Consider the following 68600-nt stretch of genomic DNA (forward strand, 5'->3'; position numbering starts at 1 on the left):
ATAAACCACCAGGGGGGGGGACGAGAAGCTCCCTTGCAATGAGGGAAGTATCTCGGATTCTGGAATGGGCAGAGACTCACAATTGTTCGTTCTCAGCAATCCAAATTCTGGGTGTGGACAACTGGGAAGCGGATTTTCCGAGCAGACAGACGTTTTATCCAGGGGAATGGTCTCTCCACCCCAAGATGTTTGCAGAGTTCCTCAGCATATGGGGGATGCCGGAAATGGATCTCATGGCGTCCAGACTCAATTGCAAACTACCCAGATAGGGGTCGCGATCCAGGGATCCCCAGGCGGAACTGATAGACGCCTTGGCGGTACCCTGGGACTTCAACCTAATTTACATATTTCCACTGTTGCCTCTTCTACCTCGAGTAGTGGCCCACATCATGCAGGAGCAAGCTTCAGCTATTCTGATTGCTCCGTTGTGGCCGTGGCAGACATGGTTTGCGGATCTGGTGGCGATGTCGTCATATCCGCCGTGGAAGTTACCTTGTCGCAAGGACCTGCTAGTTCCAGGTACTTTTCAACATTAAAATTTCGATTCTCTGAGGCTGACTGCGTGAACGCCTAGTCTTAGCCAAGAGAGGATACTCGTGTTCAAGCCAGGACGCCAGTCACTAGGCTCATCTACCACAAGGTGTGGAGGACCTACTTGTTCTGGTGTGAGGAACGAGGATGCCCATGGCATAAGGCCAGGGTATCCAGGATTTTGGCCTTTCTTCAGGACTGTCTAGATAAGGGCCTTGCCATCAGTTCCATAAGGGGGCAGATCTTTGCTTTATCGGTACTGTTACATAAAAAGCTTGCGGAGCTTCCAGACATTCAGTTCTTTGTTCAGGCTCTGGTTAGGATCAGACCTGTCTTCAGGAATCCGGCTCCTCCTTGGAGCTTAAACTTAGTTCTTAAGGTAGGTTTTGCAGATGGCTCCGTTAGAATTTCAATGTCAAGGGCATGCATAGGTTCACTCATGGAAGTTCCTGTTATTGGCTATTGCATCGGCATGCAGAGTCTGAGTTGGCGGCCATGCAATGTGAGCCTCCCTACTTAGTTTTTCATGCTGATAAGACTGTTCTTCGCATTGGATTGCGATTCCTTCCCAAGGTAGTGTAGAGTCATCAAATCAATCAGGAAATAGTAATTCCTTCCTTGTGTCCTAACCCTTCTTCTTCGAAGGAGAGGTTACTTCATAATTTGGATGTGGTTCGAGCTTTGAAGTTTTATCTTCAAGCCACGAAAAAGTTCAGATAGACATCATCCTTATTTGTTGTGTATTCTGGAAGACGCAGGGGGACAGAGGGCTTCTGCAACTTATTTATCTTTTTGGTTGAGGAGTATGATCGTCTGGCATATGAGACAGCGGGACACAAGCCTCCTCAGAGGATTACGGCTCACTCGACTAGGGCTGTGGCCTCTTCTTAGGCCTTTAAGAATGAGTCTTCTATGGAGCAGATTTGTAAGGCGGCCACCTGGTCATCTTTACATACTTTTGCAAAATGTTATAAATTTGACATTTTTGCTTCGGCTGAGGCAGCTTTTGGGAGAGAGGTTCTGCAGGCTGTGGTGCCCTCAGTATAGGGTCTGCCTCCTTTACCCTCCCGTTTTGTTCATTGTGTCCTCTAGAGCTTGGGTATTTGTTCCCACAAGTGATGAATGAAGCAATGGACTCTCCTCCCCTTTAGATGGGAAAACATAAATTATGCTTACCTGATAATTTCATTTCCATTGTGGGGAGGAGAATCCACTGCACCGCCCGTTCTCGGGAGTGGGCGGACCTAAATTTATTTTCGATCTTCTGGCACCATTTATACCCTGATATTTCTCCTACTGTTCCTTATTCCCTTGGCAGAATGACTGGGGGAGGTATTTAAAGGGACAGTCTACACCAGAATATTTATTCTTTTAAAAGATAGATAATCCCTTTATTACCCATTCCCTAGTTTTCCACAACCAACACAGTTTTATTAATATACTTTTTTACCTCTGTGATTATCTTGTATCTAAGCCTCTGCAAACTGGCCCCTTATTTCAGTTCTTTTGACAGACTTGCATTGTAGCCAATCGGTGCTGGCTCATAGCAACTCCACGTGCATGAGCACAGTTATCTATATGAAACACATGAACTAACACTCTCTAGTGGTTAAAAACTGTCAAATGCCCTGAGCTAAGAGGTGGCCTTCAAGGGCTTAGAAATTAGCATATGAACCTCCTAGATTTAGCTTTCAACTAAGAATACCAAGAGAACAAAGCAAAATTGGTGATAGAAGTAAATTGGAAAATTTGTTATAAGGCTCTATTTGGGAACCATCTTCGAATTGGAATAAATCCAAACCTTATAAGAAACTAAACCAAATCCTGCCCCTACACTTACATAAAGGTGCGGCCCTCAAGCCAGTTCTTCTGGTAGGGGTCAGACTAAAGCTATTTCAGTGGATTCAGAACATATTTTTTCAGGGGTATCGAATAAAATTCAGAATAAGACCTCCTTTGGGAAGATTTTTTCTTACCCATGTATCAAAAAAACAAAAAAAGCTCAAGTATTTCTGAAATGTTTCAGATCTAGAACTTTCAGGAGTAATTATCCCAGTTCCATAGCTGGAAGAAGGATTGGGTTTTTTATTCAAATCTATTCATTGTACCAAAGGAAAAAATATTATTTCAGACCAATTTTGGATCTGAAAACTTTAAATTGTGGTGACTAAGGACTATTCTGCCTTTTGTAAGCAAGGTCACTTTATGTCCACAATAGACTTCCATAGAGGGGGCTGAATTAACGTTTCACTATCATAACACAGCATATAGTCTCAGAATATTGCACACATTTGGAAGCTATTTTGGCAGAAATCTGCAATCAACAATTATAGAGTAAGCGGTTAAAAAACAAGCGTTACACTCTCTGCAGCCAGACCCCTGGCGTGTTTCGCTCACGCTTCCTCAGAGGGGTTACACGCTGGCTGTATTGTGAATCTACAGGTGAAACTCGAAAAATTAGAATATCGTGCAAAAGTTCAATTATTTCACTAATGCAATTTAAAAGGTAAAACTAAGATGAGAGACTCATTACATGCAAAGCAAGATAGTTCAAGCCGTGATTTGTCATAATTGTGATGATTATGGCTTACAGCTCATGAAAACCCCAAATCCACAATCTCAGAAAATTAGAATATTTTGAAAAGGTGCAATTTTTTAGGCTCAAAGTGTCACACTCTAATCAGCTAATTAAGACATAACACCTGCAAATGGTTCCTGAGCCTTTAAATGGTCTCTGCCTGGTTCAGTAGGAATCGCAATCATGGGAAAGACTGCTGACCTGACAGTTGTGCAGAAAACAATCATTGACACCATCCATAAGGAGGGAAAGCCTCAAAAGGTAATTGCAAAAGAAGTTGGATGTTCCCAAAGTGCTGTATCAAAGCACATTAATGGAAAGTTATGTGGAAGGGAAAAGTGTGGAAGAAAAAGGTGCACAAGCAGCAGGGATGACCGCAGCCTGGAGAGGATTGTCAGGAAAAGGCCATTCAAAAGTGTTGGACTTTCACAAGGAGTGGACTCTGAGGCTGGAGTCAGTGCATCAAGAGCCACCACACAGACGGATCCTGGACATGGGCTTCAAATGTCATATTCCTCTTGTCAAGCCACTCCTAAACAACAAACAACGTCAGAAGTGTCTTACCTGGGCTAAAGAAAAACAGACCGGGTCTGTTGCTCAGTGGTCCAAAGTCCTCTTTTCTGATGAGAGCAAATTTTGCATCTCATTTGGAAACCAAAGACCCAGAGTATGGAGGAAGAATGGAGAGGCACACACTGCAATATGTTTGAAGTCCAGTGTGAAGTTTCCACAGTCTGTGTTGATTTGGGGAGCCATGTCATCTGCTGGTGTTGGTCCACTGTGCTTCATTAAGTCCAGGGTCAATGCAGTCATCTACCAGGAGATTTTGGAGCACTTCATACTTCCTTCTGCAGACAAGCTCTATGGGGATGCTGATTTCATTTTCCAGCAGGACTTGGCACCTGCCCACACTGCCAAAAGAACCTAAACCTGGTTTAATGACCGTGGGATTACTGTGCTTGATTGGCTAGCAAACTTGCCTGACCTGAACTCCATAGAGAATCTATGGGGCATTGCCAAGAGAGAGATGAGACATGAGTCCGAACAATGCAGAAGAGCTGAAGGCCGCTATTGAAGCATCCTAGTCTTCCATAACACCTCAGCAGTGCCACAGGCTGATAGCTTCCATGCAACGCCACATTGAGGCAGTAATTGCTACAAAAGGGGCCCAAACCAAGTACTGAGTGCATACAGTATGCATGCTTATACTTTTCAGAGGTCCGATATTGTTCTATGTACAATCCTTGTTTTATTGATTGCATGAAATATTCAAATTTTCGGAGATTGTGGATTTGGGGTTTTCATAAGCTGTAAGTCATAATCACAATTTTGACAAATCACAGCTTGAACTATCTTGCTTTGCATGTAATGAGTCTATCTCATATATTAGTTTCACCTTTTAAGTTGCATTAGTGAAATAAATGAGCTTTTGCACGATATTCTAATTTTTTGAGTATTACTTATTTTTACTGGTTCATATGTCCCACCTTTTGTGTGGGATTGGATAATATGAGAAATCAATTTCATAGTGATTGGTAGAATTGTGCGTCTATCATGTTTAACTATCCAATGGGGACACATTTCTCCATTAGATGCTGCATATTGTACTCTGTTACATTCTTATGATCTTATGTATGCAGGTAACGATGGTATAAGTTACTTGACTTACATATTGATTTATGTTACTGAAGACTGAGTTCTAAATTCTCTTTTGTATTAGACTATAACCTATTATGTATACAATGTAATTTGCCAGGGCTACACTGTTAATAAGACCGTATACAGGATTTTTGGTCTGTTTATTCAAAAGTTATATTATACAGAAAGTGTTTGGTGAATCATTATAGATTGTCACATGATTTATGGAATAAAAAGAATGACACTTTAGTCTACTTGGATGACGAGAGCGAGAATATAATATTGTGTTGGCGCAAAACAATATTTATAAAATTCATATAATTTTTTTTAGTAGAGTGGTATACTATATCTATTATAGAATTCCTAGGGTTCTACAGTTTCTTCAGGATAGTTTGGATAAAGGTTTGTCTGCCAATACTTTGAAAGGACAAATCTCTGCTCTTTCTGTTTTATTTCACAGAAAGATTGCTAATCTTCCTTATGTTCACTGTTTCGTACAGGCTTTGACTCGTATCAAACCTATTATTAAATCTCTCTCCTCATTGGAGTCTAAATTTGGTATTAAAGACTTTGCAGGCTCCTCCTTTTGAGCCTATCCATTCTTTGGACATTAACCCTTTAATGACACATGTCGCACACAAACTGGTTTTTAAAGACCAGCGATGTACCCTGTACGTCGTTGAGGGTTTCAAGCGGCTGGAAGCGATCCTGATCGCTTCCAGCCACTTTCAAGGTATTGCCGTGATGCCTCGATATTGAGGCATCACTGCAATATCTTTTTTGGCACATTTCACTGTGAAATGGTGGCATGAAATATACAAAAATGGGCCTAGATCAATACTTTGTTGTCTACTAAAAAAAAATATATACATGTCAAGGGATATTCAGGGATTCCTGAAAGATATCAGTGTTCCAATGTAACTAGCGCTAATTTTGAAAAAATGGTTTGGAAATAGCAAAGTGCTACTTGTACTTATTGCCCTATAACTTGCAAAAGAAGCAAAGAACATGTAAACATTGGGTATTTCTAAACTCAGGACAAAATTTAGAAACTATTTAGCATGGGTGTTTTTTGGTGGTTGTAGATGTGTAACAGATTTTGGGGGTCAAAGTTAGAAAAAGTGTGGGGGGGGTTTACCATTTTTTCATCATATGTTATAAAAAAATGTTATGGTAAGTTATAAGATATGATGAAAATAATGGTATATTTAGAAAGTCCATTTAATGGCGAGAAAAACGGTATATAATATGTGTGGGTACAGTAAATGGAAAGGAAAATTACAGCTAAACACAAACACCGCAGAAATGTAAAAATAGCCCTGGTCCTTAAGAGAGAGAAATTGAAAAATTGCCTTGTCCTTAAGGGGTTAAACTACTTTCTTGGAAAGTGTTATTTCTCTTGTGTTTCTCTTCTGCTAGAAGAGTTTCTGAATTGTTTGCTCTCTTGTGAATCTCTATTATTAATTATTTTTTTGTGAATACATTTTTATTTAGATTTTAAAAGTAACAAGTGACAATTGGGACCATGCAGGGTCCCTTACACATAGAGACACACAACAAAAATGTGGACACACACGTCCAATTGCATTTACTATTAGGATGTTGATAGGTAAGAAGTCCTTCCAAAGTGAGAGAAGGAAACATTAAATAAACCATTCTAGTATATGAAAGCAAATGTATGAGCGATACATTACATCAGAGTCTCAAAAGTCAAGGGGTGGGGGGGAAGAATGCAGTTCTCCTTATTTAATTTTCATCAAGATAAAGCTGTTGACTTCTTTCAAATGTTTGCCTAAAGTTGTGAATTATAACAACATTAATAGGTAAATTATTGTTCCTTCCTTGAGTCTTCATTATAAGAATACTCTTGAAGGTCTTTACATTCTTTGCATGAGGTAAGAGCTTTCAAATATTACATTGAGGCTACTAAGGTTTTCATAAAGACCTCTAGTCTATTTGTTATTTTTTTCTGGTTCCAGAAAAAGTCAGAAAGCCTCTGCCATTTCTTTGGCATCTTGGTTAAAGCTTTTGATTCACAAAGCTTATTTGAAGGCGGGGCAGTCTCCGCCTCAGAGAATTACAGCTCATTCTACAAGATCAGTTGCTACATCTTGGGCTTTCAAGAATGAAGCTTCGGTTGATCAAATCTGCAAAGCAGCAACTTGGTCTTCTTTGCATACATTTACTAAATTTTACCATTTTTATGTTTTTGCTTCTTCAGAAGCAGCTTTTGGTAGAAAGGTTCTTCAGGCAGTTGTTTCAGTTTGATTCTAGTGCCTATGATTTAAGTTTTTTAAATTTATAAGAAAACTTTTTCTTTCATGTAATTAGCAAGAGTCCATGAGCTAGTGACGTATGGGATATACATTCCTACCAGGAGGGGCAAAGTTTCCCAAACCTCAAATGCCTATAAATACACCCCTCACCACACCCACAAATCAGTTTTACAAACTTTGCCTCCTATGGAGGTGGTTGGCTCCAGCATGGCCTCACAGGTTTTGGTATGCGGATCTTGTCCGGATGGCTCCTTGCCATCCGTGGACTCTTCCGTTAAGACCAGACCTTCTATCACAAGGTCCTTTTTTTCCATCAGGATCTCAAATCCTTAAATTGAAAGTATGGAGATTGAACGCTTGATTCTCAGTCATAGAGGTTTTCTCTGACTCCGTAATTAATACTATGTTGCAGGCTCGTAAATCTGTATCTAGGATGATATATTATCGAGTCTGGAAGACTTGCATTTTTTGGTGTTTTTCTCATCATTTTTCTTGGCATTCTTTTAGAATTCCTAGAATTTTACAGTTTCTTCAGGATGGTTTGGATAAGTTTTGTCTGCAAGTTCCTTAAAAGGACAAATCTTTGCTCTTTCTGTTCTTTTTCACAGAAAGATTGCTAGTTTTCCTGATTTTTATTGTTTTGTACAAGCTTTGGTTCGTATAAAACTTGTTCCTAAGTCAATTTCTCCTCCTTGGAGTTTGAATTTGGTTCTGGGGGCTCTTCAAGCTCCTCCGTTTTAACCTATGCATTCTCTGGACATTAAATTACTTTCTTGGATAGTTTTGTTCTTTTGGCCATCTCTTCTGCTAGAAGAGTTTCTGAATTATCTGCTCTTTCTTGTGAGTCTCCTTTTCTGATTTTTCATCAGGATAAGGCGGTGTTGCGAACTTCTTTTAAATTTTTACCTAAGGTTGTGAGTTCTAACAACATTAGTAGAGAAATTGTAGTTCCTTCATTTTGTCCTAATCCTAAGAATTCTAAGGAGAGATCACTGCATTCTTTGGATGTAGTTAGAGCTTTGAAATATTATGTTGAAGCTACTAAGATTTTCCGAAAGACTTCTAGTCTTTTTGTTATCTTTTCCAGTTCTAGGAAAGGTCAGAAGGCCTCTGCCATTTCTTTGGCATCTTGGTTGAAATCTTTAATTCATCATGCTTATGTCGAGTCGGGTAAACTCTGCCTCAAAGGATTACAGCTCATTCTACTAGGTCAGTTTCTACTTCCTGGGCGTTTAGGAATGAAGCTTCGGTTGATCAGATTTGCAAAGCAGCAACTTGATCTTCTTTGCATATTTTTACTAAATTCTACCATTTTGATGTGTTTTCTTCTTCTGAAGCAGTTTTTGGTAGAAAAATACTTCAGGCAGCTGTTTCAGTTTGATTCTTCTGCTTATAATTTCAGTTTTTTTCATTATAAGATTTAAACTTTGTTTTGGGTGTGGATTATTTTCAGCGGAATTGGCTGTCTTTATTTTATCCCTCCCTCTCTAGTGACTCTTGCGTGGAAGATCCACATCTTGGGTAGTCATTATCCCATACGTCACTAGCTCATGGACTCTTGCTAATTACATGAAAGAAAACATAGTTTATGTAAGAACTTACCTGATAAATTCATTTCTTTCATATTAGCAAGAGTCCATGAGGCCCACCCTTTTTGTGGTGGTTATGATTTTTTTGTATAAAGCACAATTATTCCAATTCCTTATTTTTTATGCTTTCGCATTTTTTTCTTATCACCCCACTTCTTGGCTATTCGTTAAACTGATTTGTGGGTGTGGTGAGGGGTGTATTTATAGGCATTTGAGGTTTGGGAAACTTTTCCCCTCCTGGTAGAAATGTATATCCCATACGTCACTAGCTCATGGACTCTTGCTAATATGAAAGAAATTAATTTATCAGGTAAGTTCTTACATAAATTATGTTTTTTTTTTTGGATTTAATTTCTCAGTAGAAATAGCTGTTTTTATTTTGTCCCTCCCTCAATAGTTACTCGTGGGTATTATATCCCATAGGTATTATATCCCATAGGTAACTAGCTTATGGACTCTTGCCACCTATATGAAAGAAAACATAATTTATGTAAGAACTTATTTCTTTCATGATGGCGAGAGTCCACGAGACCCATTCATTTTTTGGGGGTTATGATTTTTTTTTTGTATAAAGCACATTTATTTATTCCTCTTATTATTCTGTTCCTCTTTTTTATGCTTTTACTCCTTTATACACCTCACTAACTTGGCTATACGTTAAACTTAGGTATGAGTGAGGTGGGAGGTGTATTTATAGGCATTTGAAGTTTGGGAAACTTTGCCTCCTCCTGGTAGGAATGTATATCCCATCAGTAACTAGCTATCCAGGCTTCGCTTTATTTTGGCTTAGCTTTCCTTAAATTTGTAATTATTTGTTGTTGTTGTTCTTTTAGGTTTTTTTAGAAGGGGTGCGCTTTTTTTTCACCATTCTGCTTTTTTTTATTTTTTTTATTTTTAGAAAATTGTTAAAGCATTCAAGTATTATATTGATGCTACTAAGGATTTCAGACAAACTTCTAGTTTTACTTTTCTGGTTAGAAAGATTGCTAATGCTGTTTTGGGTTCTTGGTTGAAACCTTTTATTCATAAGGCTTTCTTGGGGGCAGGTCAGCCTCCACCTAAACTAATTACTGCCCATTCTACAAGGTCATTTGGCACTTCTTGCTCTTTCAATAATGAGGCTTCATTTGACCAAATTTTGCAAGGCACCTACTTGGTCTTCTCAGCATACTTTTACTAAATTCTATCATTTTGATGTTTTTGCTTTTTCTGAGGCAACCCTTGGTAGGAAGGTTTTCTCAGCTTGATTTATTTTTGCCTGTTGATTTAATTTTTAAGTGCATTTAAATAATGCCCTTTTGGGGTCGTGGATTTCGTTTTTCAGTGTAAAACAATGTTTAAATTCCACCGTTTGTATCTTATTACTTGTGAACTCCACAGCTTGGGGCTTAGTTCCCAGGAGTAATGGTAGTGAGAGTCCCAGAGACCCTACCCTGTGTTTTTTCTGGTGGTTTTTCATGCGCACATCCTTCCCCCCCCCCCCCCCTTCTTCTGCTCCTTTTATTTTGCTCTTTCTTATCCTACCTACTTTTGCTCAGCTATACATTACATTGGGGTACCTGTGAGGTAGGAGTCTGTCTCCTCCTAGTGGTAGGGAAGAGTAGTTCCCAGGAGTAATGGATTGTAAACTCTCACCCCATGAAAGAAATACATTTATCAGGTAAGCATAAATTATGTTTTCGTACCTTTCAGCAATCTAAGGCTCAGAAAGATTCCCCCCTCTGCTCAGAGTTATGGCTAGTCGAAATCACTCATGGAAGTTTAACTCTTCTTGGTCTAAGATGTCTACCCTGGCTCACAATCCTGCATGAAAGTGCAAATCTTTTCCCAGGGGTATCAAACACTTTTTTCGTTTAAAAGCCAAAGCTTTCTCATGGATCATGTGAGAGATCTGAAATTAATAGGAGTGATTCCAACTTTAGGATTACATCAGTGGTTTTATTCAAAGAACCAAAGAAAGAGGTTACTTTTCAGTCTGTTTAGATCTCAAAATATTGAACAATTTCCTGAAAACATAAATTATTCTTACCTGATCATTTTCTTTTCTTCAGATGGAAAGAGTCCACAGCTGCATTCATTACTTTTGGGAATTCAGAATCTGGCCACCAGGAGGAAACAGACACCCCAGCCAAAGGCTTACATACTTCTCCCACTTCCCTTGTCCCCCAGTCATTCTGCCGATGAACAAGGAACAGTAGAAGAAATATCAGGGTGAAAAGGTGCCAGAAGAACAAAAATTACGGCCACCCTGCATAAAAACATGGGCGGGGAGCTGTGGACTCTTTTCATCTGAAGAAAAGAAAATTATCAGGTAAGCATAATTTGTTTTTCTTCATAAATGGAAAGAGTCCACAGCTGCATTCATTACTTTTGGAAAAACAATACCCAAGCTATAGAGGACACTGAATGCAAAAATGGGAAGGTACAAGAGGCGGCCCATTCTGAGGGCACCAGGCCTGAAAACCCCTACCCAACAAAATCCTGCTTCGTCCGAAGCCGAGAACAACTTAAAAATGGAAAAGCCCAAGGACACTGACTCGCAGATAGTCCACAGCCTTGCTAGAGACCGCAGGAACTAGACTCGACTCCGTCAACAGCCTCAAAGAGACACCATCGCCCAGCAGTCGTTCTCCAAACACACCCCTTACTAAACAAAGGGAACAAACTACTGTATTCTTCCACAAAGAATAAAAGGCACAGAGAAAACATTATTGGACTTGTAAAGTGTGGCTAATCCCCCTTAAGGGACTCGAGGCACTGCTCATTTTATCAACCTCGAAAGGAGAAAAGGCTGAGTAGACCTCGCTGGGGATCAAACTTGCAACCCTCAGTTTGCTACAGTGCAAAGTAGCCACAGTGCATTAGTATGCTGAGCTAGCTTCCAGCTAGCATAAGTAACCCCAGAAAAAAAAACATAAAAAGGGCACAAACACAAAAAATCTGAGAAACCGGGTCAGGTTAACAGAGACCCAACCAGTCTCAAAGAAACAAGGGGAGGCAACGTCCAGACCCAGGAAACAGAAACCATGGGGTAAGGCCAGGAATCTGAAACATAGAGGATCTTCCCCTAACACAGTGCAACCGCACTCTAAAAAGCAACTGAAGGGGGCGGAGTTAACCGTCAGGCTGAGAGGAAGTGTTCTCTAGGAGCTCCTCAATTTCTCTCAAAAATCCCCTAATTAATTTGGTAAATTATCAGTGTCGGGTAATTATATTTGACTACTTAGAGTACAAGAATACAAGGGACTTCAAAGTGAAGAAGACTGGACTTCCTTATATACTAACAGAGGTGTTCTGAGAGTGAACGCTGTGACTCCCGGCATAGACAACAGCTGCAGCGCGCACTACGCTAAACACTCCGAAGGCTCCTAGCAGCTCAACTATTTGACTCCGGAGGGTCGGGGCTCCGTTCCGGAGTCTTAAGCAAACATCTGCCACAGCCGGGCACCGGGAACTAGCACCTCCAAGCCATTTTGTTTACACATGGGCGGCTGATAGCGGAGATCTCATTCCGCAATACTCAGGACTGGAAGCCGACCGAGCTTGCACCTCTCCCTTCATATGGCCACATACAGACGGTGGCAATACTAGAAGGTGTCTTATTCAGCTAGAGACGAAGTACTCAGACCGGAGGAAAGTTTACCTGATTTAAGCGTGAAACACCGCCATCTTGCTTTGCAGCCGTTTTAAATACAAGCGGCCATGGACTTAGCTTCAACTTCTCCACCACCGGCAGAGGGTAAGAGCCTTTCCTTTATTAACGGTCCCCTACCACATAATGGGCATATGCTAAGGCCTGATTATAGCCATCCCTGTGACCGTTAAGCCCAGCACCCTGGTTGTGAGAGTCATATACGGACCCTAAGGCCTGGCTCACAAAGCGGGCTATACATATTTTGCATTTTGAGGCGCAAATTACCCTCAAGAGAGGGCCTATACCTTTTTATTGAAGGGCTGACTAGATAAAGACACTGGGCCTGCGAGATAAACAGCTCTAAACAGCCAGACAAGTGCAGAATCTATCTCAGCTTTGAGAAACCTGTTACAGAGCTGCATTTTACAATGATCCCCAGGGATATGATTTCCTTCTAGAGACCCTAATTGCTATATGCATTATAGTTCAAATTTTACCAACTCACAACTAAGTAATCTCACACTCCCTATCTACAGACTTTGAACTTTAACCAGCTTCACAGCAATACTCAAATTACCCAATAATAGTTGGAAGACATACAGCTGTATAGTATTTGTCATTAAGCTCGCTGAACCAGATAAATGACAGGCTTGACTGGAAGGTACTGTTTAGTGCTGTGACTCTGTTTATTTATGTGTATGTAACTAAATAAGCCTAACTGAATACATATAGATATTAGTCTGTCTGCAGTGGAACTATTCAAGCCATTTCTCTTTTACTTGCAACATCAGGGAGAGCAGAGACCATTGCTAGCTACAAACCTTTGCACGCAACACCAAACTGAGCATTCCCTCCTAATATTCTCTCTTGAGAGCTTATATAGAATACCATAGACTTCTCTTCTATCCTCCTGGCTCCAAGAGAACAGACCCAGGGACAAGGAGTCTAGCCGAAAGCCTACACCCTGGATACAGCTGAGCCCTTTCACACAGACCACTATCTCCTAATTCCAGGCAGAAACCTCAGCACCCCAAATACCTAACCAGTGGTGCATTGTAACCTTTACCTCTCACGTTAACAACTATACTGCCTCTCTAGCCAAAGAGAACAGAGACTTGGTCCCTCTCCTCCCTTTCCCGCCGGCCCACTTGCCTGTGGGTCATATCCCAGACACCTTTTTCCAGCTACGCCCAAAGGGGGCACTTCCCCAGGTGAGGGGCTTAGTAAACAGGGAGCTTCCAGCAATTGCACCAGGAGAGAAAGACAAAGAGAATCCCTAAGAGAGAATAGAGGGCTGAACCTTTCTTGACCCTAGGCCACATTTTTTCCCTTACCCTCTCTTTTTTGTGAGACCCCCCGATATACCGCAACATGTAACTCAACCACACAGGGTGTGCACCCCCGCCAGTCGATGAAACTCTGATTACAAACCAAGAGCAAGCAGGTTCACACTAACACAAGCTAGGGCCACCTGTGACTGAAGCTGTTGACCTTCTCTCAAAATGTCTCAGCCCCACAAAAGAAAGCAAAAACCTCACAACACACCAAAGAGAACAGTGGTAGACCACTTTCAACACACAGGCAAACCAACCCAAGGAAGATATGAGGAGGAGGAGGGCTCTGATACCGGGAGCCTCTCAGATAACCAACCAGACAAACCTCTCACTTCCCAGATGCCTCGGGTGCCAGCAATAGAGGGTGCCTCTAACAACCTAATGGACTCTATCGAATCATTACTGAAGTCTCATCATGACTCTCTATCAAAGAAATTTGAGAGGTCCCATGCTGACTTAAAGAGAGATATTGGTTTCATCAGTGAGTGCACAGATACACTGGAACGCAGACAAGAAGACCTCACTGTAGATCACTCAAACCTCCTCGCCTACTCGCAAAACCTGGCATGTCAGATCTCAGACCTAGAACTTAAGCTAGCTGACCTAGAGGACCGCTCATGCCGCAACAACATAAGGATCAAAGGGATCCCAGAGTCAGTGAGCCCACAAGATCTATTTAAAGAAATTCTAGGATCAGAACAGTCAAGTGAGACCCTCATTGATAGAGCACACAGAGCACTCCGACCTAGATCCGCAGATGAAGGGAAACCCAGAGAGGTCATAGCCAAGTTACACTATTACACATTTAGAGAGAAGATCCTCAGAGCTCTAGCCCGAGAGAAGTCCCTACCAGGCAAATTTGCGGAGCTCCAGATTTTCCCGGACCTCTCTCCTCACACATTACAGCTGCGCAGGCATTACCAACCATTTACTAAACTATTAAGAGAAAAGGGCCTAAAGTACAGATGGGGTTTCCCAGTGAGGCTATTCATTACAAAAGACAGTCAACAATTCATAGCCTCCTCACCGCAACAAGCACGAGAGCTACTGCAGAAATGGGGCCTACTTCCAGAGGACCCAGAAGATAGATCCACGGATACAAACAAAGGAAGCGGCCTCAGAGCCTCAGCACCAGTATGGAGACCTCTCCCACAGCGACCCTCCTCAACTTCAAAAAGATCCCTTGAAACAAGAGGGGTGTCCGTATCTGAGGATACCTAGAAACCTGCTTGCAGTTCTTTGAATTTGGAACTCAGTACAGTTGACCAACCACTGATCAGCTAGAGACATTTGCGGGATGATCCCGCACACTTACCTGAAGGTGATGTAAGAACAATGAAGAAGATGGGTGAGTCGTATTGAACTGTTAAACCTGACTCCTAAGTGACTCTATGTCTTTATATTTAGTAGAGCAAAAGTTGACTGTAATTGATGCATTCTCGCTAACATGTTAACTCCTCTTCTTTCTAGGATTTAGAGCAAAGTTTAATGTCTTACTAACTATTACATGTTATGACTGGGTCTGTGTCAGCTTAGTTATGTGTTAGAAGAGGGGTGTAGTTGAGGGATTTTATATATTTACAAATGGATGTCCTTCCATGCATCTTTTCACCAGGGGACATACCCAAAGAGAGACTAGAGAGAGACCTCCTCCGACCCTTACTCGACTACTCACCAAACCCTTGGACCATGCTGGCACTGCCCCGACTACTGACTTTTTTCCATCCTAGCCCCGACGCTTTAACCTAACCTACTAAGGTCACGTTAGCCCCGACTCACAGCAGACTCATCTACTGATATCCGACTGCATCTTCCCGACTCGACGGGCCATCTCCCTCTGACCTAGGAATAACACTGGACACCACTCCCTCCCCTAATGTCCGCTGGCGAACACAATATATATAATATATGACTCCCCAGCGCATCCCACCTTCTCTAAAATAGAGAACTTTAGCCCGTTGACAGTTTTTAGTCTCTCTCTGACTTAAAGGGCCATAATACCCAAATGTTTAAACACTGGAAAGTGATGCAGCATAGCTGTAAAAAGCTGATTAGAAAATATCACCTGAACATCTCTATGTAAAAAAGAAAGATATTTTACCTCAAAAGTTCCTCAGTAGCCACCTCCCATTGTAAAGGATTTCTAAGCAGCATTTTAGTGTGTTTGTCCTGGGACATCTGAAGGGACTTGCATTGTGCACTCTCATATTATTTCACCAATCAGGTAAAGGAAGCTTACTATGAAATCTCATGAGAGTTAAGTCAAATCTCATGAGATCACAGTAAGAGTTCATGACCTCAGCACTGCTGATGCTGATTGGCTGCTGTTTATTTCTTCATTTTTTTAAATTTTTTTACCTGCAGCTGGGAGCAGCTGAGTATAACTTTTTACACAGAACTTACTCTGCTGAGCTGAGGAAATTGTGAGGTAAAATATCTTCCTTTTTTACATAGAGATGCTCAGGTGATATTTTCCTGACAGCTTTTTACAGTTATACTGCATCAATTTCAAGTGATTTAGCATATGAGTATTATGTCCCTTTAAAGTTCAGCTTTGATCCACGTTTACTGTACTGTTTGTTATTTGTTATGTCATTGCAATGTTTAAACAGCAACACTGTTAATGTTTCTTTTATGACTGGCGGGGGGCATGACCTGGCTCTGCCCGACTACGCCCCACAAATTTAGTTGTGCCTCCCTGGATGTTATACCAGCGGAGACACTCATTGTGAAAGTGACTACCTGGCACTTTTATCTTAGCCTAGCCCCTTAGGGCCCTAAATCTCTTAAACCACAGCGAGCACCATAGACTTCGAAAATAGCCCTGCCTGACCGATAAGGGAAATCCCCTGCCATCCGGTTGCACGTCTTATCCAATCCTTGCCCCCTTTCTGACCCGCAAAAACCGCCCGCATGGCACCTATCCGTATAGCCACATTGAATGCCCAAGGTCTTAATTCCCCCACAAAGAGGAAACTCTTACATAACTATATGTATACACACAAGGTCCACATACTCTTCTTACAAGAGACACATTGGACAGGCGATTCCCAAGTAATCAAAAATTCCCTACATGTGAAATTGCATCCAACAGAGACGGGAAATCAAGAGGGGTGGCAATCTTGATAAGTAAAGACTTGACATTCTCCCCAGACCACATTGAGAGAGATCCAGAAGGTAGATTCCTCATATTAGTGTGTAAACTAAATGAAATCCCATATACCTTGGTTTCTATCTACACCCCCAATATGAAACAAATACCGTTTGTCCGCGCTCTTCTATCAAAGGTAGAGAAACTAAAGCGTGGACACCTACTTATTGGTGGAGATTTCAACATGGTATGGGACCCCCAAAAAGATAAACAACCTACTCTTACCACACACGCAGACAGAAACATCTCTTCCACCTCTAACGCATTCCGCAAACTCATTTACCAATTCGACCTCTACGACGCATGGCGCTGTTTAGCGCCCACCCAAAAAGACTTCACACATTACTCCAAAGCCCACAACTCCTATTCAAGAATTGACTATCTCCTGTGCGACTCATGGTCCCTAGATAAATGTGAGAACCCTACCATCCAACCATGCACATGGTCGGACCATGACATGGTTTACATTGACTTTACCGCACTGCAGACCTTAACCACCAGGCCTCCTTGGAGACTCCCTATACAGCTACTAGCAAAGGAGGAGCTCCCAGCACTAGTTCAGACGATAACTGACTTCCTAACACATGACAATGACACCACGGACCTGACTATGATCTGGGCAGCCCTCAAAGCCTATTTAAGGGGATACTTTATCAAAAAATCAGCTCACCACCGTAAACTTTATGGCCACCCACTTGCTAAACTATACGGAGATCTTCGGAAAATGGAGACCACTAATAAAGCGGGCCCCGACACCCACATAGCCCACCAGATAGGTTTAATCAGGGAGGAAATAGACAAAAAGGAAAGACTTAGAGCACAAGACAGCCTACATAGGCTCAAACAGCTATATTATTACAAGGGCAATAGGGTAGATAGACTGTTGGCAAACAAATTACGAAAACACACGCAACAGAGTAGGATAGCCTTCATCAACACACAGAAAGGCCCTGTCTACTCACCCAAGGAGATAGGTGTAGCTTTTGAAAAGTACTACTCATCCTTGTACAATATAGCAACCTCAGAAACGACAGGTAGCGCCAGTAAGGAAAACATTTGTGAGTTCCTAAGAAGCCTAGACTTGCCCACACTAACAGAGGACGCTAAATCCTCGTTGATGAACCAATTCACGTTAGAGGAAGTCAAGACTGCCATAACCAGCCTATCTCCTCACAAGGCCCCAGGGCCAGACGGGTTCATAGTCACCTTCTACCAGGCCTTGAGCCCTGTACTCTCGTCACTCCTGCTCCGATTTTTTACAAGTGTGGCGCAGACAGGTAGCTTTCTACCGGAATTCCTTGAAGCCAGTATTACAATTCCCAAAGAAGGCAAAGATCCCACCCTATGCCCGAGCTACCGGCCTATTTCCCTTATTAACGTGGATACCAAAATTTATGCCAAAATCCTTGCCAATAGACTGAGTGTCCACCTACAGACCCTTGTTCACCTAGACCAGGTGGTATTTGTTCTTAATAGGCAAGGCTCAGACAACACTCGCCGCCTATTGAATATCTTCACAGAGGCAGCTGACCTGGGCCTCCCCGTACTCACCCTGTCATTAGATGCCGAGAAGGCCTTTGACAGGGTGAGGTGGGAATACCTGTTCCACACACTCACAGCCTTTGGTATACCTGACAGCTACGTCAAAGCTGTCAAGGCTCTGTACTCCTCCCCCACCGCCGTGGTGAGAGGTCTGGGATTCTGTTCCCCCACCATAAGGATAACAAATGGGACGAGACAGGGGTGTCCTCTGTCCCCGCTCTTATTTGTCCTAGCTATCGAGCCCTTGGGGGCAGCTATCAGGAGAAGCCATGAGATTCAAGGTCTCCAAATTCATGACACTGTTCAGAAGCTAGCCTTATTTGCAGATGACCGTACAGTATTCCTGACAGACCCCCTAGACTCCCTTCCCCCATTGTTCAAGCTACTAAAATGATTTGGTGAACTCTCGTACTATAAAATCAATGTCGGTAAAACGGAGGTCTATTCTATAAATTTCCCTACGGAGGACAAAATTTAAATCCAATTTTTCTACTCTTTCAAATGGTCCTCTAGAGGTGTGAGGCACCTGGGAGTGTTCCTCTCCCACTCTAAGACCATAACCATCAGAGAAAACTATGAACACCTTGTAAAAGATATTTCAACAGATCTTAACTCCAAGAGATTCAACGAGATTTCTTGGCTGGGTAGAGTGGCAGCCGTTAAAATGATGGTGCTACCCAAACTCACTTACCTTTTCCGTTGTATTACGATTCCCGTCCCCACGTCTCTGTTACGAAGGCTACAGACCCTTTTTAACTCCTACACCTGGCATTATAAGAAACCCCGGGTGGCGGCCCACATTCTCCAGGCTCCCATCGAAAGAGGGGGCGTGGGCCTACCAAACGTGAGAAAGTACCACGAAGCTGCAATGATCACCCATGCTTCCGCGTGGGGCAGCGGTCTTCCTGTAACCAGATGGAAAGAACTGGAACAAGCTTCGCTCCCGGCTTTCGTAGACCTAGAAGATCTCCTTTGGCTACACCCACACTGGCAATCTAAAATCACTATCTCCAATGGCATAGTGAAAGGGTGCCAAGATAGATGGCTGAAACTCAGACATAGCAGACTTATTGCCCCCCACCTCTCGCCGGTACACACCATAAGAGGGCTCCTCTATGGACTACCTGAGGCCCACACTACTTCGTGGCCTACCACAGGCATCGATACCCTACAAGATTTTTACGAGAATAAAAATCTAAAACCTCACTCCTCCATGCTAACTTTGCCTTCACTGGCCCCACGGTTCCAATTTGACCTAATGCGACTCCGATCTCTAATGAAATCCTGGGGCTTCTTGGAAGATCAACTTCGCGATCTCTCCCCGTGGGAGTCACGTTGGAAGGCAAACCTCCAACTTTCTAAACCTCTTTCTGCACATTACAAATGTTTGATCGAAGATGAAATCCCATCGAAATCAATACATATGGAAGCCTGGGAAAGGGAATTACAGCAAGTACATCCCCTAGAAATATGGGACATGGCAATCAGCCATACTAAAAAAAGCTACTCACTGTGTTACTCTGTATGAGTTACACTTCAAAATTATCACGAGATGGCATCTGGTCCCCACCAAGCTCTAAAAACTATACCCTGACCATTCCCCCATGTGTTGGAGGGAATGCGGAGAAAAAGGCACCCCACTGCACATTTGGTGGGCTTGTCCGAGACTTGTGGGCTTATGGGATAGGGTGGTGGCACTGAGCAGGGATCTAGTCCTGGTAAGCACTCTTCCTCCTGCACTTGCAATACTTCACTTGGGAGTAGACTCGGTCCCCAGATACAAACGCAATTTGCTCATAAACATCCTCATCTCCACCAAATTGCAAATAGCCAGGAATTGGAAGAAACTCCAACCCCCTAGATGGCAGGGAGTAATTGACTGTGTTAATCACATTCAAAACATGGAGAATTTCGTATATAGGGAACGCAGACAATTGACGGACTTCTGCTCAATATGGGAACCATGGGACTCTTACTGGACTTGTAAACCTAAACAAACTAATTGACCCCTGACTGAATAGAATCACCGTAACCGACTGATCTTTCCCTCCCCCAATCCCTAGATGTATACAGAATTCCAATGAACCTCCAAAGACCCTCCTAGAATCCCCTCAGAGGGAAACTGGACGTGGGAAAGGGGAGAGCCCACAGATGGAAAAAACGCATGGGCTCTCCTATATCTCACGTATCTCCCAACGAGTCACAGGAACCTATGCTCCCTGTGACCCTCTGAAGTCTATGGTGCTTGAGTATTGAGACACCCTGGCGGGCTAGCCCGCTGAACTGAAGGCCACTTCAATCATATTGCTACGATAATTAAGTTAAAGTTTTGGTAAAGTTAAATAAGCTCTTGAATAATGGCCTCTGTAAAAACGAGGTGATACAGATAATGGAGGTGAAGATACATCTCCAGAACCAAAGACTATGTATTCATGTGATGATGTTATAATGATATGTTTTTGAATGTTATGCATAAGTTGTTTGTGACTTTGACTACCTCAATAAAAATTACTATATAAAAAAAAAAAAAGCAACTGAAGACAAAGGTCCCCCAAGTCGCAAAAAGGTAGCTCAGGATACCAAAATAGTCAGGAACGAAACCTTGTGCAGCAAGCTCAGATAGGTCTGATGAACAACACCTGAAGCAAAAACACTGCAGTCATCTAAAAATGACTCTGAAATTTAAATACTTGCAGGGCAAGCAGAGAGCAGCTGAAGATAGGATCCTTTAGATTGCCAAGTATCCACTAACCAGCGGATAACGTTGCAGGCTTTCTAAGAGCCGCCAGTCCTTCCCACAAATCCTGAACATAGAGAAAGGAGAAACCTCAAGAGGCTTACCGTACCTCGAATGCTGAAAGGACAAATTTAGCAGAGCAACAGATCTCAGATCCTGCTCCAACACCGGACCAGCCCAAGCAACAGACATGTCTGATAGACGAGGGGACAGAAAGACCCCAACCACAAGCCCCCAGGGAATGGAAAGAAAAAGGGGGGACTTACCCACCCCAACAGAGCTCAGGTGCCAACCCAATACACTCCTCCAAAATAAGGCACTCTAAATTAGAACCCCCTGGAACAGAGAAAAGTGTAATAGATCCATAGGAAGACCTGTCACAGCTCCCTTAGTCTCTACGTAGAGAGATCAAATTCCAACAGGTGGAACAGAGCCCACAGAGCAGCAGATGCTGCCCCTTACAGAAATAAGCCACCTGATCCTACACACAGGGCAGGACAAAGACCCTCCAGAGAGGGGAAACCCCAGCTCATAAGGAAGACAAACTATCCCTTCAAAAAAAAAAAAAGGGCACAGATAAGAACAGCGTACATGCCCACAAGACATGAAGTCATAGAATGATTAAAACATGGACTGAATGAAAAATCATCCAGACACCACTGTTGACCCAACAGAGAAAAAACTCTCCATAGAGGAGCACAGTCCATCTGAAGGACAAATCAGGCCTTAAGTTTATAACCAGTACCCGAAGGTGGATGTGAACTCTGGCCTTCCTGCTTGCAAGCCCAATGAGCCAGCCGCTATGTCGCAACATAGGGTCCCTGATAAAAAAAAATGGGTCGTCCCAAACAAGTCCACAGGATCATAAGTCTCCAGACATCCAAGAAGGATCCAAGACAAGAACCGTGGACCCAGGACCCAGAATCGTCCTAGAACGAATGACACCCTCAGCAAACACAAGATACCCCGTCTGAAGCAATCAGACCTCACAGGGCATAGAACTGGAAAACCCGGAGAATGGGTACAGGACTCACTCGCACACTCACACTCAGGACTAATTCCCAGCCCAAAGGGAAGAGAACACCCTTAGCTGGAGGTCAACACCCCCCTCCAGCAAGGTACTAGGCTGTGTCAAAGTCCCGCAATTTCTATAGAGCCCAATGGCCCCAAGGGCAACACTAAGGGAAATGAGAACATGAACAGAGTCACCCGAAAGAGTAGAAGAAAAGCTAGTCTCCATAATCCTTTCAGATTAACGTTCCAGAGGACCAGACCCAAGGGAGAAGAATGCAAAGCATCCCGAACCCAGGCAGAAACACATCCCCTAAGCAAAAAGCTTGGAAAAAGAGACCACCTTCTTACGCCCCTGATGTGGAGATGACTAACTCCCGAAGGAAGACAGAGCGTCACGGCCTTCACTTCCTAAATAAGCGGCCAAAGCCACCAGAAAAACTGAAGTCCAGAAATTCTCGACCCAAAGGAAGAGAACCTCTAAAAGGAACAAGTCCTAAAAGAACACTTCCCAAGACACCATGAAAGGCAAAACCGTAAGAACGGCAGTATGAAGGACCTAAATCCTCCAAGCCTCCAACCCACAACGGGAAGGAACACTCTAGTTCCTGAAACAATTGGAAACGACTAAGCATGTCGCCGCAGATCTCCAGGGAGTCCCGGCCCACTAGATTAAAAGGCGAATGAGGAGTGAACCAATCCCCCATGCCCCTAAGCAACTACGTACCCTCAAGTCCTCTCAGGATGCTAGTTGAAGCTTGTAAAATAAAACTAAAAAACCACACATCATATTGTGATCACTCGGCGCCCTCACCTGACCAACCGGACATAAAAAGGTGCCACGTGTTTGAACTAGGCCTCAAAGACAGAAGGATTTGTACCCAGTCCGGACCAGCCTGAAACCAAGGGCCCCAGCACTGTCAAGGCCACATAGTCTCCCCGGATGATGGAGGGATAAAAAAGTCAGACAGACTTTGTAAACAGTGCGACCACAAAATCATGAGTATCAATTCCAAAGAAGAAAGTTCCCGAAGGAAACACCACAACATGAGTTTTAGACCAAATAAAAATCATCCTCACCAGATGAAAATAAGATAGGCAACCTGTAGGTTATCACCCAGGATGAACGGACAGACCCGCAGGACTAGCCCAACAGGGGTCCTAGACTTCCAAGCTCAGAACTGGAAAAGGATACACAAAAAACAAAGACTATGAGAAGATTACTTAATCCCCTTATGTCTATGTATGCAAGCCAGTCGAAGAGTAAGACTGAGAATCCCCAGACTTATGAAGAGTGGGATCCTCCAACAACGCTAAAAATGTGCCTTAGTAGAACACGAAGGTGCGCCAGTCTATAACGAAAGGCGCAACATACCTCTGCTGGGAGAAAAGGAAACACCAGCCCCGAAGGTTGACCCCCTGAGGCCTCAGGGGCAGTCGCTCCCCCAGAAGGCTGAACTGGACCAGGCGATCCCACGCCTGACAAGCCAAGGTTAACTAAACACAGACAATATCATAAGCACACTCCCGGGAGGTGCAGATGCGCCAACAATATGGCCATGCGGCACCATGTCGTAACCTCCAGTGGGAACAGGCCACACTCCCTAGAAAGGATAAGTAGCGTTTGGGTTACCTGCATGCGTAGTAAGAGTTGGTGGTCGGGAACTCATCTCATGAGAAATAGAATCCCCAGAGGCGGATGGCTCAGTGGGCACCTGATTCCCCGATCCCAAGGAACAGAGCACTCTAAAACAGCATTCGGAACATAACTGAAGGACATGTATCACCCGGGCCAATTCATAGTCTTCGCAAGAAGTAAATTCTGAATCAGACATCCGTCACCAAGAATCCTCCATAACTGGGACACTGCCACCTCCAGAGAACCAGACACCAGTGGACCAAGACTTCTCCATCGTCACGTGGTCAGGAAAACGGAAATTGAGTCACAAGGTAAACCGTGTCGTCCATCCAAAAGCACGCCCGACCGAAAAGGCTGCATCACTAGACATAGGCCGTTATGTTCCAAAATAGCCATGAGCCGAAGCAACATTTCACAGTAGCAGACAGAATCACATAACAAACATGATTATAAACCCCCCTGTTCAATAATCCCCCTCAGGAGATATTAACCCTTGATTCCTAGATACAAAAAGGAGCCTCCCTGAGACCCTATGTTAAAGTTATCCCCAAAAAGGTTGTAGCCCCTCTCGGATAAACAGTTGAAATTACAATACATCCATGATGAAAGTAAAATTAAACAATCTTACCGGAATCTACGCCGTGGAACAGGAACACGGCCCTTCAAGTGTGACAGATAGTAGCGTCACTTCTGCCATGGACTTGAGGAAAAAAAAGCAGGCAGCAAAACTAGTCAACGCTGATTGCTTGTGGAGCTGTTAATGAGTTGGGATGGTTTTTCAGAAAGGCTCTCCCTGCATCTCCGGACTCTAACTTTCACCCATGCTCTCACTGAGAGGCTGACAGGACTATTTAAAACTTCAGTCCCATGCCGAAGAGTACTACCCTCCATAAGAGACTATCAAACTTCCGACACTTCTCTGCCAACCTCCTGGGACGAAAGGCAAAAAATGACTGGGGGATGAGGGAAGTGGGAGGAGTATTTAAGCCTTTGGCTAGGGTGTCTTTGCCTCCTCCTGGTGGCCAGGTTCTGAATTCCCAAAAGTAATGAATGCAGCTGTGGACTCTTTCCATTTATGAAGAAAAGTTCCTACTTTTTCAAGATGGAAGATAATTTGCACTTTTTTAATTCAAGAGAGTCAGTTTGTCTACATTAGACTTAAAAGATTTTTTTATTTTTTTTTAAGTTCCAACATTTTTATTGTAACAAAAATAGTAATCTTACACACACAAAAAAAAAGGAAATCTACAGAGTCAGTAATGGAGGCACGCAGGCCTCTACAATCTTTCAGATAAAACGTGAAAACAATAGGGCCTAGATTTAGAGTTTGGCAGTAGCCGTCAAAACCAGCGTTAGAGGCTCCTAACGCTGGTATTTGGAGTCAGTCATTAAAGGGTCTAACGCTCACTTTTCAGCCGCGACTTTTCCATCCCCTTACGTCAATTGCGTATCCTATCTTTTCAATGGGATCTTTCTAACTCCGGTATTTAGAGTCGTGGCTGAAGTGAGCGTTAGAAATCTAACGACAAAACTCCAGTCGCAGAAAAAAGTCAGTAGTTAAGAGCTTTCTGGGCTAATGCCGGTTTATAAAGCTCTTAACTACTGTGCTCTAAAGTACACTAACACCCATAAACTACCTATGTACCCCTAAACCGAGGTCCCCCCACATCGCCGCCACTCGATTACATTTTTTAACCCCTAATCTGCCGACCGCCGCCTACGTTATCCTTATGTACCCCTAATCTGCTGCCCCTAACACCGCCGACCCCTATATTATATTTATTAACCCCTAACCTGCCCCCCACAACGTCGCCGCCAGCTACCTACAATAATTAACCCCTAATCTGCTGACCGCAAAGCGCCGCCACCTACATTATAGCTATGTACCCCTAATCTGCTGCCCCTAACACCGCCGACCCCTATATTATATTTATTAACCCCTAATCTGCCCCCCACAACGTCGCCTCCACCTGCCTACACTTATTAACCCCTAATCTGCCGAGCGGACCGCACCGCAATTATAATAAAGTTATTAACCCCTAATCCGCCTCACTCCCGCCTCAATAACCCTATAATAAATAGTATTCACCCCTAATCTGCCCTCCCTAACATCGCCGACACCTAACTTCAAGTATTAACCCCTAATCTGCCGATCGGAGCTCACCGCTACTCTAATAAATATTTTAACCCCTAAAGCTAATATTAACCCTAACACCCCCTAAGTTAAATATAATTTTATTCTAACGAAATAAATTAACTCTTATTAAATAAATTATTCCTATTTAAATCTAAATACTTACCTGTAAAATAAACCCTAATATAGCTACAATATAAATTATAATTATATTATAGCTATTTTAGGATTTATATTTATTGTACAGGCAACTTTGTATTTATTTTAACCAGGTACAATAGCTATTAAATAGTTAAGAACTATTTAATAGTTACCTAGTTAAAATAATAACAAATTTACCTGTAAAATAAATCCTAACCTAAGTTACAATTAAACCTAACACTACACTATCAATAAATTAATTAAATACAATATCTACAATTATCTACAATTAAACCTAACACTACACTATCAATAAATTAATTAAATACAATACCTACAAATAACTACAATTAAATAAACTAACTAAAGTACAAAAAATAAAAAAGAACTAAGTTACAAAAAATAAAAAAATATTTACAAACATTAGAAAAATATTACAACAATTTTAAACTAATTACACCTACTCTAAGCCCCCTAATAAAATAACAAAGCCCCCCAAAATAAAAAATGCCCTACCCTATTCTAAATTTAAAAAGTTCAAAGCTCTTTTACCTTACCAGCCCTGAACAGGGCCCTTTGCGGGGCATGCCCCAAAGAATTCAGCTCTTTTGCCTGTAAAAAAAACACATACAATACCCCCCCCAACATTACAACCCACCACCCACATACCCCTAATCTAACCCAAACCCCCCTTAAATAAACCTAACACTAAGCCCCTGAAGATCTTCCTACCTTATCTTCACCATACCAGGTTCACCGATCGGTCCTCGGAAGTCTTGATCCAAGCCCAAGCGGGGGGCTGAAGAGTGACGTCCATCCTCGGGCTGAAGTCTGGATCCAAGCGGCGGCTGAAGAAATCCATCATCGGGCTGAAGTCGGAAGTCCATCATCGGGATGAAGTCTTCTATCAAGCCGCATCTTCAATCTTCTTTCTTCTGGAGCGGAGCGGAGCCATCTTCTTCCAAGCCGACGCGGAACATCCTCTTCAAGCGACGCTGATCGGAACAGCCAATAGAATGCGAGCTCAATCTGATTGGCTGATTGGATCAGCCAATCGGATTGAACTTGATTCTGATTGGCTGATTCCATCAGCCAATCAGAATATTCCTACCTTAATTCCGATTGGCTGATAGAATCCTATCAGCCAATCGGAATTCGAGGGACGCCATCTTGGATGACGTCATTTAAAGGAACCGTCATTCGGCGAGTAGGCGTCGCTTGAATTCCTACAAATAACTACAATGAAATAAACTAACTAAAGTACAAAAAATAAAAAAGAACTAAGTTACAAAAAATAAAAAAATATTTACAAACATAAGAAAAATATTACAACAATTTTAAACTAATTACACCTACTCTAAGCCCCCTAATAAAATAACAAAGACCCCCAAAATAAAAAATGCCCTACCCTATTCTAAATTACTAAAGTTCAAAGCTCTTTTACTTTACCAGCCTTGAACAGGGCCCTTTGCGGGGCATGCCCCAAGAAGTTCAGCTCTTTTGCCTGTAAAAAAAAACATACAATACCCCCCCCCAACATTACAACCCACCACCCACATACCCCTAATCTAACCCAAACCCCCCTTAAATAAACCTAACACTAAGCCCCTGAAGATCATCCTACCTTGTCTTCACCTCACCAGGTATCACAGATCCGTCCTGGCTCCAAAATCTTCATCCAACCCAAGCGGGGGCTGGCGATCCATCATCCGGTGGCTGAAGAGGTCCAGAAGAGGCTCCAAAGTCTTCATCCTATCCGGGAAGAAGAGGCGATCCGGACCGGCAACCATCTTGATCCAAGCGGCATCTTCTATCTTCATCCGATGACGACCGGCTCCATCCTGAAGACCTCCACCGCGGACCCATCTTCTTCCGGCGACGTCCAACTGAAGAATGACGGTTCCTTTAAGGGACGTCATCCAAGATGGCGTCCCTCGAATTCCGATTGGCTGATAGGATTCTATCAGCCAATCGGAATTAAGGTAGGAATATTCTGATTGACTGATGGAATCAGCCAATCAGAATCAAGTTCAATCCGATTGGCTGATCCAATCAGCCAATCAGATTGAGCTCGCATTCTATTGGCTGTTCCGATCAGCCAATAGAATGCGAGCTCAATCTGATTGGCTGATTAATTTATTGATAGTGTAGTGTTAGGTTTAATTGTAACTTAGGTTAGGATTTATTTTACAGGTAATTTTGTAATTATTTTAACTATTTTAGCTATTAAATAGTTCTTAACTATTTAATAGCTATTGTACCTGGTTAAAATAAATACAAAGTTGCCTGTAAAATAAATATTAATCCTAAAATAGCTATAATATAATTATAATTTATATTGTAGCTATATTAGGGTTTATTTTACAGGTAAGTATTTAGATTTAAATAGGAATAATTTATTTAATAAGAGTTAATTTATTTAGTTAGAATAAAATTATATTTAACTTAGGGGGGTGTTAGGGTTAAAATTAGCTTTAGGGGTTAAAAAATTTATTAGAGTAGCAGTGAGCTCCGATCGGCAGATTAGGGGTTAATACTATTTATAGGGTTATTGAGGCGGGAGTGAGGCAGATTAGAGGTTAATAACTTTATTATAATAGCGGTGCGGCCCGCTCGGCAGATTAGGGGTTAATAAGTGTAGGCAGGTGGAGGCGATGTTGTGGAGGGCAGATTAGGGGTTAAGAAATATAATATAGGGGTCAGCGGTGTTAGGGGCAGCAGATTAGGGGTACATAGCTATAATGTAGCTGGCGGCAGCGTGCGGACGGCAGATTAGGGGTTAATAAGTGTAGGCAGGTGGAGGCGATGTTGTGGGGGGCAGATTAGGGGTTAATTAATATAATATAGGGGTCGGCGGTGTTAGGGGCAGCAGATTAGGGGTACATAGGGATAATGTAAGTAGCGGCGGTTTACGGAGCGGCAGATTAGGGGTTAATAATAATATGCAGGTGTCAGCGATAGCGGGGGCGGCAGAATAGGGGTTAATAAGTGTAAGGTTAGGGGTGTTTAGACTCGGGGTACATGTTAGAGTGTTAGGTGCAGACGTAGGAAGTGTTTCCCCATAGAAAACAATGGGGCTGCGTTAGGAGCTGAACACGGCTTTTTTGCAGGTGTTAGGTTTTTTTTTCAGCTCAAACAGCCCCATTGTTTTCTATGGGGGAATCGTGCAAGAGCACGTTTTTGAAGCTGGCCGCGTCCGTAAGCACCGCTGGTATCGAGAGTTGAAGTTGCATTAAATATGCTCTACGCTCCTTTTTTGGAGCCTAACGCAGCCATTCTGTGAACTCTCAATACCAGCGGTATTTAAAAGGTGCGGCCAGAAAAAAGCCAGCGTTAGCTACGCACCCCTTTGGTCGCAGAACTCTAAATCTAGGCGTAGGTGAATATCTCACATTTGTCTTATATGATTACAGTAACAACTGATAATCTTAAGTAGTGAATAAGGATGGGGGAGGGAGGAAAGGGAGGTGGGGTGAAGTGGGAGGGTAAGAGAGGAGGGGGAGGATGGGGGTGGTAGGATACTTGTCTATTGGTAGTCCAGTTTTAGGAGTTGGCTACAACATTGGGTACCCAGTCAGTGTTGAAATATGCTCTCCAGTCTGCCCAAATGAGCTTGAATAAATCTGACCTTTCTAGCACTTGAAATATACCATTATGCAAATATATGCCATTGAGTTTAATATCATGGTCCAGGTAGATGAGGACGTGACTTTCCACACCTTGGCAGTTGCTTGATAATAGGTATATGGATAAGTAAGCCTGGTGTTTAGGGAGAGAATGAGTACCAAGGTGGAAAAGGGCATTAGAGGGAGTCTTGGGGAAAGTTATACCCAGACCACCAAGTGAAGCACAAAAACAGGAGTTCCATAGAGGTGCGATTTTAGGGCATTCACACCAAATATGTAGGGTATCACCTATCTGTCCACAGTCGCGCCAACACAGGGGTGAGGCAGTTCCATACATTTTGGCCAGTCTTGTAGAGATATAATACCAGTGCGTCAGTAGCTTGTAGTAGGTCTCTAATGTGACACAATGTAGGGCCTTTTTCATGAGGGTTAAATAGATTGCCAAATTTGGGGAGAAAAAGTGGCATCAAGGAGTAGCTCCCATTTGGTTAAGTGAGGCAGCTTGATGTCCCCCTCTGTGTTACCTATAAGGGTGTAGTATAGGGATAAAGGTCTACATAATCTATTACCTTTTTGCCATACATTTTCCCACTGTGTGCAAGGGCGAAACAATTCAGGTTTGAAGCCCCATCTTGTCAGGAAGCTCTTCAGCCTGAGATACTCATATTTCAGGTACGGGAGTATAGGTATAGTAGAGTCAGCATGTATTTCATCTAACGTACGGAACCTCGGTTGTGGGGAAGAATACCAGAGGTCTGAAACCACCTCCACTCCTAGCTGTATCCACTTTTAGGGGTGGGGGTCAGGGAGACCTAAGAGTAAACCCGTGAGGGAGGTGACTGGAGAGGGCTGTGGGGCTATGTGAGGATAATGTCTAATCTTGTCCCACATCCGAAAGCATTCACAAATTATAGGGTTAGTGATGTTTAGGGTTCGTCGGGAGTGGGGAGGGATCCATAATAAGTCATGCAGGTGTATATGGTGTGGTAGGGAGGCCTGTTCAATAGATTTCCATTTGCTGAGAGAGTTTGTTGCTTCCCATTGGGAGATATGTGTCAACATTGCCCCCTCATAGTAATGGAAAATAGAAGTGGAGGCTATTTCCCCGCAATGTAGCGGGCTTTGTAGAATTTTATGTGCTACTCTGGGGGGTTTATGCTGTCAGATGCATTTGTTAAACTCACTTTGAAACTGGTGAAGCAAGTATCTGGGGAGTCTAATAGGGAGACATCTAAAAAGATAAGTTATTTTAGGCAAAAAAGGACATTTTGAGGGATGTGAGTCCCATTTGATTTTCAGGGTGTGCAGTTCTGATAATAAAGGGTAATAGTTATCTTTGATGATCTGAGGTATGTTATGCCATAATTTGACCACTAGATGCGTGACAAAATTATTAACACAGTTGACCTTGTGTTGGTTTTTAAGGCACTGGATCACTGATTGGGGTATGCCCCATGTAAAAATTTCAGTTTTGTCTATGTTCAATTTATAAAAGGACAGATGTCCAAAAGAATCAAGGAAATTCTTGAGCTTAGGAAAGGAAGACAAAGGGTCTGACTCTGATGAGAAAATTGTGACATCAGCGAAAAGGGCTATTTTATGCTTTGTACCATGTAGAGTGTAACATATCTCAGCCTAATGTCACTATCCCTTTAAGACTTCCTTCTCTGACTGCTGCATTTGGGCAGTATTTACATTCAGCTTGCTTGCCTGCCTGATTAATCATTCATGCACCTGATTACCTCAGCCTCTTTTTAAGCCTTCTCAGGTCTAATGTGCTTTGCATTAACTTTGAAGTTGTGATCCTGAACAACTGAGATCTGTGACTGTTTCCTGCATGAATTTACCAACTATTCCAAGATACAGCATTTTCTATTACCTATGCTAAATATCATCAAACCGCAAGTATCAAAAATAATCCCACTCTGTTTCCTGGACACAGCTACTTAACAAACTATGGCCTAGATTTAGAGTTTGGCGTTAGAGGCTCCTAACGCTGGTTTTAGGCTACCTCCGGTATTTGGAGTCACTCAAAAAAGGGTCTAACGCTCACTTTTCAGCCACGACTTTTCCATACCGCAGATCCCCTTACGTAAATTGCGTATCCTATCTTTTCAATGGGATTTTTCTAACTCCGGTATTTAGAGTCGTGTCTGAAGTGAGCGTTAGAATTCTAACGACAAAACTCCAGCCGCAGAAAAAAGTCAGTAGTTAAGAGCTTTCTGGGCTAACGCCGGTTTATAAAGCTCTTAACTACTGTACTCTAAAGTACACTAATGCCCATAAACTACCTATGTACCCCTAAACCGAGGTCCCCCCACATCGCCGCAACTCGATTAAATTTTTTTAACCCCTAATCTGCCGACCGCCAACTACGTTATCCTTATGTACCCCTAATCTGCTGCCCCTAACACCGCCGACCCCTATATTATATTTATTAACCCCTAATCTGCCCCCCACAACGTCGCCGCCAGCTACCTACAATAATTAACCCCTAATCTGCCGACCGCAAAGAGCCGCCACCTACATTATAGCTATGTACCCCTAATCTGCTGCCCCTAACACCGCCGACCCCTATATTATATTTATTAACCCCTAATCTGCCCCCCTCAACGTCGCCTCCACCTGCCTACACTTATTAACCCCTAATCTGCCGAGCGGACCGCAACGCTATTATTATAAAGTTATTAACCCCTAATCCGCCTCACTAACCCTATAATAAATAGTATTAACCCCTAATCTGCCCTCCCTAACATCGCCGACACCTAACTTCAAACATTAACCCCTAATCTGCCGACTGGAGCTCACCGCTATTCTAATAAATGTATTAACCCCTAAAGCTAAGTCTAACCCTAACACTAACACCCCCTAACTTAAATATAATTTTAATCTAACAAAATTAATTATCTCTTATTAAATAAATTATTCCTATTTAAAGCTAAATACTTACCTGAAAAATAAATCCTAATATAGCTACAATATAAATTATATTTATATTATAGCTATTTTAGGATTAATATTTATTTTACAGGCAACTTTGTAATTATTTTAACCATGTACAATAGCTATTAAATCGTTAAGAACTATTTAATAGTTACCTAGTTAAAATAATTACAAAATTACCTGTAAAATAAATCCTAACCTAAGTTACAATTAAACCTAACACTATACTATCATTAAATTAATTAAATAAAATACCTACAATTACCTACAATTACACCTAACACTACACTATCAATAAATAAATTAAATACAATTCCTACAAATAACTACAATGAAATAAACTAACTAAAGTACAAAAAATAAAAAAGAACTAAGTTACAAAAAATAAAAAAATATTTACAAACATAAGAAAAATATTACAACAATTTTAAACTAATTACACCTACTCTAAGCCCCCTAATAAAATAACAAAGACCCCCAAAATAAAAAATGCCCTACCCTATTCTAAATTACTAAAGTTCAAAGCTCTTTTACTTTACCAGCCTTGAACAGGGCCCTTTGCGGGGCATGCCCCAAGAAGTTCAGCTCTTTTGCCTGTAAAAAAAAACATACAATACCCCCCCCCAACATTACAACCCACCACCCACATACCCCTAATCTAACCCAAACCCCCCTTAAATAAACCTAACACTAAGCCCCTGAAGATCATCCTACCTTGTCTTCACCTCACCAGGTATCACAGATCCGTCCTGGCTCCAAAATCTTCATCCAACCCAAGCGGGGGCTGGCGATCCATCATCCGGTGGCTGAAGAGGTCCAGAAGAGGCTCCAAAGTCTTCATCCTATCCGGGAAGAAGAGGCGATCCGGACCGGCAACCATCTTGATCCAAGCGGCATCTTCTATCTTCATCCGATGACGACCGGCTCCATCCTGAAGACCTCCACCGCGGACCCATCTTCTTCCGGCGACGTCCAACTGAAGAATGACGGTTCCTTTAAGGGACGTCATCCAAGATGGCGTCCCTCGAATTCCGATTGGCTGATAGGATTCTATCAGCCAATCGGAATTAAGGTAGGAATATTCTGATTGACTGATGGAATCAGCCAATCAGAATCAAGTTCAATCCGATTGGCTGATCCAATCAGCCAATCAGATTGAGCTCGCATTCTATTGGCTGATCGGAACAGCCAATAGGATTGAACTTGATTCTGATTGGCTGATTAATTTATTGATAGTGTAGTGTTAGGTTTAATTGTAACTTAGGTTAGGATTTATTTTACAGGTAATTTTGTAATTATTTTAACTATTTTAGCTATTAAATAGTTCTTAACTATTTAATAGCTATTGTACCTGGTTAAAATAAATACAAAGTTGCCTGTAAAATAAATATTAATCCTAAAATAGCTATAATATAATTATAATTTATATTGTAGCTATATTAGGGTTTATTTTACAGGTAAGTATTTAGATTTAAATAGGAATAATTTATTTAATAAGAGTTAATTTATTTAGTTAGAATAAAATTATATTTAACTTAGGGGGGTGTTAGGGTTAAAATTAGCTTTAGGGGTTAAAAAATTTATTAGAGTAGCAGTGAGCTCCGATCGGCAGATTAGGGGTTAATACTTGAAGTTAGGTGTCGGCGATGTTAGGGAGGGCAGATTAGGGGTTAATACTATTTATTATAGGGTTATTGAGGCGGGAGTGAGGCAGATTAGGGGTTAATAAGTGTAGGCAGGTGGAGGCGACGTTGTGGAGGGCAGATTAGGGGTTAAGAAATATAATATAGGGGTCAGCGGTGTTAGGGGCAGCAGATTAGGGGTACATAGCTATAATGTAGCTGGCGGCAGCGTGCGGACGGCAGATTAGGGGTTAATAAGTGTAGGCAGGTGGAGGCGATGTTGTGGGGGGCAGATTTTATAATTAATATAATATAGGGGTCGGCGGTGTTAGGGGCAGCAGATTAGGGGTACATAGGGATAATGTAAGTAGCGGCGGTTTACGGAGCGGCAGATTAGGGGTTAATAATAATATGCAGGTGTCAGCGATAGCGGGGGGCGGCAGAATAGGGGTTAATAAGTGTAAGGTTAGGGGTGTTTAGACTCGGGGTACATGTTAGAGTGTTAGGTGCAGACGTAGGAAGTGTTTCCCCATAGAAAACAATGGGGCTGCGTTAGGAGCTGAACGCGGCTTTTTTGCAGGTGTTAGGTTTTTTTTTCAGCTCAAACAGCCCCATTGTTTTCTATGGGGGAATCGTGCACGAGCACGTTTTTGAAGCTGGCCGCGTCCGTAAGCACCGCTGGTATCGAGAGTTGAAGTTGCATTAAATATGCTCTACGCTCCTTTTTTGGAGCCTAACGCAGCCATTCTGTGAACTCTCAATACCAGCGGTATTTAAAAGGTGCGGCCAGAAAAAAGCCAGCGTTAGCTACGTACCCCTTTGGTCGCAGAACTCTAAATCTAGGCGTAGGTGAATATCTCACATTTGTCTTATATGATTACAGTAACAACTGATAATCTTAAGTAGTGAATAAGGATGGGGGAGGGGGGAAAGGGAGGTGGGCTGAAGTGGGAGGGTAAGAGAGGAGGGGGAGGATGGGGGTGGTAGGATACTTGTCTATTGGTAGTCCAGTTTTAGGAGTTGGCTACAACATTGGGTACCCAGTCAGTGTTGAAATATGCTCTCCAGTCTGCCCAAATGAGCTTGAATAAATCTGACCTTTCTAGCACTTGAAATATACCATTATGCAAATATATGCCATTGAGTTTAATATCATGGTCCAGGTAGATGAGGACGTGACTTTCCACACCTTGGCAGTTGCTTGATAATAGGTATATGGATAAGTAAGCCTGGTGATTAGGGAGAGAATGAGTACCAAGGTGGAAAAGGGCATTAGAGGGATAAAGGTCTACATAATCTATTACCTTTTTGCCATACATTTTCCCACTGTGTGCAAGGGCGAAACAATTCAGGTTTGAAGCCCCATCTTGTCAGGAAGCTTTTCAGCCTGAGATACTCATATTTCAGGTACGGGAGTATAGGTATAGTAGAGTCAGCATGTATTTCATCTAACGTACGGAACCTCGGTTGTGGGGAAGAATACCAGAGGTCTGAAACCACCTCCACTCCTAGCTGTATCCACTTTTAGGGGTGGGGGTCAGGGAGACCTAAGAGTAAACCCGTGAGGGAGGTGACTGGAGAGGGCTGTGGGGCTATGTGAGGATAATGTCTAATCTTGTCCCACATCCGAAAGCATTCACAAATTATAGGGTTAGTGATGTTTAGGGTTCGTCGGGAGTGGGGAGGGATCCATAATAAGTCATGCAGGTGTATATGGTGTGGTAGGGAGGCCTGTTCAATAGATTTCCATTTGCTGAGAGAGTTTGTTGCTTCCCATTGGGAGATATGTGTCAACATTGCCCCCTCATAGTAATGGAAAATAGAAGTGGAGGCTATTTCCCCACAATGTAGCGGGCTTTGTAGAATTTTATGTGCTACTCTGGGGGGTTTATGCTGCCAGATGTATTTGTTAAACTCACTTTGAAACTGGTGAAGCAAGTATCTGGGGAGTCTAATAGGGAGACATCTAAAAAGATAAGTTATTTTAGGCAAAAAGGACATTTTGAGGGATGTGAGTCTACCTATCGAGGAAATATATGTATAGTCCCATTTGTTTTTCAGGGTGTGCAGTTCTGATAATAAAGGGTAATAGTTATCTTTGATGATCTGAGGTATGTTATGCCATAACTTGACCACTAGATGCGTGACAAAATTATTAACACAGTTGACCTTGTGTTGGTTTTTAAGGCACTGGATCACTGATTGGGGTATGCCCCATGTAAAAATTTCAGTTTTGTCTATGTTCAATTTATAAAAGGACAGATGTCCAAAAGAATCAAGGAAATTCTTGAGCTTAGGAAAGGAAGACAAAGGGTCTGATGAGAAAATTGTGATATCAGCGAAAAGGGCTATTTTATGCTTTGTACCATGTAGAGTGTAACATATCTCAGCCTAATGTCACTATCCCTTTAAGACTTCCTTCTCTGACTGCTGCATTTGGGCAGTATTTACATTCAGCTTGCTTGCCTGCCTGATTAATCATTCATGCACCTGATTACCTCAGCCTCTTTTTAAGCCTTCTCAGGTCTAATGTGCTTTGCATTAACTTTGAAGTTGTGATCCTGAACAACTGAGATCTGTGACTGTTTCCTGCATGAATTTACCAACTATTCCAAGATACAGCATTTTCTATTACCTATGCTAAATATCATCAAACCGCAAGTATCAAAAATAATCCCACTCTGTTTCCTGGACACAGCTACTTAACAAACTATGGCCTAGATTTAGAGTTTGGGGTTAGAGGCTCCTAACGCTGGTTTTAGGCTACCTCCGGTATTTGGAGTCACTCAAAAAAGGGTCTAACGCTCACTTTTCAGCCGCGACTTTTCCATACCGCAAATCCCCTTACGTAAATTGCGTATCCTATCTTTTCAATGGGATTTTTCTAACTCCGGTATTTAGAGTCGTGTCTGAAGTGAGCGTTAGAATTCTAACGACAAAACTCCAGCCGCAGAAAAAAGTCAGTAGTTAAGAGCTTTCTGGGCTAACACCGGTTTATAAAGCTCTTAACTACTGTACTCTAAAGTACACTAATGCCCATAAACTACCTATGTACCCGTAAACCGAGGTCCCCCCACATCGCCGCAACTCGATTAATTTTTTTTAACCCCTAATCTTCCGACCGCCAACTACGTTATCCTTATGTACCCCTAATCTGCTGCCCCTAACACCGCCGACCCCTATATTATATTTATTAACCCCTAATCTGCCCCCCACAACGTCGCCGCCAGCTACCTACAATAATTAACCCCTAATCTGCCGACCGCAAAGAGCCGCCACCTACATTATAGCTATGTACCCCTAATCTGCTGCCCCTAACACCGCCGACCCCTATATTATATTTATTAACCCCTAATCTGCCCCCCTCAACGTCGCCTCCACCTGCCTACACTTATTAAAACCTAATCTGCCGAGCGGACCGCACCGCTATTATAATAAAGTTATTAACCCCTAATCCGCCTCACTAACCCTATAATAAATAGTATTAACCCCTAATCTGCCCTCCCTAACATCGCCGACACCTAACTTCAAACATTAACCCCTAATCTGCCGACTGGAGCTCACCGCTATTCTAATAAATGTATTAACCCCTAAAGCTAAGTCTAACCCTAACACTAACACGCCCCTAACTTAAATATAATTTTAATCTAACAAAATTAATTATCTCTTATTAAATAAATTATTCCTATTTAAAGCTAAATACTTACCTGTAAAATAAATCCTAATATAGCTACAATATAAATTATATTTATATTATAGCTATTTTAGGATTAATATTTATTTTACAGGCAACTTTGTAATTATTTTAACCATGTACAATAGCTATTAAATCGTTAAGAACTATTTAATAGTTACTTAGTTAAAATAATTACAAAATTACCTGTAAAATAAATCCTAACCTAAGTTACAATTAAACCTAACACTATACTATCATTAAATTAATTAAATAAAATACCTACAATTACCTACAATTACACCTAACACTACACTATCAATAAATAAATTAAATACAATTCCTACAAATAACTACAATGAAATAAACTAACTAAAGTACAAAAAATAAAAAAGAACTAAGTTACAAAAAATAAAAAAATATTTACAAACATAAGAAAAATATTACAACAATTTTAAACTAATTACACCTACTCTAAGCCCCCTAATAAAATAACAAAGACCCCCAAAATAAAAAATGCCCTACCCTATTCTAAATTACTAAAGTTCAAAGCTCTTTTACTTTACCAGCCTTGAACAGGGCCCTTTGCGGGGCATGCCCCAAGAAGTTCAGCTCTTTTGCCTGTAAAAAAAACATACAAAACCCCCCCTCCAACATTACAACCCACCACCCACATACCCCTAATCTAACCCAAACCCCCCTTAAATAAACCTAACACTAAGCCCCTGAAGATCATCCTACCTTGTCTTCACCTCACCAGGTATCACCGATCCGTCCTGGCTCCAAAATCTTCATCCAACCCAAGCGGTGGCTGGCGATCCATCATCCGGTGGCTGAAGAGGTCCAGAAGAGGCTCCAAAGTCTTCATCCTATCCGGGAAGAAGAGGCGATCCGGACCGGCAACCATCTTGATCCAAGCGGCATCTTCTAACTTCATCCGATGACGACCGGCTCCATCCTGAAGACCTCCACCGCGGACCCATCTTCTTCCGGCGACGTCCAACTGAAGAATGACGGTTCCTTTAAGGGACGTCATCCAAGATGGCGTCCCTCGAATTCCGATTGGCTGATAGGATTCTATCAGCCAATCGGAATTAAGGTAGGAATATTCTGATTGGCTGATGGAATCAGCCAATCAGAATCAAGTTCAATCCGATTGGCTGATCCAATCAGATTGAGCTCGCATTCTATTGGCTGTTCCGATCAGCCAATAGAATGCGAGCTCAATCTGATTGGCTGATTGGATCAGCCAATCGGATTGAACTTGATTCTGATTGGCTGATTCCATCAGCCAATCAGAATATTCCTACCTTAATTCCGATTGGCTAATAGAATCCTATCAGCCAATCGGAATTCGAGGGACGCCATCTTGGATGACGTCCCTTAAAGGAACCGTCATTCTTCAGTTGGACGTCGCCGGAAGAAGATGGGTCCGCGGAGGAGGTCTTCAGGATGGAGCCGGTCGTCATCGGATGAAGATAGAAGATGCCGCTTGGATCAAGATGGTGGCCGGTCCGGATCGCCTCTTCTTCCCGGATAGGATGAAGACTTTGGAGCCTCTTCTGGACCTCTTCAGCCACCGGATGATGGATCGCCAGCCCCCGCTTGGGTTGGATGAAGATTTTGGAGCCAGGACGGATCGGTGATACCTGGTGAGGTGAAGACAAGGTAGGATGATCTTCGGGGCTTAGTGTTAGGTTTATTTAAGGGGGGTTTGGGTTAGATTAGGGGTATGTGGGTGGTGGGTTGTAATGTTGGGGGGGGTATTGTATGTTTTTTTTTACAGGCAAAAGAGCTGAACTTCTTGGGGCATCCCCCGCAAAGGGCCCTGTTCAGGGCTGGTAAGGTAAAAGAGCTTTGAACTTTAGTAATTTAGAATAGGGTAGGGCATTTTTTATTTTGGGGGTCTTTGTTATTTTATTAGGGGGCTTAGAGTAGGTGTAATTAGTTTAAAATTGTTGTAATATTTTTCTTATGTTTGTAAATATTTTTTTATTTTTTGTAACTTAGTTCTTTTTTATTTTTTTACTTTAGTTAGTTTATTTCTTTGTAGTTATTTGTAGGAATTGTATTTAATTTATTTATTGATAGTGTAGTGTTAGGTGTAATTGTAGGTAATTGCAGGTATTTTATTTAATTAATTTAATGATAGTATAGTGTTAGGTTTAATTGTAACTTAGGTTAGAATTTATTTTACAGGTAATTTTGTAATTATTTTAACTAGGTAACTTTTAAATAGTTCTTAACTATTTAATAGCTATTGTACATGGTTAAAATAATTACAAAGTTGCCTGTAAAATAAATATTAATCCTAAAATAGCTATAATATAAATATAATTTATATTGTAGCTATATTAGGATTTATTTTTCAGGTAAGTATTTAGCTTTAAATAGGAATAATTTATTTAATAAGAGATAATTAATTTCGTTAGATGTAAATTATATTTAACTTGGGGGGGTGTTAGTGTTAGGGTTAGACTTAGCTTTAGGGGTTAATACATTTATTAGAATAGCGGTGAGCTCCAGTCAGCAGATTAGGGGTTAATAATTGAAGTTAGGTGTCGGCGATGTTAGGCAGGGCAGATTAGGGGTTAATACTATTTATTATAGGGTTAGTGAGGCGGATTAGGGGTTAATAACTTTATTATAGTAGCGCTCAGGTCCGGTCGGCAGATTAGGGTTTAATAAGTGTAGGCAGGTGGAGGCGACATTGTGGGGGGCAGATTAGGGGTTAATAAATATAATATAGGGGTCAGCGATGTTAGGGCAGCAGATTAGGGGTACATAGGGATAATGTAAGTAGCTGCGGTTTACGGAGCGGCAGATTAGGGGTTAATAATAATATGCAGGGGTCAGCGATAGCGGGGGCGGCAGATTAGGGGTTAATAAGTGTAAGGTTAGGGGTGTTTAGACTCGGGGTACATGTTAGAGTGTTAGGTGCAGACGTAGGAAGTGTTTCCGCATAGCAAACAATGGGGCTGCGTTAGGAGCTGAACGCGGCTTTTTTGCAGGGTTTTTTTTCAGCTCAAACAGCCCCATTGTTTTCTATGGGGGAATCGTGCACGAGCACGTTTTTGAGGCTGGCCGCTTGCGTAAGCAACTCTGGTATCGAGAGTTGAAGCTGCGTTAAATATGCTCTACGCTCCTTTTTTGGAGCCTAACGCAGCCTTTATGTGGACTCTCAATACCAGAGTTATTTTTATGGTGCGGCCAGAAAAAAGCCGGCGTTAGATTTTCGGGTCATTACCGACAAAACTCTAAATCTAGCCGTATGAACTTTATTATGAATCAAGTATGCTTTTGCTTAGCATCACTCTCTAATTACAATAACATCATCTTACTCAGAACTTTATAACTATTTCTCTGCTTCTAGTTGTCATTGCTGAAATAACCTGCAACAAACCTAGTTTGCATATATATGCTCAAACAGTAATTAATGCCTGAGACTTGTCTATCACTTGTGCTACTCTGCTTATACTGATATTCAGCTCTACATAATATTATGAACTGTGAACCTGCAACAAACCTTGGTTTGCACATATATGCACAAAACAGTAATTAATGCCTAAGACTTGCAACTTGTTTATCACTTGTTCTGCTGTGCTTAACTCTGACATATAACCTTATATAATATTATATACTGTGAACCTGCAACAAACCTTAGTTTGCATCTAAGTGTCAAACTTCTACCTGTTTACTCTGAAGCCTGTATATTCCACATTGCTATATATTTCTCTCATTGAATCCTGCAGCTACTCCTGTTAACTAATTATAACTTACAGTGAAGCCAGAATATATTGTATACAAATATTGCACTCTCCATTAATTCTTCAATAACTTCTATCAATTATGAATCACAGAATATCATCTATCCACGTCCAGGATACTCCCCCCTGGGTCAGTGGTCGGTGTCTTCAAATCCCTACCACTGCCCCGAGGGTCTGTTTCCTGAGCGCATGTACACCGGATCATGACATAGAGGGATGCCATCAATATGTTTATCCGATCTGATTTTTTTCTGCAAGGGGTTCGATTGCCAAGGCAAATAATAAGGGTGAGAGTGGACATCCCTGTCTCGTTCCATTGGAAATTGAAAAAGAGGGCGAGTGATAGCCTAGCCCTTTCACCGTCACTGTAGAAGTAGAGTATAGTGCTTGAATAGTTGTCCGGACACTCCTCTAGGAAACCGAAGGACCTCCCATAGGTAACTCCACCTGAATTGATCAAAAGCCTTCTCTGCATCTAGAGAGATGACAGAAAAAGGCCTGTTCAATCTGGTAGTAAAGAGATTGAGTAATCGCATAGTATTATCGGGACCTTCTCGGTTGGGTATAAACCCTACTTGGTCTAGATCAATAAGATTGGGAAGCAATAGAGAAATACGGTTGGCTAGTAATTTAGCGTAGATTTTTACATCTAAGTTAATCAAGGAGATTGACCTATAACTGGAGCAAAGAGCTGGGTCTTTCAGGTGTTTAGGGATGGTAATAATTGTGGCTTCCAGGAACTCGCTAGAACTTGCCTTCCTCTTTAGCAAGATTGAAAAACCGAAGGAGTAAAGGCGAAAGTTCATGAAGATACGTTTTATAAAAAAACGCCCCGGAAAAACGCCCGGAAACCCGTCTGGGCCTGGAGTTTTGAACGCTTTCATATTTTTGATAATATCTTTAATTTTCCTAAGAGTTAAGGGAGCTGTGAGGGATTCACAGTGTTCGTCCAGGAGAGTTGGAAGCTTTCATTTTTCCAAAAATGCTCTGATGTCCAAGAGAGTGGCTGATGCGTGATCTGCCGATTCTTCTACATTATATAAGCCCAAATACAATTTAGAAAAACATCTGCCTATTTGCGATGGTAGTTGGTAAGTCTGGTTCCCAGATTGTATGTGATGGATTCTAGTGGTACTTGTTCTATTTTGTTAGGACAACTCAACCCTAGATTGGGATGACCGAAGAAGAAATGCCTCTGAACACAAAAAGACTTAATTATAAAGAAAATGTATAATAAAGTGATGTGTAAAATTTAACTTTTATTAATTCACAATAAAAAGACAGCTTGGAATAAATAAATATCCTGATAGCTGCCCACATACTAGAGCAAGTTAAAAACACTTCCACTATGGTATATGTGAAGAATATTTATTCTGAGTAAATCATTAAGGTCATTAGGTAAATATCCAAACATATACTTATATTGGAATATTGCCTATAATATCGAAAATGTTGATTATTGTATGCAACCGTTGTGGTTTCAAAAGTGTATATTACTAATTGTATTCAACCAGTGTATGTTTTATAACATATATTGTAGGATGAAGGTTAAGAAAAGGTGGGAAAAAGTACTACAGAATAAATTATTGACTTGAAACAAAGGTTTATATTATTTGCTACAATTTAGTAACACGAAGATCACTTTTCAGCTGTATTGTATGGCTTACATATCGCTACTAATATATCAGGTTGAGTGGTGTTACCACTATAATATTAAATTGGTTATAAAAAGTGGTCTTAGTATGATGGTAGTAACACAACTTGCTCAATCCAAACAGATTATTATTGAGATAAATTCTTAAAAATATATCATAGAAACCAACAGTGTAACAATATTTCTTACAGAGCTGGTAGCATAATTCACTAGCTAGCTATGGAGCTGTGTTTTTATCAACATAGCTGATATATTAGACTGGGTGATGTTATTTTTAGAACTCTGGGGTTAAATAAGAATAAAGCTATATTTAACTATTATCATTTAAACAACCATAGTGGAGAAAATTAAAAAAGAAACAAACTCCCCCTAACGCGTTCGCGTTTCACAATCGCTTCCTCAGAGCGGTTTGCGGTACTGACACAGGATGCTATTTATTGCATGAGAGTACCCTCCCATTGTTCGTGATTGGTCAGAGGAGACTACGTGACTTAAGAATCGATTGGTTTTGGAGTCACTAAAAGGCGTGTAATGAATTGTTAACCAATGAGACACATTGTATATTTATTACTATGGCGTTGCCATAGTTATTGTATCTGTTAGGTTGCGAGATGACAGACATTGATCGTATAATACACATTATATTAAATGTTTTTTATTGTTTGTGTAAATGTAATTGAAATAAAGTTATTCATTATGGGTCTTCTCGGTTATAGCTTGTTTGTCAGTGGATAACATATCCCGAAAATTTCTATCGTGGCCGATCTGATACTATAAATGGAGTTTCTGACAGGCACAGATTGGTTACACCCTCCCATTGTTCGCAGTGGCGTCACTAGGGTTGGTGTCACCCGGGGCGGTATCTCATGGTGTCACCCCCCCCCCCCCACTCCACACTTAATTTTTTTTTTTTCTAATGTTACTCCTAAATCGTAACTCCCATATAACACTGAATGTAATAGCAATAGTAGTGACAATTTGACATACACCTTCAAATAATACATGAAAAAAATGAATTAGAAAGATAAATGTTTTTTCAAAATGTAAACTTTACTGAAATAAATTAAATAACACAAAATAAAACAGGAACAAATACACTCCCATGCCATGTCTAACTGTAACATTAAACTTTACTGAAATAAATTAAATAACACAAAATAAAACAGGAACAAATACACTCCAATTTGTAACATTAAACTTTTCTGAAATAAATTAAATAACACAAAAATAAAACAGGAACAAATACACTCCCATTTGTAACAATAAACTTTTCAGGAATAAATTAAATAACATAAATAAAACAGGAACAAATACACAAGTATTTAGTGAACAGCTCAACTAAATTAGAACTTTGCTTTCCTGGCCTTCAAAGCTGCGAAATTGTTAATTACTTCATGGAAATCAATGTCTTTCGCTAAATCACTTTCAATGGATAATATCGAAAGATCAGAAAGCCTTGACTGTCCCATCGTAGATCGCAGATAATTCTTAATAAGTTTAAGCTTTGAAAAGCTCCTCTCACATGAAGCCACAGACACACAGATTGTCAGAAATAATTTTAGGCTCAGTGACAGGGTTGGAAGAGATTCTATGAAGTCCCATTTAGCTATAAATGTCAAAACTTCTAATGTTGCCCAGTCTTTGACTTCTTCCAGATCAATCTGTGCTGCTTTCAGGTGCCTTCTCAGCCTTGGTATTTCAAGGAAAAGCTCACTCTCAGATACCTCATCATAGAAATTGGACAGTTTTGGAATGGACACCTTTAATTCTTCTTCAGTGGCAGATATGAGACTCTTAGCTTGAACTGCCTCAAACATGCCTGCTACTTCCATGATGGCTCTTGATCTGTTTTGGATTTCAGAATGAAAGCGATCAATGCACTCAAGCATCCCCCTCTTATTTTCTTTTTGCAGACTGAGTCCAGCATCTCTTGCCTGCTCCCCTGGCATCCTCTTCTTGAACCTGGCTCTTCTCTCTACTGCAATTCCATATTCCTCAGATTTTAAAAGAGCCTGTTCAATTGCATTTTCCACTAGGCGAATACGTTCCTCGTACAGAAAAAGTCTTAGCGTCTCTAGCTTTGTCACCACTTTGTCGAGACTTAAGCCCTTAGTCTGCAGGTACTGCTGTGCATCATTAACTTCCTGAAGTACATCAGACCAGAAGTACAGGTAGCACAGAAAAGTGAAATCAGAGAGAGCATTCAAAAGAACTTGTGCTGCTCCTCTTGTCTCCAAATTTTCATCTGGATCACAAAGATCTCCAATCGCCTCTACAAACTTATCAAATTTTTCTTTTACTGGCTTAACTGCAGCATGATGAGCACTCCAGCGTGTTGTTGATAGCCTTTTCACTGACATTCCAGTATGGTCAATTAATACATCCCATCGATGGGTGGAAGCAGAAAAGAAAGAAAACATTGTCTGAAGAGTTCCAAAAAATGTCACACATGATGCATTTTCAGCAAAAGAGTGCTGCCCGCACAAGTTGAGTGAATGGTCCACACATCCATTAAAAATAGCTTTTTTGTTCTTTTCCTTAAGAATTGACTGTACACCTCCATGTTTTCCAGCCATAGTGGCAGCATTATCATAGCCCTGAGCGCGGCACATCATTATGTCCAATCCATCACTTTCCATTTTTTTGAGAATTTCAGAACTGAGGTCAGCAGCTTTTTTCCCCTTTAAAGGGAAAAATCCTAGAAATACTTCTTTTACTTCAACTTTCCTATTGCTGATTTTTACATATCTGATCACTTCTGACATCTGGTCAGTATGGGATATGTCAGGTGTGCTGTCAAACATGATTCCAAAGTACTTTGCAGACTTTATCTCCATGACAAGCTTCTCCTTCACATGATTTGCCAGGACACTTATAAACTCATTCTGAGTTTTTGGTGCAAGATATGAAACCGATACTTTAAGTTTACATGTGCTCCGCTTTAATCTAATTAGGTGCTCTTTCAGTACTGAATCATATTTTGAAAGCATCTCAACCATCTCAAGAAAGTTCCCTTTATTGAATGAAGATTCATCTTCCTTGTGGCCACGGAATGCCAGATTCTGTTTGGCAAGAAACAATGTGATGTCAAGCAATCTGTGCAAGATGTCCCTCCACTTTTTCTTCTCAATTTCCATCAAGGCAATATTTTCGGCATCAATGGTTTTGTGCATTTTCAGTCCTGCTGCCAAAGTTTTCCAATTTTCAAGGCAACGTAGGTGATCTTCAGATGTCTCGTGGTTATGTACTTTCGGGTTCAGTTTCCACCACTTCTGAAACCCAGTCACAAATTTGGATATGGTATCTGTAGCACTAATGGCAAACAGTCGGCAGCAAAAACAGTATAAATTCTCACTGACAGGTGAGTAAACCATCCAAGATCGCAGAATTTTCTCGCCATTAGGCATCATCTTGTAAAACCACTCCTTTGAAAGTTGGCGCACAGCTCCCTTTATTTCAGCTTTTGCATCTTGCCTTTTCACAACACTTAAAGGACCATCTTTATTCTGAAAAGAAGCACTTCCCTTTTTGATGATTTCAACCCGAAAATGGTCTGGAACTGGTATCTCCCAGAAAGAAACATCACTTAAAATTTGCAAATCTTTCTCCTTAATGGCAATCATCTCTTTTACAGTATCATGGCTATGGCTAGAGTCACTTTCAGCACTCTCTTCTGCTTCAGATTCTGCCATTTCTGCTCCTTGCTCTTCTACTTCAGATTCTGCCATTTCCACTTCTTGCTCTTCTGCAGAATGCATGCTAGCAATGGCATCCGAAGAATCAGCTATATCAATCGGAGACTGACAAGCAGTGTCTTTAGATGAACCCTGGCCATCATCCGGTCTTTTAACATACCGAAGCATGGATCCAGCAAGTGTTTTGATTGATTTAGTTCTTGCCTCTTTTGCTTTTCTTTGCTGGCATCCACTTGGCCTCTTTGATTTATGCACTCCATGTAGCATGATAGAATATTCCTGCAATAATAATGAAATTTATCCTATTAAAGAAAACAAAATGGCTTTTTCATTGATGTTCTACAATCTTTTTAAATGTCAACTGCTTTGTGCACCAAGCCCAAGGTGAATCAAGGTGAGCTCTCAAGGCTTCAGGATAGTCTTGAGAAGTCCAAATCACTCATTGGCCTATTATTTTTTGGTATCTATCCTTCCTTTGTTGAAAGAGCAACAAAGAACTACTGGGAGCTGGAGGGATATGTGCAGCCACCAATCATCAGCTAGCTCCCAATAGTGCATTGCTGCTATTAAGCCTATCTAGGTATACTAGCGAGTAGCGATTCAATAGAAAATATGAAGACAACAAAGCAAATGACATAATAGAAGCACATGGCAAAGTTTTTTAAATTTATATACTTTATCTGAACCTTAAAAGAAAAAAAAAATGGGTTTCATACTTTCATATCTCTGTCAGGGTTTGGATGTAAGGACATGGTATATATGTTTTCCTAGGAATTCACCAAAACGTCTAAACAAATGCAATAGTGATATCATGTTTACACCTATATAGACCACTGGTTAATGAAACATATCCTCAGTGCTCAGGCCTCCCTTACAGGCCAGATTTTTAGGATTACCTTGGGTGAGAGCATGTAAAATAATTGTAATCAGCTTATTATTTCACCTGTGCTCTAGTTCAGATATCCTGAAAATCTGGCTTGTTAGGGTGGCATGAGGACACGTTTGAAACCAGTACTATAGACCCATAATTATGATAATTAGCCCAATGGCCACATATAAAAGGAACATCAGTTTTATTGCATTCCAGAGAAGCAGGGTTTCACCACTTGGATAAGCACAAGATAAATTGAACTGAAAACATACGAGCATAACAAGAAAGCTGGAGAAACTAACAGAAAAGTCTTGCTTGTATGCAACTCAATTGATCACTGGCTGATAAGGACAACTCCCAAAATTCCACAAGCATAAATAAAGCATTAAAAGTTGCTTTATTTACCACAAGAACATTCATTACCAAAATACATCCTCATATTCTTTTAAGATGCATTTAGAAAAAAAAACAACACACACTATTCAGAACATGCTGTGATCTTATCCAAGATGTCATCATAGAAAATGCAGCATGTCTGCAGAAAGAACATGACACATGCAGGAACTAGTGCTGTTACTTTGCTGTGCTGTTTAGGAACACCTAAAAGACTGGTGTCAGTGGTGTAGTAGATTTCTCTTTAAATCACAGATGGTATTAAGTGTATGTATACAGATCATGTACAAGCAATCACTCAAGCACTGCAGTCAGGTCTGGCTGTAATATAATAATATTGCAGGCATCTACTTCTCATACAATACAAGTGACAGCTGTGTGAAGCTAGGTAGGTTGGTAATGTGAGCAATACAGGCCTGTAATAATTTTGCACTTAGCCTCACAAAATATTTGATGACATTTTAAGAATGTTCCGACTGAGTGCAGTAATATATTACAGGCCTGTATTGCTTACATTATTTATTTCAAGTTAAAAAAACAAAAATTCACTAGTCACATATGCTGCATTTAATATGCATGTATGCCTAAGTTTGCAGCACAAAAAAGACTGCAGCACAAAAGGCCACAAAAAGTCTGAAAGTTTATATTTTGTGAATGACTGCTTGTACAGTATTTAATGATAGCCTCACTAAATATTTTAGGAAATGTTAATGTTCCTGGATATCATTAACGACTGTAGAAGCATTCACAAAATATAAACTATCATTCTGAGTTTTTGTGGCTTTTTTTTGTACCAGTTATAGTCAGAAAAGGAAAGAAATATAAAATACAGGTTATTAATAAGGAAAAATAATGGGGGGAACGGAAAAGAAAGAAAACAGTGATACAGGGATTAAAAAAAATAATAATATTTTAATACTCTAAACAGAAAAAAAAGCAGATGGTAAGAATGTCATTCTGAAATCTATATTTCAAATCTAAGTGCAATGATATCCATGGTGGTAGTCTAATACATAGAACCAAACAGATTAAGATGTGGAAAATGTATGTGTTGCACTTGCAATACATGATTATATAGCCGCTGCCCTCTAATAAACCATTTCCAAATCATACACATTTTAAATGGTATGTTAGCTTCTACAGACTACAGCCAAATCAAATGACAAATAAAGCCCAAGCAATTAGCAAATACCAGAAACAACACCATAATGCTTTTTGAACATTTTGTATATTCCAGCCAGGCATTTTTGCAACACAGATTCCAGCCTTACAGCATTTGTCTGATCTCTACTAAGACTCTACATGGCGGCAGGCATGCATGATGCATAGTAATATAATATAATAATATTACTTTATGCATGTCTTACTAGGGACAAATACTGTAAGGAAATATTTATATGCAGCATAAAGCAGTAAAGCTAGCTGAGGGCAGTGAGATCAGGGCCCTCTCACCCTGATCCTACTGCCCTCACATTTAATCTATTTACCCCTTTAGAAGTGAAATCTATTATCCATAAAAGAAAAACTGATAAGATGGAACTTACGTTCATTTAAAGGGACAGTATACTGTCAAATTGTTTTTCCTTAAAGGGACATTAAAACCAAAAAAATTCTTTCATAATTCAGACAGAGAATACAATTTTAAACAACATTCCAATTTACTTCCATTATCTAATTTGCATCATTCTTTAGTTATCCTTTGTTAAAGAAATAGCAATGAACACGGGTGAGCCAATCACATGAGGCATCTATGTGCAGCCACCAATCAGATGCTACTGAGAATATCTAGATTACATTATCTCTGCTATATCCCACTGGGAGTGAAGTTTCTTCTACTTGCTGTGTTTACAAAGCTTATCTAGTATAGCTTGGACCACAAACTTTCAGCATAGGTAGGGATACCACATGCTAAATCAACTATTTCAAATGCAAATATAAGGGTAAAGGAGCTACTTGTAAACAAATTAATACACTCCAGCAGGTAAAGTGGATCATTGGGAACAAATTAAAGGGGAGAAAATTTTTGAGTAAACTGACCCTTTAATCATCCATCTGTATTTGTAATTAATTGCATTTACAAACATTAAGAACAGCAAATAAATAATTAGTTTAGTATTAACACCAGAGGTCTTTGATGCTATAAATCTTACTTTTATTTATTTGAATATGATAATAAGCATCAAATCAATAATCCTTCCTGGAGGTTGCATTGCACTTCCAGAGGTTTTTTAAAATCCTCTAGAAGTGCAATGCAACCTTGAACCTAATGACAGAAACACAATTCAGTGCCTCTGGGGAGAGAGATTTCTTTTTTACTGACTGGTTAAATGCCTTTCCCAGGAAGGATTATTGATAACAAAACAATTATTTGATAAGATTAAAGGGCCAGCCTTACACTTACTTACTGAAACTTTCAAGCAATGTGATCATAGTAATATTTACATTTTAAAGGCTTGCTTGCCCAAAAGAAAATGATAATGAATACACAAATCACAATCACATTGTTGTAAGCAATAAAGCAATTGTAAATAATTATATGAATGAATTTCAATCGATTGTGTGACTTTTTGGCCAGGCTTACTACTGATTACTAGTACTAGTACTCAGTGGTGTGTATCATACCGTGTAGACCACCAGTGACCAGACCAGTCACCAGACCACCTCCCCACCCTCACCTGATCTCAGAATAGATCAGACAGATTAGTATTACTAATTAAGAAATAGAAGAAGATCAAGATGATGATCACTGTCAGACTGTCAGTCACAGACAGTACACACCGACATGGACATGATCTGACACCCCCGCACACAGCACTGACTGAGATCATGAATGATGACACAGACACACACTGACAGTGACAGACAGTGACTTACCCTAGTTACTTCAAATTCACGTGGGTGGTGGTGGTTCACTTTCACTTGGCACTTGGCGCTTGCTGCCGCCCTACCAGCCTGCCTGCTGCCTACAGTTGTGTCGCAGCACGTCGTCCCGCTCTCGGCTGCTCCCGCTCTCTCTATAGTGACGTCGTCTTCCTCCTGAGTCCTGCGCATGCGCAGTCACTAGTGTTGTGACTATTTGCTCCCTGCCTGCGCCCTGTTCATCTCCGGTCACGTTCCTACTGGGTGGTGCTGCATGTGAGTCACTGTGACTGTGTGTCAGCAGCAGCCAGACATTGCTGAGGATTGGAACGTGACTGTCTGTCTGTGGCTGCATACGTTGGTTGGGTCACTCACACACGGACGGACGGAGTCGGACCCCCCCCCCATATTACATTAATTAAAAAAGAAGTTAAGTTAAGTAATACGAACAACGCCACACAAGAATCACTTACTCAGAAATAAAAAGTTAAACAGAAAACAGTAACATAACATTTACAAAGAAATACAATCAAAATCAAATACTATTACTAACACAGGCTGGTGGTGGTGTCACCCCCCTTTATGGTGTCACCCGGGTGCGGGCCGCCCCCCCCGCCCCCCCCTAGTGACGCCACTGATTGTTCGCAATTGTTCAGAGAAGTTTACATGCCTACGGATTCAATTGGTTATAGCAAAGTCACTGAATGAACATATATTGTGTCATTGGAGGGTCTTACATATTGTTTGCTGGTTACTATAGTGATCGCTACGTTAACACCATAGGTATTGTATCCATTACGGAATAACAACAGAATGAATTGATCTTAATATTCCAGTTATATTGTGTATTTTTAGATTGTTATATGGATAAGGGTATTGTGACTTTTGCTACATCATCAGTTCCCTGTTAGTAAGTAAAATATTGCGGCAATTTAACCATACAATTCAAATATTTCTAAAGTGGTTGCTGATACATATGGCTAATCACATTCAATGGTTATTAACCTGCTCATAGTGGTTTCCAGTATTGATTTTTCCATGAATGTTTGTTAATTTTAGGAAACCAAGCTTTTGGATTTTAAGGATATTGCCCAGTCAAGAAGATTTTTAGATTAATGTTAAAGAATTCCATTTAAGATCTCAAAGCAAAATGGATTCTTTTTAATGAGATACTGGTTATAATGTGTTCTTGCATATTGTAATTTCTACCTATCTAGGATGAGATTAAACATAAAATAGGGTATAGTGAAAATAAATAATAAAACAATTGTGTTTTGTGAGAAAAAATACACGAATGCCAAGTGATAAGTGATAGGTAAAGTTAATAACAGATAAGACTTTAGATAAGGATTAATTCATAATCAATATTGATATAAATATTGGTGAAGCCGTAATGGCATTTGATATTTAGATAGTAATATGGTAAGTTCATAAAATAGCAATAAGGGACAATAGTTTATGAAAGGAAATAAAAAATGTTTAAAAAATACCCTATTTTTGTGAAATGGGTGTAATAAGAAATGGGTGTAATAAGAAATGGGTGATACATTTAAAAACTGAAAAAATCAAGTTACATTATTTGAACTAATAATCATAAAGTGCTGGTGTACTAAAGTGGGTACTTATGTCAGACAAATATGACATCCCTGGTGTTACTATTCAAATATCACATTATATCATATGTTAGATTGGTGTTAAATTATTGTAACAGTCATCAGCTGTAAAGGATGGTTACTTATAAATATACTGAAAAATTGTTGTAATCATTCCAAAAGGTTTGACACTATTCAGCAGGTGTATCCATCTGCATTCCATGCATAGTAGAATTTTCTCTGTCACCGCCTCTGATTCCTAGATTAACCTGTTGTATCACTGAAAATTTGAGATCTGAATCATTACAGTTGTGTCTGTGTAGGAAGTGTCTCGCAACACTTTTAATTGTCTTGCCCTTCTCAGATTCCTACAATGTTCTTGGATACGTGTTCTTACTTGTTTAGTTGTCATCCCTACATAAAATAAATTGCACGTGCATTTTAACACGTATATAACTCCAGAGGTTGAACATGAAAAATATGTAGGTAGTATGTGAGTCCAGTTATATTTGTTCTTGATTGATTTAAGTTTCCAAACTTTGGGACACATACTGCAAGTGCCACAAGGGAACATTCCCTTGGTTTTAGGTTCCTTTTTAGGGTTGTGTACGTAGTGACTCCTCACTAACGAGTCTCTTAGGTTTTTTGGTCTCCTATAACCAATAGATACCCGAGAGCCAATTTGGTTGGCCAAAAGTGGATCATTTTGCAAAATATCCAATTTTTGTTTAGAACTTCTGTTATGCTTGGCATTTGAGGGTTATAGGTGGTAATCAAACGTATAGTATTGTCTTGCGGTTTCAATTTCGTTTGCAGTAGAGTGTTCTGTTCTGTTTTTAAAGCCTGAATACGAGCTTTCTTAATTGCTCTATTGCTGTATCCTCGTTCTAAGAGTCTGTTGGATAAGTGCATAGACTCTTCTTTGAATCTTTGAGTATCAGAGCAATTGCATCTCAGTCTAATAAATTCACCTTTAGGGATGGCTTTAAGGGTATTATAAGAATGGGCACTGGTGTGGTGTAACAGAATGTTAGTGGCAGTGTCTTTCCTATACATATTCGTGGATATTGATCCATCAGATTCTTTCATTATTTTTAAATCTAGAAAGTGGATAGAATTCATACTATATTCATAGGTCAATTTGATGTTCATATTCTTATTATTGATCCTCATGAATTCATCCAACAGTTCTACCGACTCTTCCCAGATAAATAATACATCATCAATGTATCTTTTCCAAAGGGGGATATATTGAGTGTATTTATCATTATCATCCGAAAATACTTTTTTGCCTTCCCACCATCCAAGAAATAGATTTGCGTATGTGGGTGCACATGCAGTGCCCATAGCAGTCCCCTGGGTTTGCAGGTAAAATTGGTCCTTAAAAGTGAAAAAAATAAAGTGTAGCACAAAATGTAACAGTTTTGCAACAAAATTATCATGTTCTTTATTATCGCCTTGATTTGTTGACAGAAAATAAGATATTGCTTTTTCTCCTAAATGTTGTTGGATACTAGTGTAGAGTGATTCTACATCAGCAGTAACTAGAAGTGCATCTTGAATCAAAGATTTTCAAGTTTTTTTAAAACCTCCATTGTATCCTTGACATATGAGGGTAAGGTATATAGATATTCCCGTAGACCTAAATCTACATATTGGCTTGCTTTTTCTGTTAATCCTTCATTGCCAGAGACAATTGGTCTACCTGGGGGCTTTTTAATATTTTTATGGATTTTGGGAATTAAGTACAGGGTGGGTACCTTAGGATGATATTGTAGTAAAAACTTTTTTCGGTTTCACTGATGATACAATCTTTCTGAGCATTGATAATGATTTTATTATATATCTCAAGGTAGTTCTGCATGGGATTACCCAGGAGTTTTTTGTAGCATTTGGTATTATTCAAATGTACCATTATTTCTGCTAAGTACATAGTTTTGGGCCATATAACTACGTTGCCGCCCTTGTCTGACTGTTTTATGATTATATCATCGCAGGTTTGAATTTATTTTAATGCCTTGGTTTCACTTTTACTCATATTGCTGATGGGCCATTCATGAGGTATATTTTCTATCTTTTGGCATGCAATTTTATTGAAAACAGCAATTTCAGGAGAGAGATGGTTGGGAGGAATACATTTTGATTTAGTTCTCAAGTTTGTTCTCCAGTTGTCTTGGATAGGTATTTCAGGTTCAGTTTCCTGTAATAGTTTTTGTTGGTCTTCTACTAGTTGCTTGATCAGATACAGTCCAGTCTTCCCCGTATTCTTTTTTTAGATATAGTTTTTTCAAAAGTAACTTTCTGGTGAATAAGTTGACATCTTTAATTATCTCAAATTTATTAAGTTGATTGGTAGGGCAAAAACTCAGCCCTTTTGAGAGTACATTAATATGTTCACTGTTTAAATTGTGAGTGCTTAGATTGATTACTTTTAAGTTGCCATTTTGAACTTGGATAAGGGGCTTGGTTGTCTCCTGCTGGTTTGCCTTGATGAGGGCATGGGGTCTTTCCTTTTGTTTTAAAAAAAAAACTTGAAAATCTATCTTAGTCAAGATGCACTTCTAGTTACTGCTGATGTAGAATCACTCTACACTAGTATCCAACACCATTTAGGAGAAAAAGCAATATCTTATTTTCTGTCAACAAATCAAGGTGATAATAAAGAACATGATAATTTTGTTTTAAAACTGTCACATTTTGTGCTACACTTTTAAAGACCAATTTTACCTACAAACTCAGGGGACTGCTATGGGCACTACATGTGCAGCCACATACGCAAATCTATTTCTTGGATGGTGGGAAGGCAAAAAAGTATTTTCGGGGGGGCGGAGCTAGCAATGGAGCTGAGCGGTCGCATCTCATGGTAGCTTTGGCTACACTATATACAATAAACAAATTTGACGACCGCTCAAGCTCCCTTATTCTAATACCAACTGGAACTTCTAGGGGCAGAGGCTTCAGAGACTTAAAATTAAACAGTGAGATGACCCTTGGATACAATCCTACCTCACTTATGTTTGTTTTCTTGATCAGAGTGCTAAGTGGCGGCCATTTTTTACCTACGCAGTGAGCAGCTAATGAAGGGGAAAAATTGACTTTTTGAAGTTACGTGGCCTTTTGTACTGAAAGCTATTGTGATCCAGCAGCATATATCCTCAGAGAACTGGGTAAGCTCCTGGACAGTTATCAGGCTGCATTTGCTCATACACTCCAAACGGCAGTTTGTTCGACCGATGCAGTCACTACAAGCTCCTCCATATTACACCATGCCTCCATGGCTGTTTGTGAAGCGGATGGCGCTTTGGGGCCCCGGAGTCCACCACTCATCTTGAATGACTCATGGAAAGGCATGGTAGGGAGCCCTGAGAATGCCGCATCCCCAGCTGAAGCACCTGACGACAGATGGCTCTGATATCAGGTGGAGGGCATAACTTCCCCATGTCATCTGCATAGCTCCGTGGAGACAGAAGTCTGCACTATTTCTGCACCTGCCCAGATATCTCCCATGCTTGGGGTTCGGAGATTCTTTCACTCACTAACGGAGTTGTTCATTAAGGAGATTCAAGGAGATGCTCACTTACCTGCTGTTGTATTTGAAGAGAGCAGACAAGGTCCATTACCGGGGTTGGAGTTAACAAGCCCTAGGGGCATTGGCTAGATGAACTGTCCGGCAGATCCCTAAGTCCACCATCTTCTATGGGGTTACTGCAGAGATCATTAGATAGACTTGTCTGGTTGCCTTTGGACTGATAACTGTCCGTAATACGGCTGATTATATAGAATGTTAGCCATGTGTTTTGGGCAGGACAAAATGTTAGTTATTTCTTTGCTATCATTACTTCCTTGCACTCCTTATTTCCTTATATTTCTTTGTTTTAATGTTTAAGTTTGCTGTGCTGCGTAAAGTAAGTGGTGGCAAGAGTACCTGCTACCTATCACATACACTCTTTCCATATGTGTATTTAAGTATTTGTAGTGTACATTGCGATCCCTGTCTTGTTTGCTTATGTAACAATTTTTTGTTTGATGGGGCACCACTCATGGGGATTTTTGCTCTAAATGTAGATATGTTTTATATGTGGGGTTTGTGACTTATATATGTAGAACGCTTTTCCTCACATTGGGTTGTTGCTTGCATGTGTTTTCTATACTTCTGCCATATTTTAACCTATATGGGTGGTTGGTATTTGGGCCATTTTGCTTTATCTAGTCTAACTGTTACATTATGCCATGGGGGTATTTGAAAGATAAATGACCCGGATGTCTATATGCTTAATACTTATAAAGTGGCTATATATTGATTGTCAAGTGGAAGGCGTAGGACTTTGGGTGGCACTCAGCTCTATATGTCTAGATGGATTATGTGATGTCATATTACTGTCACTTAAGGCTGTTTAATATGTATGTTATTTGTTATGCGCTATTTACTGCCCTTTACCAAATTACTATACAGATATAAGATAGCCCATATACCTTAGCTATACACATATAGTTCATTAAATGTTGTCCTGTCCTCTTTTGTTGGGGGCTGAACCCCCTCTATTTACAGTTAATTAACTCTCCAATCCCGCCACACAAATATACTAAGGCTGCTACAAGATAGAATAAATACACCTAGCTAATTTGGATCACGGTTGCCCCTTCTCACACCTTTGTTACTTTATTATATTCAGTTTACCACCTCTTCCCCCCCATAATGTACCTTCCTAATTGGAAGAGCTACTTAAACGGTTTATCTTATATGTACCGCAACCTTTTATTTTGAAAGTATTATTGTGACATCTCTAGCTTTTTTCTTTGTTATAATGTGAGGTATGTATTTTGTATCGCTAAATTTTTCTGTGATATAATGGCTATAACTATATCTCTAAGAGTATATCAGATATGAAAATAATATTTGAAAATGTCCTAGTTTATTAGCAACAAAAAATGGAAAATTTGAGGTTTATTTTCAATTTGTGTTTACTATTTTTGATATGCAACAAACTGAACCCTATATGAAGATATAGCGGTTATTGTAACTCTCTTATTTTTATGTCATTTAATTGTTGTAATGCATTTATACCTCAATAAAAATATTTAAAAAAAAAAAAAAAAAAAAGTATTTTCGGATGATGATAAATATACTAAATACATCCCCCTTTGTATAAGATACATCGATGATGTATTATTTATCTGGGAAGAGTAGGTAGAACTGTTGGATGAATTCATGAGGCTCATTAATAAGAATGCTATGAACATCAAATTGACCTATGAATATAGTATGAATTCTATCCACTTTCTAGATTTAAAAATTAAAGAATCTGATGGATCAATATCCACGTATATGTATAGGAAAGACACTATCACTAACACTCTGTTATACCACATCAGTGCTCATTCTTATAATACCCTTAAAGTCATCCCTAAAGGTGAATTTATTAGACTGAGACGCAATTGCTCTGATACTCAAAGATTCAAAGAAGAGTCTATGCATTTATCCAACAGACTCTTAGAACGAGGATACAGCAATAGAGCAGTTAAGAAAGCTCGTATTCAGGCTTTAAAAACAGAACAGAACACTCTACTGCAAACGAAATTGAAACTGCAAGACAATACTATACGTTTGATTACCACCTATAACCCTCAAATGCCAAGAATAACAGAAGTTCTAAACAAAAATTGGCATATTTTGCAAAATGATCCACTTTTGGCCAGCCAAATTGGCTCTCGGATATCTATTGGTTATAGGAGACCAAAAAACCTAAGAGACTCGTTAGTGAGGAGTCACTATGTACACAACCCTAAAAAGGAACCTAAAACCAAGGGAATGTTACCTTGTGGCACTTGCAGTATGTGTCCCAAAGTTTGGAAACTTAAATCAATCAAGGACAAATATAATTGGACTCACATACTACCTACATATTTTTCATGTTCAACTTCTGGAGTTATATACTTGCTAAAATGCACGTGCAATTTATTTTATGTAGGGATGACAACTAGACAAGTAAGAACACGTATCCAAGAACATTGTAGGAATATTCGCAATGCTCAGAAAGAATCTGAGAAGGGCAAGACAATTACAAGTGTTGCGAGACACTTCCTACACAGACACAACTGTAATGATTCAGATCTCAAATTTTCAGTGATACAACAGGTTAATCTTGGAATCAGAGGTGGTGACACAGAGAAAATTCTACTACGCATGGAATGCAGATGGATACACCTGCTGAATAGTGTTAAACCTTTTGGAATGAATGATTACAACAATTTTTCAGTATATTTATAAGTAACCATCCTTTACAGCTGATGACTGTTACAATAATTTAACACCAAGCTAACATATGATATAATGTGATATTTTAATAGCAACACTAGGGTTGTCATAATTTGTCGGACAAAAGTACACAATAGTGCACCATACTCAATGATTACCAGTTGCTATAGTGCAATTTTGTTTTCTTAGTATTTGAATAGTAACACCAGGGATGTTATATTTGTCTGACATAAGTACACACTTTAGTACACCAGCACTTTATGATTATTAGTTCAAATAATGTAACTTGATTTTTTTTTCAGTTTTTAAATGTATCACCCATTTCACAAAAATAGGGGATTTTTTTTACATTTTTTATTTTCTTTCATAAACTATTGTCCCTTATTGCTATTTTATTAACTTACCATATTACTATCTAAATATCAAATGCCATTACGGCTTCACCAATATAAATTATCTAAAGTCTTATCTGTTATTAACTTTACCTATCACTTGGCATTCGTGTGTTTTCTCTCACAAAACACAATTGTTTTATTATTTATTTTCACTATACCCTATTTTTATGTTTAATCTCATCCTAGAAAGATGCTTTGAGATCTTAAATGGAATTCTTTAACATTAATCTAAAAACTTCTTGATTGGTCAATATCCTTAGAATCCAAAAGCTCGGTTTCCTATAATTAGCAAACATTCATGGAAAAATCAATACTGGAAACCACTATGCGCAGGTTAATAACCATCTAATGTGATTAGCCATATGTATCAGCAACCACTTTAGAAATATTTGAATTGAAATAATAGATAAATTCACCAAGTGCCTGCTGAAACTGACCCTTAGCTCAGATAATTGATCCCTAGTGGTCAAAGAGGAAATAACTTAAAAACAAAGGTATATCAGAGCGCCAACAAATGAAGGCAGGGTCTTAGTAAACTTTAAATTGACTTCCTTTATATTTATTACAATATGAACAGTTGGTTCGTTAAAACCTGGTATAGTACATTAACAGTATAATTAAAATAATAAAAATAATGTATACAATGTCAGATAACAATGTACAAGATATACAAATATTAAAATTTATAATGTAAAAAGAGTTTGTCCCTCATGGATCCATGTTAACAATCTAATACATATTAAAAACTAATCGTTAACCTCGGTAATACAGAATTTACCAAAGGTTAGTCCAACAATTTCTCCTAGGTCAGGAGCTAATACCTAAGTAAGCCTTGAGCTGATACTTCGCTCTAGGCCACTACATACAACCTCAAAATATGTTGTGTGTTCTTACCGCAAGTCCTTATAGGATATAATATGTTGTGGAGTTATGTACTCCGGTTTTAATATAGATAATGGTAAATCTCCCTGGTTTCAAGTCAGGGCTTTGCCGACCGTTACCTTGAAATATGCTTCTGGTTTCAACAATATAAATTGAATTAGGTTCAATGCTATTTTACACGGTACAACTTTAAAATCTAAGATGTCTAAATAGAGACCTGGAATTATTAGGGTATAATTGTGTATATTTCTTACTACAAAAATATGACAATGTAGATGGTATGCCAACGGTTTAACGTGGATACTGTGTAATAATAACAATGTGAATAAAATTCAATAATGCAAATTCCGTGTTAAATTCCAAAGTGTTAAAATATAAAGGTAAATAAAGTTGCAATGTGCAAACAACGATGGGTGTCGGATTCAACTTTTTAAAATAACAGTGGATTTAAATGCAAAAAAAGTTAAAACGTAAAAATTCAAGTGTAAATGAAAATGTAAATGAAAAAATCAAACGTGAAAAACTTAAAAATGAAAAATAGAAAACAGATAAATTAAAGGTGAAAGTCTGTGGTTAACGAGATGAAAGAACCAGTTAAACCCTTTAACGCTTTATCTTCTGCAGCTCCTCAATGTGTCAATACACAATGTATGTTATCCAAAACAGATTTTTCAAAATAGTTTTACACAAGATTCATTAAAAACCTTTGTTCCCATGTAAATCAACGATCCCAAAGCCAGTGGAGTGTGTTGCTTATCCTATTCACTTTGTTTATGTGGTAGTTTTTCTTAAAGTGTAAAATGTTCTTTCTTGTATACGGATTCGGTCCTTCTGCCGAAAAAAAGAACAATAGTGTAGGTTGCTAAATATAAGTTCCTAATATCGAAAATTAAATTACCAGTCAACGCGTTTCGGTCGTATATTGACCTTTCTCAAGACTGAGTTCATAACTCCACAACATATTATATCCTATAAGGACTTGTGATAAGAACACACAACATATTTTGAGGTTGTATGTAGTGGCCTAGAGCGAAGTATCAGCTCAAGGCTTACTTAGGTATTAGCTCCTGACCTAGGAGAAATTGTTGGACTAACCTTTGGTAAATTCTGTATTACCAAGGTTAACGATTAGTTTTTAATATGTATTAGATTGTTAACATGGATCCATGAGGGACAAACTCTTTTTACATTATAAATTTTAATATTTGTATATCTTGTACATTGTTATCTGACATTGTATACATTATTTTTATTATTTTAATTATACTGTTAATGTACTATACCAGGTTTTAACGAACCAACTGTTCATATTGCAATAAATATATAGGAAGTCAATTTAAAGTTTACTAAGACCCTGCCTTCATTTGTTGGCGCTCTGATATACCTTTGTTTTTAAAATATTTGAATTGTATGGTTAAATTGCCGCAATATTTTACTTACTAACAGGGAACTGATGTAGCAGAAGTGACAATACCCTTATCCATATAACTTAATCTAAAAATACACAATATAACTGGAATATTAAGATCAATTCATTCTGTTGTTATTCCGTAATGGATACAATACCTATGGTGTTAACGTAGCGATCACTATAGTAACCAGCAAACAATATGTAAGACCCTCCAATGACACAATATATGTTCATTCAGTGACTTTGCTATAACCAATTGAATCCGTAGGCATGTAAACTCCTCTGACCAATTGCGAACAATGGGAGGGTGTAACCAATCTCTGCCTGTCAGAAACTCCATTTATAGTATCAGATTGGCCACGATCGAAATTTTCGGGATATGTTATCCACTGACAAACAAGCTATAACCGAGAAGGCCCATAATGAATCACTTTATTTCAATTACATTTACACAAACAAACAATAAAAAACATTTAATATAATGTGTATTATACAATCAATGTCTGTCATCTCGCAACCTAACAGATACAATAACTATGGCAACGCCATAGTAATGAATATACAATGTGTCTCATTGGTTAACAATACATTACACGCCTTTTAGTGACTCCAAAACCAATCGATTCTTAAGTCACGTAGTCTCCTCTGCCAATCACGAACAATGGGAGGGTACTCTCATGCAATAAATAGCATCCTGTGTCAGTACCGCGTACCCCTCTGAGGAAGCGATTGTGAAATGCGACCGCGTTAGGGGGAGTTTGTTTCTTTAATTTGCTCCACTATGGTTGTTTAAATGATAATAGTTAACTATAGCTTTATTCTTTAATAATTATTACGTTGGTCTCTGAGCCTTAGGGCTTTTAGACAGATTCAAATAATTACCTTTTAAAAATATATTACTGGGGTAAACGAGCTATGCTACCCTTAGCGGATTCAGTTCCGGTGAAAAAGGTGTAATTCTATATTTAACTGCAGAGTTCTAAAAATAACATCACTCAGTCTAATATATCAGCTATGTTGATAAAAACACAGCTCCATAGCTAGCTAGTGAATTATGCTACCAGCTCTGTAAGAAATATTGTTACACTGTTGGTTTCTATGATATATTTTTAAGAATTTATCTCAATAATAATCTGTTTGGATTGATTGAGCAAGCTGTGTTAATACCATCATACTAAGACCACTTTTTATAACCAATGTAATATTATAGTGGTAACACCACTCAACCTGATATATTAGTAGCAATATGTAAGCCATACAATACAGCTGAAAAGTGATCTTCGTGTTACTAAATTGTAACAAATAATATAAAACTTTGTTTCAAGTCAATAATTTATTCTGTAGTACTTTTTTCCCACCCTTTCTTAACCTTCATCTTACAATATATGTTATAAATCATACGCTGGTTGAATACAATTAGTGATATACAGCAGGATCAGCACTGATCACCCAAATCATATTCCTATATATTCAGAGACTCTCTGTCAAACCAATAACTTCATGTTGTTATTTTTTGTTGCAACAAGTGATAGAATATATAATGGCCTAACCCCTTTATTACATAAGGGCTAGTATAACCCTTTTGAAACCACAACGGTTGCATACAATAATCAACATTTTCGATATTATAGGCAATATTCCAATATAAGTATATATTTGGATATTTACCTAATGACCTTAATGATTTACTCAGAATAAATATTCTTCACATATACCATAGTGGAAGTGTTTTTAACTTGCTCCAGTACGTGGGCAGCTATCAGGATATTTTATTCCAAGCTGTCTTTTTATTGTGAATTAATAAAAGTTACATTTTGCAAATCACTCTATAATACATTTTCTTTATAATTAAGTCTTTTGTGTTCAGAGGCATTTCTTCTTCGGTCATCCCAATCTAGGGTTGAGTTGTCCTAATAAAATTCAATTATTGATGCCTATACACAACCATTATGGTTAGTTCAGATATATTTCCTTTATAAGACCGCCCCGTGGAAATTTACTATTGATTCAGCCAATCTATTTTTATGGTACTTGTTCTACTGTATGTTTTAATTTATTGGCTAGGAGGGTATCTGCTTTATTGCTCTTATAATAGAAGATTTGTTTCAGTTTTAAAAGATTGGATTGGGTGTGTTTTAATTCCAGTAGACATAAATGTTTCCTGAGTTTTGTGATTTGTTCCGTAATGGAGACCGAAGGTAAGGCCCGATTGGGGAGTTCTAGGCGGCGTAATTCAGTGTGCGACTGGGACAGGGGCAAACCAGACTGCTTTTTCAAGTGGGCTTGCCTCCTGATAATAAGGCCTCTAATGGTGTCATCCTTAACCATCTTGTTGTCGTTTGTTTGAGAATAGAACCTAATGTCCTTTCTAAGTTCCTCTTTGAAGGGGACATCTGAGAGTACCTGGTGGGGGAGGCGCCAGGAGAATTTAGACCCAGATTTTTCCGTCGAGGTAAGAGCTGCTATCACAAAATCATAGTCTGACCATGGGCACAGAGATATTTTAGCATTTTTACTAAATCTAACGTTCCTGCAGAGCAGAAAATATAATCCAACCTAGTGTATATTTTTTGTGGGTGGGAGTAGTGGGTTTAGTCCCTATCTCTGGGGTGTAGGGATCTTCATATGTCATAATAGTTGGATTGGATGATGGTCTGTCTGAAGGTGGACGAGAGTTGCATGGTGTAGGAAGCCTGTTGTTTGGGTTTATTGGTCTCTCTGTCGATGGTGGGGTCCCAAGTCATATTGAAATCACCTGCTAGTATAACTCTACCAATTTTCCCTCTGTCTACTGTTAGAAGTGTTTGCTTTAAATATTTGGGTTGATGGGAGCTTGGGAGGTAGACTTGATACAAGTGTGTAGGGAACATGATCAAGTTCGCAAACTAAGATAAGGTACCTGGCTTGAGGGTCTTTAATGACACACTGGACAACTATTCTCTTATGAATCAAAATTGCGGCACCTCTAGCTTTTTGGGAAAATGAAGCGCACTCTAACACAGTATAATCCTTGGATATTGAATGTTGGGGGCCATCAGAAGTTCAGTGAGTCTCCTGAAGAAATACCACATCTGGGTTGGGGTATTTGAGAGACCTGGCCAGTAAATTTTGCTTGTACAGGGAATTTAAGCCTCTAACGTTATGTGTTAGTAGCTTGAGTGGGGGCATGTTGGCCAATGGGAACAAGTGGGAATCAGAAAAGAGGGTTGTGTAATGGGTAAGGCGGGTGGGATTAGGGAACAAAGGTATATGGGGAAGGGGGAGTGGTGGAAGTAGTCCGTCTTAGTGCAACCCTGGGGTGGGTTTCTGTTGGGGGGGGGGGAGAGAACAACAATAAGAAGCAGAGGTCAACCATGTTGACCCTGCTCCGCAGACAGAACTTACTTAAACCTGTACTAACAAAGATGCAATAAGATAGATAAAAAATGAGTAGTGCAAACATTAAACAAAACTGGGGTATGCCTCACAGAGGGCACACAAACATTTAAACTAGCGTTCACTTTTAGATATTCTCTATACAAAAGAAGTCCAGCACTCTAAAGAGCAACATCATAATATAAAGAAGGAAAAGGAGTGTTGGGCTTTGAGGTGGGTTGGTTTTTGGCCTTTTTGCCCTTTGCTCCTTAGAAGTCCATTCAGGAGCCGATGCTCTCAATTTCGGGTGAGAGACTGGTTGTGGAGGAGACACATCTGGATGAAGACCCCAGGATGTAATAAGAGTCTAACCCTGATGCAGAGTAGTTATCATATGAGTTTGGTTATCTTTCATGATCACTAGGTTTGTTGGATGGCCCCAGCGGTATTTGATGTTAGCTTTACGAAGAACTGATGTGACAGGTTGATAGGCTTTGCAGTATTGAAGAGTATGTATAGAGAGATCCAGTAGGAGTATGATGTCACTGAACTTCTTTGACAGAGGCGGCCTTCTGAACACCGCCTGCATCAGCCTATCTTTGTAGACATAGCTATGAAAACAGACTATTACATCCCTTGGTTTCTCCAAAGGTACCAATCTGGATCTCAGAGCTCTATGAGCTCTCTCCATAGTGTTAACTAAGCCTTCCAGGGTTACCTAAAAGTTTACCATAAAGTTCTTTTAGGAATATTTGCAGATCAGGTGTCCCAACACTCTCAGGAATCCCTCTGAAGCGTATATTATTCCGCCAGGATTTGTCTTCAATGGCTGCCATATTAAATTCCAGTTATATTAATTGCTCTGCTAGATTTTCTGTGTAGGATAGGAGACTGGTCTGGTCAACCACTATTTCGTCTTGTTTACGTTCAAGTGTGTCAACCCTTTCGCCTATCACAGAGATGTCTTTCTAAAATTCTGCAGAAGTTCGTTGGATCTCTTGAGTGATGGAGCGCGTCTGATTAGCTAGCATCTTCTGTAAGGTAGACTTCGTGATAAAATGATGTGATGGGGCTGCTGAATGAATACTAGACTGAGATTAATCATCGGGTGATTCAGGGTCACTGAGCTCTGCATTCGATCTATAGTAGAAACCTTCTCAGATTGGGTAAAATGATTGTATATTGTTTTTTTAGTGACAGTAGGGGGTCTTCATTTGTCTCCTAGAGGTATGAGGCATCTTTAAGGATTATAAGGTCAAACTCCTGTTAGAATAAAAAGTGTTAAACGGCCCTACAAAATTACCTTTTGAAAGACAAGTTAACTAGAATAGAATGTGATATTTTACATTTAGTAACTGCGGAGCAGGGATGGGTGATGTCTCGTCGATACTCCTAGGGCATAGTAGTTAGCTTATTGACAAGATAAGAAGTAATCCTGTGTCTAAGAGGAAAGTTAGATAATATAAACTATTGCCTTGGGCCGGAGGGGAGAAGGCAGAGGGTTTAAGACGTAAATTGATGTGGATTACCAAGCCAACTACATTCGTATTAACAGTCTATTAATGCCTTACAAGTAACACACAAGGTAAAGGAGCTCGGTGAGTGAGCTGATGCGGGACTAGCAAGAATGGGTAGCTGAGGAAAGTATGATCCAAAACCCCATCAGCGCTCAAAGCTTGTCACTCATCAAGGACCAATTGGTCCCCTCTCGACTCAGGGAGCAGGGGATGCGACCCGAAGGAAGGGGTAAGGGGAAGTGGAAGTGACCAACCCAGACTAGCTGGGCCGGAAAGGGTGAGTCTCGAGGGGGCACACTTATTACAGGACCCCAAGAGGGGTTTCAATTTTAAGCATAACTGAAGCCAAGGTACCTGGGAGCCAACTAGTTGTAGGAGTATAATAGTCCTGGAGGCCTGTAAAAATAAGATGTTAAAGCAAGTATGAAATAACACTACACCTTGGGCTACTGACACAAAGACAGCAATGCTGATGCAGCAGCTATAGATAGATAAACGTAAATGAGTACAACACAAATAGTAATTAGTAAAACCAGGACGGCTCTTGTGGTGGGTGCTATCAGCAACGCTGTGAGGGGGACACAGTCTTACGTGTCTCAATACGGGTAGAAATGTATGCAGTCACTCCTTATGTTGCAAAAGAGGGCTCATGTATGAGAAGCCCTAGGTGACTCAATGTGGGCAGGGAGAGCCTGCTGGGACAGTGGGAGTTGGTATTCCCAGTACTATGGTAGGGCCTGCAAGGGTCGCAGCTGGAGAGGGTGGCCAGATAGGGAAAATAGGTGGTATTCCCAGAAAGGTCACCAGAGGAAATATGGATCATTAAAAGCGCCCACTTGCTGGTGGTAAAGGTTGAAAGAGGCCAGGGGCTCAAGTGGACTATGATGAAGGCTGAAATTGCCGCTTTAAAAAGAGGATCAGAGTGTGTAGATATAGCTGGGGAGGGAGGAGTAGGCCTAGGTATATAAGTCTTACAGCAACCCAAGGATATGTAATAAACCCCAAAGTTAATAGTAGAGTGTTAGGGTGCACTGTTACCTCTGTTTCCTTAAAAGCCCATGCTTACTAGCCTTCACGGTGTGTGTGACCCAGCTCTTTATCAGATGTCTGCTTGTGGACTATGTTTTTAATTGAAGTGCTGTGCAGTTGCCGGATTAAAATGGCGGCCACCCCTTCACTCTCTCATCAGGTACTTGAACCCACTCCTGCCCACACTTTACTTACATGACATATGTTCCAGACGAGTAGTATGCTTGCTGTAGTTACAGTGCTCTGTCTCCGGTATCTCCTGTGAATCCCTGCACATCAACTCCGGAGCGGAGCCCAGACCCTCCCGAGTTCTAGAAGGAGCGTGTTCAGGCGGGGAGCTTGTAAGCTGAATGCTGTGTTGCTTGCAGAGCCCATGGAAGCCGTAGGGATCCAAAGCCTCCTCCTCTAGTAGATCCACCTTTCCTCAGTAGTTACCGATTCCGGATCGACTGACAGCAGGTATGAAGAAGTTGTGGGTCTGGATAACCCCACGCTGGTAGGCCGCACTCTCTCTGTGTCGCAGTTCCGCTAACTGCAATATAACAAGCAGCCTCCGTGTGCTGGGTGTAACTCTCGTGTTCCCAACCTCAATCGGGGAGTCTAAGCCCAAAATTATTCTATAAATTTAGTTATTTAAAGCTCTTTTGTTCTTTTAAACTACGGAGCTCCCCTAGAATGCGACCTCTCTCGCTAGCGGTTAGTTCCGCCCCCCGACTTAAAATATTTTTATCCGCATATCCCTATACACATGAATCATGTCAGGTTCCTGAGACTTGTAAAAACTCTGGAAGCTGTAGCCAGACCAAAAGGGAAGGCCACAAACTCATGATGCTAGAAAAGCAAAAGTACTGGGAGCTCTGTGTCATGGATTTCCCTTATTTCCTTCTGTCCCTTTAATTTTACCTGTGCTCACACCTAGCAAGGTTATTTAAAGCCTGGACACGCCTCCCTCCCTGCTTCAGTATTGTTTCCAGTTTAGCAAACAGCTTCACAGACCTGCCACAGGGATTTACCTCTCTCTGTTCAAGTCTACCTATCTTAAGGTATTAAAGCCTTTCCTAATACGGAGCCTACCTGAGCTACTGAAAGAGACTTATATGCTAAGTCTGAACTGTTCCTATTCCGG

General features: G+C 40.2%; 1 protein-coding gene across 1 annotated transcript; it reads right to left on the bottom strand.

Moving 5' to 3' along the window:
* Positions 1 to 44563: 44563 nt before the first annotated feature.
* LOC128652200 (zinc finger MYM-type protein 1-like) lies at positions 44564 to 47182 on the bottom strand. Its single transcript, XM_053705141.1, has one exon. The coding sequence runs from the start codon at positions 47180 to 47182 to the stop codon at positions 44564 to 44566; it is 2619 nt and encodes an 872-aa protein (XP_053561116.1).
* Positions 47183 to 68600: the final 21418 nt, after the last annotated feature.

This window comes from Bombina bombina, chromosome 3, assembly GCF_027579735.1.
Source record: "Bombina bombina isolate aBomBom1 chromosome 3, aBomBom1.pri, whole genome shotgun sequence".
Classification (NCBI taxonomy): domain Eukaryota; kingdom Metazoa; phylum Chordata; class Amphibia; order Anura; family Bombinatoridae; genus Bombina; species Bombina bombina.

Coding starts and splice junctions, on each gene's coding strand:
- LOC128652200 (XM_053705141.1), bottom strand. CDS start 47,182: ATGCTACATGGAGTGCATAAATCAAAGAGGCCAAGTGGATGCCAGCAA.